This window comes from Tauraco erythrolophus, chromosome 28 (genome assembly GCF_009769465.1).
Source record: "Tauraco erythrolophus isolate bTauEry1 chromosome 28, bTauEry1.pri, whole genome shotgun sequence".
Taxonomy (NCBI): domain Eukaryota; kingdom Metazoa; phylum Chordata; class Aves; order Musophagiformes; family Musophagidae; genus Tauraco; species Tauraco erythrolophus.
In genome coordinates this window covers 210,560-280,716 of record NC_141492.1, presented here as the reverse complement: position 1 = coordinate 280,716, position 70,157 = coordinate 210,560, and the positions used below count along the sequence as shown (strand labels likewise).

Sequence of the window (70,157 nt, the reverse complement as noted above, 5' to 3'; positions counted from 1 at the left end):
CCTGCAGCCTCAGAGCCTCAGCCAGGTTGTGTACGGCAAACTGAATTTGCCATCACTGCATGCTACCAGAGATTCATGTGTGGGTTTTGTCCTTATCATTGCATCATGAATCAACACTTAGCCCATCTTTACGTGTTTTGCTTTTTAAAGATCCAATATATAATCAATGTCTGTCTGAAAAAACAGAGATGATGAAGTAGTTGTTCTACTGGACCTGTAAACCTCTCTTTTAGACACACGAACCCTCTGTAAAAATCCGTCTTGACAGTCCTTTGCCCAGAACTTCACTTGTTTAGGACTGAGGTCTTTCCAAGTTGGGCAGAGATACAGACTGAGGATGTGTTTAAAGATGGAGTGGGTGCAAAACAAGCTGCCCGTCCCTATGTAACATTTTTAGTCTACTTGTGAGATTAGCATAAATCGTTTTGAAAGGTGCTTTGTGGAGAAAATCACCAGGGAGCTGATTTGGGAAAGCTGTTTATTCCAGGCTGTTTCGCAACAAGCCCGCTCTTTATCTTCAAACGGCTGCGCACGGATAGCGTCAGGAGACCCTTGATAAGGTGACTAAGTGACATGAGGGGCAGTTGAAATGTCTCTCCTCATTGCCTCTCACAAGAGTGACATTCTGAGTTTCGTTTTTATCTGTTGTTGATAACTTATAGTATCACATGTCCTCTGTGCGATGTGGATTATCCAGCATGCCTGGCGCTCATGGAAAGCGGGGAGAATTGGGGGGGGTTAGCTCACTGGGGGCTTTGTTCCCCAAGGGTTGCTTCAGCCTGGAAAGACTGCCTGGGCGCCAGGCACCTCCATCTCCAGGGAGCAGAGCTCCTCACCTCCTCCATAGTTTCAGACTCATGCTCCGTGTCCTATTTAATATCTCAAAGGTGTCTGGAAATTGCCACAGGTGCAAGTTGAAATGAAACATGGACAAAGTTGCTGAAGGAGAAGGTTTAAGGCATTTGTCACTCTGAGTTTATGGCTCAAAAAGGCCTAGAGGTGTAACCTGGGGGTTAGAAAACTGGGTAGGACTTAGTACAGATTCCAGGAGCCGAGCTGAACTTCAGGCATAGGAAGTGGCAAAGCCAATTATTCACTGTTAGCCAACCATTTCTCCCTGAGGTAGATTCAGGGAGAAATGTGCAGCGGTTGAGGGATGCCCAAGTGCGTGGCAGCTCTGCCCCTCCCTGGGTGCTGTCAGAAATGCACTTGTCCAGACAAAGAGCGCCCTGGGCTGCCGCGGGTCAGCCGAGCCTCCAGCAGACAGCCAGCAGTGAAGCCGGGCATCCTTCTGTAAGAAAAGCTGCTGGCTGAGCCGCCGAGAGAAGCAGGGACACAAGGACTGAGAGATCCCCTTTCTCTGGCACTGCCCCACCTGCAGCCGATGTTCGGACCCAGCAGAAGGAGCGAAGCCGACGAGCCGTGTGCCAGGCTGTGCTGCCGCCGTGTGCCAGGCTGTGCTGCCGCCGTGTGCCAGGCTGTGCTGCCGCCGCCCGCCGCCCTTCGCCTCTGCGGCTGGGCTGGCTCTCAGCCACATTCTGCAGGAGCGTTTTGGGTGCGCGGTGCAGGCAGGGTGCTGGAGTCTATTCCCCATAACCAGACACTCATTTCGGAATAAAATTATCTTCCTGTGTAGCCTATTCCAATGCGTGCTTTGCTGGACAGGTGACTGAAACTTCGCAGGGTACAGGGCTTGGGTTTCCAGTCTCCAGCTGACACTTGCATGACCAGAGACCTCACTGAACTTGTGCAGCCCTCAATAGGAAGATTAGTGCCATTTCCTCCATTTACATGTGAGCAACCGAGCTGCATGAAGACCGAGTAATTTCTTGGGTGCAGAGAGTGTGTCCTTGTCTCCTGATGCAGCAATGCCTGTGTCCGTGCTGATTTGGCAGATGGAGCAAGTTAAAACAAGGGAGAATGACAGAGATAGTCAAGACCCCAGCTTCCAAATGGCCCGTCCAGCAAAGTCCATCTAATCATCATCCTGATTTACAGTTGGACTTGACAAAAGTCTTTTCCAATCTAAATAACCCTATGATTCTATGCTTAATGTCTGCAAAAAGCCAGGTGGTGTTGGGAGATGTTCTTTGTAACCTGGGCTGAAGAGATGTAGCTCTCCTCTGACCACAGAGTCTGATGGGCACGTAGGGGTCGGGGGGATTTCACCTGACCTGACTCTCTGTCAGATGAGCCTGACGCTTTTGCTTTGACTTATCTCTTTCTGGGTGAGTTCAAACTCTGCAGCAAGTTCTGGCTGCAGACACATCACATCGCTGTCGGTACGATGAAGGTGGAGCAGCAAAGCCCCTGCACTGGTGCCTCCTGAATTAAGGAGAAGGCTACTGCCAGGAAACAACTGATATGTCCCCTGCGAGTCATGTATCTGGTAGGAATAGAAACAGAGGTGCTGTTGTCACCTTGGTGCTGGGGCTTGTGTTTTGGACATAATTTTTCACTCTGCCCCGTTCAGAGGCCAGCACTGGCTGTGTGGTGCTCACTCCTGCAACCTGACTTGTGTTTTTGGCCTAGTGCATTAATGGAAATTTTGAAATACGGGGCTTCTATCGAAGAAACTGCAGCAAGAATCAATATCTAAGAGATCAATGAGTAAGGACAGCAGAAGTTTTGCCCGCTTCCTTGAAAGCAGAGTCTGGCTCCCTGGCAGGCTGTGTTGCTAACGTATCTCCTTTGCACACTCAGTGCCTTGATTCCTCCTTGTGACTTGCCTTCTACACCAACGGGAAACTACACCGATTCGGCTGAGGCACACGCACGTGCGCGTCCCCCTGGGCTGATCTGGACAAACCAGAGGGGTGCGGCCAGAGCTCTGAGGTCCTGCTTACACAGACTGGACTGGTGACAGACCTGCCCGTTCAGGGCATCCAGCTGTTGCTGCTGGATGGATTTCTGCACACAGCCACCCCTGTGGAAGGAACAGACTGCGGGGCAGGAGTGGCATGGGCATGAGAGCCGGTTCTCATTTAACAGCTTGCCTTGCTCTCTGCGCGAAGAGGCAGAGGAAAGTGCAAAACCGCGGGTGTTAAATCCAGTATGGGCTACACGAACATCACGGTGACAGGTGCCTTCTGTCCTCTGGCCTCCTGCAATCATCGAAGATTTTTTCAGTCTCCTCCTACATGCCACTCCCCCACCCCCTACTGCCATGTATCCTGAGCATATTACAGTCTTCCTTTCCTCTCTCAGGAGGTACTGCTCAGACCTCTCCGCTAACGCTGCACCTTTCTAAGGAGAAAATCCTGCATCCTGCCTTTGAGCTTAAAGAATTAAGGAACGAAACAACTCAGAATAATCACCCGAGACAAAAAAGCCCCGCTGCCCCTCCTGCCTGACGACCAGCTCTTGTTCCAGGTGAGTGGTTTTGTCAGCAAATCTGAATGCATGAATAAGAGCAGTGTCAGGTCCAGGGGCTGAAGCAGAACGGGAGGATGACAGGATTGGACATGTGCATGAGAGAACAGCAGGGATAGCTCTCACCCCGCTTTAGGACAGGGCACTGCCCAGAGGAGAGTGCTCTGAAAGTGGGACTGTGTGTTCTGGGCCGGGGTGAAATGTGGTGGGCAGCTAGAGAGAGACAACCTTATCACAGGACCTTAGCATGAGTAGGGAGCAACGGGGAGAACAGCACTTGTCCTCCCGGTGTCAGACTCGTTCCCCAAACCAGCTGATCACTTTGCCACTGTAGCGTTTAGCTGGGCTGAAATTCCTGCCTGTTGCAGATTCCTTTCCCTTTGGCTGGTGCTCTCTCACAGAGGTGGGTCAGTGGCTGCACCTTGGACAGATTCATCTCCTCTTGGGTCCATTGCCATGGCAGGAGATGGCTGGGAGGGCGCTGGCTGCCAGGTAGTGAGTGGAAAATGGAGATGCCCGAGCACTTCTGAGCAGAAAGCCCTGCCAGGGGCTGCTATAGCAACACAAAGATGGCTGAGTTCACCCCAGTTGGGCTTGTGAAAAGAAATTTTCAGTGTAGACACTTTGGCTGTGTGGCTTTCAGCTGGTATTGCCCTTCCCAAGGGCAAGCAATGGGCCGGAATGCAAAGGAGCCAACAGCATGCGGGGTGAGGATGCTCCAGCCAGGGGGTCTGTGAGCCCTCTCTGTCCTGGTCCTCAGGACTGAAAAAACCCAGCTGGTAGCACAGTGACTGGATTCTGTGCTCCTGACCACAGGCCCTGAGCTACTGGTGGGGGACAGCGAGGTGGGACTGGAGACAACCACTCTCCTTTTCCATCCTTGCGAAGATGGTCCCTGCAAAGCCCCTGTTTTCCTTAGCTGGCAGTGGCACCACCCCTGCTGTGGAGTGCCGGTGAGCTGCCCCAAAGAAGGACTTGATAGCTGCCCAAGGCCCAAGTGCAATTGTCGGGCCACTGGGCAGAGTCCTGAGGGCGAAGCGTGGCCCTGCCTGCCTTCCCTCCAACAGCCTGGCTTGTCCCTTCCTTGAGCACTGAGCCCTCCCTCCCTCCACGCAAGGATGGGATATTTCACTTCTGCTCCCTCACTGGTGACCCAGCACCAGAAGCTGTCCCCCTTGGGAAGCCCAGTACAGCTTTCTCAGTGACCCCTTGCCTCGCCCCTACGTATCTACCTAGCTCCTGCAAAGCCCTTCCAACCCCTCTCCTCCTGCAGAGATTCCTCCCTCTTCTCCCCCTGAGGGTGCTTCCCTGCTGCTACCTGTGGAGACTTCTCTCCTTGAAAATCCTGCTGGTTTTGATGTGTTGAACATAATAGCAAAGTTGCCTTGGAGACAAGAGAAACAGTGGGCTCGAAAGTGCTCGTTATTTCACCATCTTTGGCTGGCTTTCGAGAGAAGCAACGAAAAAAAAGAGCGAGTTGCGTTAGCAGAGGGAAGGGGGAGCCTGGGGGAGCTGTTGCAGGGGTGGGGGACGCCTGACTCCGACATGCTTTTCCAGTGTCATCCCCTTAGCAGCATGGCTTGCCCGAGTGCCACGCTCCGTGCCCGTGGCAGTGGTGGGACGGTACACGCTGTACTGAACACCACCGTTCTGGGATTGCAATGCCGCCTTCCCCCGTCCCTGGAGGCTGGTAAACCTGGGAGAGACTTCGCAGTGGGCACTTCTAATTTGGCTGACTGTCAGTCCCAGGAGTAAAACTGACTAATTAGATTAACCCCTTGTGTGTTCTTCTATGCTGACATTAGCAATAGTGGGACAAGGATGTAGAGCGCCAATGTTTCAATCATTGTCTCCCATCCATTTGTTCTGAGTAGTGACAACTGGGTTCGTCTCAGCTGGAACCCTCTGGAGACTGGAGCTTTCCTCTGCTGTGTTGGCAACACAGTTTTTTGCCTTCCTTGGGGTTGGTTATGTGATATTCAGCTGACATCTCTTGGACACATTAACAGTCAGAAAGCCACACCAGCGTGCTGGCGGGAGCAGGGCATGGGCTGACTGCTGATGCTCTGCCTCAGGAGACAACAAAGTGCAGGGCAAGAAGGCAAACAAAGTCTTCACTTGAACTTTGCATTCACTTTGTCCAACCCCACACATTATGGCAAAAGTGCCCTGTAATGCCATATCCTGCCAGTGGCCAGGACCTTCCTTGTCCCAGAGAAGTATCTCACAGATGATCTACTCGACTGACAGGTCCCCCTCTGCTGAGGCACCCCGGGGGTCCTCATCATGTGTCCAATGGCCACAAACAGCACTTGGCCACTTCCATGAAGTAGCATTTTCTTGTTTATCTTTTAGTGTGGTGCAAGAGGGCTAGAGGGTGAGGAAAGAGTAGGGAACCAGACCATGGCCGTGTACTAATTTTACATATAAATCAGCTCAAGGGCACTGCCAGGGATGGGGTGTGTCAGCGCTGTCTGAAAAGCCCTGCAAAGCCTTGTCTCACAGCACATCAGCAGAAGATGGAGGGATCGCAGCATGGCTGAGGTTGGCAGGGATCTCTGGAGGTCATCTAGTCCAAGCTCCCTACTCAAAGCAGAGTCAACCACAGCTGGTTGCTCAGGACCATGTCCAGTCAGCTTCTGAATATCTCCAAGGATGGAGTCCCCTCTGGGCAACCTGCTCCGGTGCTCAGTCTGCCTTACAGTTAAAAAGCCTTTCCTTACGCTTAAGAAGAATTTCCTGATACTTTAGTTTGCCACTTCTCATATAGTCACTGGGCAACACAGAAGATCTGGCACTGTGTTCTTTACACCTTCCCATCAGGTATACATTGATAAGATACCCCCGAGCCTTCTGTCCTGCAAGCTGAACAGTCCCACCTCTCCCAGCCTTTCTTCATGAGAGATACTCCAGTCCCTTCATCATCTTAGTGGCCCTCCCCTGGACTCTCTCCAGTGTGTCCATGTCTCTCGTGTCCTGAGGAGCCCCAAACTGGACACAGCACTCCAAGTGTGGCCTCACCAGCGCAAGGCAGAGGGGAAGGATCACCTCCCTCGACCTGCTGGCACAAACACAGCAAAGCTTCTGGACCCTGGTGCGTGCTGGTCCCACCTAGGACCTGCAGAGAGCTCTGAGGTCCCGGAGGTGATGTACTGGGTGGAGGCCCTAAGAAAGGGCTGCACTGTTGTTAGCGGTTTGCAAGTGTTTAGTTTGATTTGGACCATACAAAGTAGTCAAACGCATTTCCTCTTCACCCAGCACAGCCTATCCCTGGCCACTGCCTGGACAAACCAGACCAAAGGTCTGTGCGGTTTCCCCGAGTGCTCGGAAGGCTCCCAGCCCCGGGACCCCAGGGGCTGTTGCACGTGACTGCAGTGAGGGCAGAGCCATGTGCAGGCAGGGAGCAGATTTATTTCCCATAGGCTTGAGTGTAGTTTCTGTTCCTGTTGTGAAGGAGTGCTCAGGCACGTGAAGCTCTGCTCGGACAGTGAGTTTCCCCCTCGTTACAAACAAAGCAGAGAAACGGGTTCTCTGTGGGCAGCACAAACTCTGTCTGTTCCCCCTGGCAGAAACTCAATGCATCGCTGCTATGCAGAACCGACCTTCTCTGGCCAGCACCACTGCCCTGACCTCTTGGGAGATGTTTTCCAGGTGGAACTGGGCCCTCTCTTAGCTGTGTATCTCTGCATACGCAGATGCAGCCCATCTCCTCCAGCTCCCCCCAAAATCCTACATATAGCATCAGGCACTACACTGCACCACACACGCTCCAGTTTCAGACACCATTCCCTCGGGGCTCTGCAGGGCTACCCCATCACCATGGAATAGGTAGACCGAGAGTCTATGTGCCTGCCCAGTGCACAGACCAGATCCATGGCCCACACATTCCTGCAGAAAGACTCCCCTTAACCCCTGTGGACAGTCCTGCATGTGCAGTGCTCAGGAGGAACTTGCTGTGGGCTCCCATGGATGCAAACTGCCTCAATACAGAAGTGCAAAATCTTTCACGTGCAAAAAAAAACTTTAAGAAGTGCTTACAGCCTGCTTCTTGATGCTGCTGTTTGAATAACTGAGTGCAGGAACATGTCAGTGATGGCAGCTTTATAAAACTCAAACATTAGTTAATTTTTTTCTGAAGCTCAGCCTGCACAAAAAACGAAGTAAGAAGAATCAGAGAATCATAGAATGGCATAGGCTGGAAGGGACCTCAGAGCTCATCTAATCCAACCTCCCCGTCATGGGCAGGGACGCCTCTCAACTAGATCAGGCTACTCAAGGCTCTGTCCAACCTGGCCTTGAACACCTCCAGGGAGGGGGCATCCACAGCTTCTCTGGGCAATTTATTCCAAAGTCTCACCACCCTCGTACTGAAGAATTTCTTTCTAAGATCTAATCTAAATCTGATCTCCTTCAACTTAAACCCATTTCCCCTTGTCCTATCAGTGGACACTCTTGTAAAAAGTCCCTCCCCAGCCTTCCTGTAAGTTCCCTTCAGGTATTGGAAGGAAGCTCTTGAGTCCCCCTGAAGAAATTGAAGACTTTCGCAGTTGCTTTCTTAGAATCTGAGCTAAATGCAAAATTCCTTCAGCAAATGACTTAAAATTTGCCCCAACGACTTCATTTTTTTCTGTTGTTGTGATATAGCAATATTTAAGATGTGCATGTGGATTTCTGAGTACTAAAAAAAAAATATAAGTTTTGACTATTTAATGTTGCAACATAAAAGCTGTATTATTCCCCACAAGCCTGGGCACTTTCATTGTATCGCAAGAGAAAGTCTGAAATGTCAACCCTATTCCCTTGGGGGCCAACTCCAAATATCTGACCTCCAAGAAAGCCTTGTCTGGGAGCTGCATGGGCTCATGGCTCCCAAAGGGACTGGGAGCCAAGCACAACCACATGGCTAGCAGGGCAGAGGCTGGCCAGCAAGGAGGTAGCCACATGGTGCTGAAGCAAGTCAAGCCGGGCAGGCCTGGGGATGCCACTCATCCCCTTGGGGACGGGAGCATGCTCTATATTTGTAGGTCATCATAAGACCATTTTCTTTTCTGTCCCATAATTTCTTCCATAATAATTCCTAGCACTGTTTTTCTGTCAGCCTGTGCTTTCTTGTGATATTTCCAGAATCTTTTTGAGTCACTAGAGTGTACAAGAGTTATTCTTCCTGTGTTTACTGCTTTTCACTTAGCCACACAGCAGTTCATCTTCCAGGTCACTTGTGAGCAGATGAAGAGCTCAGCACTCGGCACAGCTCCTGCCTGGACCTCACAAAAGAAATCTCTCTATTGGCAAAAATAGTCATGAAATTCTACCCGGTTTGGTTTTGTCTGTCACCACAAATGATCATACGGGGATCTTCCCTTTCATCCCATGATATATCCATCGATCTCCATGATATATCCATGGATATATCCCATGATATATCCAACCTTTCATACAGGAGCCTTGCCAAAATTTTTTTTTTTTAAATCTGGTTGATCTGACTCTGAGGTTATATCCTCACTGATGTGTTTTTTTCTTCAATCACATGTATTTGAAGATTGCCTTTTACTTCTACTGCTCTCCCTAGTTCTCCATTTTAACAGGCTGGCCTTTTCTCTGGGAGAGGGGCACAGATGAGGATGTGGAGGGCTGTGTGCCTTTACAGAGTCTGTAGTCAGAGCATACCTTCAAGGTCATATTTCAAGAAGTTTCTCTGCTGTGTGCAATATTTTACTCTCAGTTTCTGAGTTTGTTGCTGCTTGGTTCCTGGTGTTTCAGGGGATGAGCCTCTCCCCACGTGCCCCCAGGCTGGAGCAGAGAGCTCAGCCGTCTGCTGAGCTGTTCCGTCACTGTCCTCACCACCACACTGATGGGCAGACTCGGGTTTGTGCCTAGCATTGTGCAAAAGTCGGACAAACTTGCCTAAAAACATTCAGTAGGTTGTAGTATGTGGGCATATTTGCATCTCCTTGTCACAGATCCGAGCAGAGCTGCGATACCCTTCAGAAGATCAAAGGAGTTTCATGTCCTGACATTGCTTACGTCCTTTTCACAACAAAGCGGTATTTAAGGACAAGGGTGCACATGTGGGCCAAAAGTCTGTAATTTGTGACAAGAGGATGCAAATATGCCCTGACGGTACCACACTGAGCCCTCCAGCAAAACTGCCTCCTGGTGCGCCTGCGAGGGCTGGCTCCTCTCCTCTCAGCCAGGATTTTACTACCTTCTGTCTTTAAAACATGCTCATGGGAAGGTGCTGCACACTGGATGGTTTCACAAAAACCTGCAATAAAAAAAATAAAATATAGCGCAAAAGTCTTCCTTCCCCATTTTTTACTTTCACCATCTTCTGACTGATGTCCCTAAAATAGCCAAAATTCCACTGTGTATGTGAAATCTCATTGCCAGGAACTAGGCATTAGTTTTGCAACACTGAACTTTCTTGCAAAATAATCCTGTGCTTCCTGGTTCCAGCCTTGAAGTTACCTCCAAAAATGCTCTCTTAAATATCAAATCACAGTGTTTCTGGCAGAGCGGAGCCTGGAGAAGCAGCCATGAATAGGAGAACCTTCATCAAGAGAGCAAAGCCACCTTCCTCCTCACAAGAAGGAAAATCCAAGCAATTGACAGACTGTTAATCTGCAAGAGTATTTTGATGACTAACTGCAACAGTCAGAGAACTTCCAGCTGATGCAATAGAGAATATTTACACAATTTCAGGCCAGTGATGCAGAGGGAATGTGCTGTGGAAGGGCCACTGTGTTGCAAAATATGCAGATGGAGAAAGGGAGTAAGCCAGAAAGAGGGTGGGGACATCACAGGAGCAAGTTCTGCTGTTGAGTTCCTTCTGTGCGACAAGTTTTGCTCTGAGAAGGCTGCTGAGCATATGGGGTCTAATGACTAATCCTGAACTTTCCCATAACAAAATAGAAATTTCATTTTGTTTTCACAAAAATACATTTTCCAGTGCACGTGGATGAGAGACACCTGGAGAAAAGAGCAGGTGAGTCCCTTTATATGCATGGGTTCTGCTCCCACCTTCCCTGTACAGGAATTTGTGCTGTTGCTGTGGTATGGTCCAGCTCTAAGAAGGGCAAGGTTTGGAGGAGAGGTGAGTCTGCATTTTCCACACTCCTGGTTCAAGATGGGTCTCCTCAGGTCACCATGGCAAATGGAAAGCCTGGTTTGCTGTAGCAAGCAGCCCTTGATGGGCAATTTCAGAGCCATCAGTGTGACTGTTCTCTCTTCACTAACGAGATGGGAGCTTTGCATGTCAGAGTAAGGTAGTGTCACCATAGGGAGGTGTGCTGGGTTGTCTGATGAAGAGTGAATGGTTTGGAGTAAGAAAGAGTCTTGGAGGTTTGAAACTTTCTTTGGTGGTTCTGCTTTCAGAAGTGATTGCCTTAGGTGGCAATCTATTCTGCTGTCGCAAGGTGCATTGCTGAGCTGGAATCTAGCCAAGGTTACTCCAGTCTACAAAAAGGGGGTGAGGGAAGACCCACAGAACTACAGACCTGTTACTCTAACCTCAGCACCTGGAAAAATTAGGGAGAAGATTATACTAGGTACCGTTGAAAGGCATTTAAAGAATAGTGCAATTGTCAGGCACACTCAACGCAGATTCACAAAAGGGAAGTCCTGATTAATTTGATATCCTTCTATGATAATGTCACCTGCCTCATGGATGAAGGGAAGGTGGCTGTAGTTCTTCTGGATTTTAGTAAGGCACTTGATACTGTCCCTCACAGCATCCTTCTGGACAAGTTGTCCAACTGTGTGATGAGTGAGTTCATGGTGTGCTGGGTGAAGAACTGGTTGAAGGGCAGAGCTCAAATGGTTCTAGGGAATGGGGCTACATCTGGTTGGTGACTAGTCACCAGCAGTGTTCCTCAGGGTTTGATGCTAGGGCCAGTCCTGTTCAATATATTTATCAGTGATCTGGACGCAGGAGTTGAATGCACCATTAGCAAGTTTGCTGACAACACCAAACTGAGGAGGGCCGTTGACTCTCTTGAGGGACAAGAGGCGTTGCAGCAGGATCTGGATAGATTGGAGCTATGATTAATGGGATGAAATTTAACAAGCCAAATGCTGAATTCTGCACCTAGGATGGAGTAATGCTGGGCACAAGTATAAACTGGGAGAGGAGTGGCTAGAGAGCAGCCCTGCAGTAAGGGATCGGGGGGGGCTGGCTGGTAGCAAGCTCAAAAGAAGCCAGAAGCCAGAGAGGGGTTTATCCCACTGTATTCAGCATCGGTGCAGCCTCACGTGGAGCCCTGTGTGCAGCGCTGGGCCTCACCATTTGATAAGGATGTGACAGTCCTCGAATGCATCCACAGGAGGGCAACAAGGCTGGTGACAGGGCTGGAAGGGATGTCCTCTGAGGTGCAGCTGAGCACTACAGGTTTGTATCGTTTGGAAAAAAGGAGGCTGAGGGGTGACCTCATCGCTCTCTGCAGCTTCCTGAGGGGATGTGGAGAGAGAGATGCTGATCTTTTCTCCCTGGGATCCAGGGACAGTATGCATGGGCATGGTTCAAAGCTGTGCCAGGACAGGTTTAGACTGGACATTAAGAAGCTTTTGTTTACCGAGAGGATGTTCAAACACTGGAATAGGCTTCCTGGAGAGGTGATCAATGCTCCAGGCCTGTCAGTGTTGGAGAGGTGTTTGGACAATGCCCTTAACAACGAGCTTTTAGTTTTTGATTAGCCCTGAGTTGGTCGGGCAGCTGGACTAGATGATTGTTGTAGGTCCCTTCCACCTGAACGAGTTCTGTTCTATTCTATTCTATTCTATTCTATTCTATTCTATTCTATTCTATTCTATTCTATCCCTCCAGCTGCTGACAGTGCAGACAGTTACTCTTCTCACCATAAGGGCAGTAAGCTCTGGGACAGACTTCTGGAAATCTTGCAGACAAAAGAAGATGGATCACAAAAGGGATTACTCAATGAGTCTGTGATGGCAAAGGGTGAGATCTGAGAGGTGTTCTCTTCCTTGTAGGGACAGTGATGCCAGTAACTGGCAAGACAGGAAGATACAAGATGTGTGAAAGTCCTGCCTCATTGGAACCTGACAGCTAATAAATTTGTTTGTCCAACTCTTTATCTGTGAGGCTACTAAATAAAGAATACAAGTCTATTGTAGGGCACAGGGGACTGAATCTGTAGTTTCTTCACCTACTGTGAAGTTCAGGAGGCACAAACTCAATGAACGGAAGGAATATGTACTTTGCAGTTTCTTTCTCTCATGCACAGCTGTGAAAAGTAGGAGGACCAGCAGTGAAAAGGAGGAAGACAGGCAAAGTTTTCACCCAGTCTGATGTATATTGGCTCCATCAATAGATAAAAGCAGGGTAGTGTAATAAGAAAATGAATGTGGGATCAAGCTGGAATCAAAATTGATTGATCAAAAATTTTGATCAAAATCCACTGGATGCTGTTTGCTAATCCAAAAACTTGAGTGACCACAGCTACACTGCAAGGTTCCCGCAGCAAAAGTCCAGAATCTTTGCCAGTGGCCCTGGGAGGGCTTCGAGTGACTGGGCTGGGCCACCTCAGGTGTCTCTCCACTGCTCTGAGCCTCGTGAAGGCTTTAGCATCTGTGCAAAACATCTTCTGTCAGAATGGAGGTTTTCTTCCATCTGTCTGTTGGAAATGACCTTGCAATGTTGTGCTATAAATCATTTTCTCTTTAAGGCAATATCTTCAGTTCATGACAGGCATTTATCCAGGTCCGAAAGGCAGACACTAGGAGTGTATTTTACAGAGAACGTAATCCCATTTGTGATGGTTTCTTTGACTTAAATTTGGGATTGCAAATGGAGTAGCTTTTATTTGACTTGCAACACCAAAGAAAGGTCTTTCAGCACCTGCTAAGGTGACTTTGTTCTTTGATTTCATCTGGCCTTGTATTTTCTTTGCAGATTCCTGGCAACAAGAATCATTTTCAGACCTTGTATCTGTCAAGGCACAGTGACAGTAGGAAAATGGCACCTGCATAGTCAGGCAATAATCCTCCTGTTGATAAGGGCTGTGGGATTGCTGGTGCCTTCTAGCACTCCAGAGTGGACAGGTATACCTGTGTAGCCCCCTTGTTCTTTTGTTCTGAGGAATATGGGAATAGTAGTAAAAAATAAACAGTTAAAGAACAGTGACTGCTCCGGGCCTTGCAGCCAGTAGGTAATGGAGCAGAACTGGTGCTTTGGAGTAGGTTTGATCTCAATCAGTAATTGAGAAGCAGGACGGCAGGTTAGCCCCATCAGTGGAGTCTGACAACAGATACTATTTGCAATTCCTGCTGTGCTTCAAAGGAAAGTCAGTAAAGCATTATCCTCAGGCTCCACAAGAGGCAAAGGGATTTACTCCTTCCTGCAGAACCAGCCGGTGCTGCTCGCTGTCATGGGGAAAGCTGTTTTGGTGGGGGCCTGTCCCTTTAGGTGGTATGGCAGAAATAGTCTTATTTGGAACAGTCTGTGTGCAGGAACTGGTTTTATTGCCAAGTGATAAAAATTCATTCCTGTCCAAACTGATAAAACTCCTAAGCACAAGCCTAGGTGGCCGTGGAGCCCTGTTTGGCTGCCCAGGCCATCACGAGCTGCTCCTCACTGCAGGTTGGGTGCTACAGAGGCCAGAGCTTCTCCAGAGACACCAGAGCAGTCGTGAAAAGACCCTGGCAGCTCTTTAGATGCCTTGCCCCAGGGTCAGCTCCTTGTAGAGGGGCAGAGGAACTCATTAATCAACTGTAAATAAACCTGCTGAGGGCCCCAGGGAAATGAGCTAAAAATGAAGGCGAGGTGTCATGCGCTGCAGCTCACGCTCTCCCTCCTGTGCTTCTCCCTGCCCAGCGCTGGCAGAGCCGTGCCGCGGGGACGGAGCGGCCGTGCCCACCATGAGCGAGCAGAGCCACGTCAACAGCCTGTTCCTCAATGAGGATGCAGCCAAGCGGCTCAACGCCGAGAGCCGGGTGCAGCGCATCCGGCAGGCGGTGCAGAAGCGGGCGGCGCGGGCCAAAAAGCGGATGCACAGCATCACTGCTGACAGTGCCAAAAGCTTCTTCAGGAGAAACGCCTTCGTCCTCTTCACCATTGCTGCAGTCTTACTAGGTATGGAGCTGGTGGCAACACTGGGCACCATTCATAACTGTGGGGAAAAGCTTGGTTATTCTACAAAGATTTTATTTTATCCTAACAATTTGGCTGGGGAGGTGAAACTGATGAGCTGACAGCTCAGAATGCTGTCCAAATCAGAGGTACCTTTGTGTGCAAGGACAGCAGACCTTACAGAGGGCGTATGAGGGAGGCTTTGTTGATCCTTTCTGGCTGCAGCTTAGGAACAGTCTACAACAGAAAGGGTTTGATGATCCAGCTCTACCAATCCTCAAAAAAAATCATCCAGGTTTGTTCAGAGGCTTCTTGTGAGTGCAGCTACAGGCACAAGGGCTCATCAGATTCATCCCACAGCTTTAGCCTGACAGTACCAGAAGGGGGAACTGATGCAAAGGACTGTGATACAATGCAAACATCTGCCCAGCAGGTAGTGGATTGTCCCTAGCTTTTGATCCAGGCTATGTCTCTAACTCACTGGCTGAACTCAGCTTTAAGAGGTGGGTGGACAAAGTCTCTGAACTGTGTAGTCACACTTAGGTTAGGCTAGGAGATCATGTCTCTGGTCATGGTATTTTTGTGTTCATGAGCTTCCTGGGAACAGACCCTAGAAGTGCAGCAGACAGAGCAACAAGGAGACCTGTGGTTTAGCTTGAGGTTCTTGTTCATATAAACATGTCAGAGGGAGAGAGAGAGCACACAATGAAAACTACATCATAGCCTTTTAGAAAAAGAAAGAACATTTTTTCCTTTGGGGAGAGGAAGAACTGAAAGGAGACAAGAAAGAGAAAAGCCATGCTATAGGACTGAGGGACAGACCACTGGATCACACTTGCCCATTTCCATTCTCATCCCTTGCTGATCCACAGGGATCATCCTGGCGTTTTCCCTCCGGCCCTACCAGCTGACCTACCGCCAGATCAAGTATTTCTCCTTCCCCGGCGAGCTGCTGATGCGTATGCTCCAGATGTTGGTTCTTCCTCTCATTGTCTCGAGCTTGATTACAGGTGAGAACTGTTGCTTTCAGCCAAGGCAATAACCAGCAGACCAATGCTAGCTGTTGCTGGAGTACCCCTTTGTGCCCCAGCTGGAGGAGCCTGGGTTAGCTTGGCTAGTAGTGACATGCATGAACCTACAGCTGTAGTGAACATGATGCACAGTCATACCCCTGCTGGCTCAGTAGTGGGGAATAGAGGCAGAGGGCCTTGTGCTTTCTCAGAAGACTGGGGAGGACACAATGTGCTGTTTCCAATGCCTAACACTTGAGCACTAACAAGGATTTCATCCTACATAACCTCAAACGTCAACAAGTTTGTTGCCCAAGTCAGCTTTAGGTTTCCTCCAGCCTAGGCAAGGTTAATTTGTGTCAATCCAAAAGAGCTGGAGTTGACCTTTCATCCAGCTCATCATAGAAGACATGCCAGCCAGCCAGCCAAGCTTTTTGGATAGAAGAAGAGACTGCAAGGCATTCCACCTGCTGAACCATCCCACCATTAGGGACTTAAAGGCTCAATGTACTGGGAGGGGATTACTTCCTTTCTGAGAGCTTTAGGAGGAAATTGGTACATTCCCCAATGCAGCCTAAGACTTACCACTGCTATGCTTCTTCATAACCACAAGCCACATTCTCCCATATCGACATCACCTTGGAGCTCCAAAGTCTGCCTCTTGTACACTGTGCTTCCTAGAGACCCCAGCTCCCCATCCAACTCATGCAATGTGCCCTACACACTTTGAATCTTCCTTGGGCTTCCCCCTTCCCTCTAAGACAACACACCTCATCTTGTCTCTGTGTGGCTCCTCAGGAATGGCCTCGCTGGACGGCAGAGCCTCAGGGAAGATGGGGATGCGGGCTGTGGTCTACTACATGGTGACCACAATCATAGCCGTCTTCATTGGCATCCTCATGGTGATCATCATCCACCCAGGAAAAGGATCTAAGGACAAACTTCACCGAGAAGGCAGAATTGAGCAGGTGCAGACCACAGATGCCTTCATGGACTTGGTGAGGTAGGTGAACAAGATGGTTTCATGTTCAGACCATATCAGTGAGATTGCATTTCTCCATGGCATGTCCTTTTGCAGTGACACAGCTTTAGGCACATACTCTTATGGAGAGATTTTTGTCCAAGTCTTGCCCAGCCTACTACCTCTAGATCAGTCTAGCTAACTGGCTTTGCCACTCTGAGATTGAACGCTTGGCCTGGAGCTCTGGAGTCCAGCCCTTCTGTTAGAGGTATTAATGCAAGAGGCCAAGGTGTGCTCAGCAAAACAAGTAGTGAACACTATCAACAGGTAGCACTGCCAAGATTAATATATAGTTGTCCTGGTTTGAGCTGGGACAGAGTCAGCTCTTCTTTTTAGCAGCTAGAAGAGCTCCATGTTTTGGTAAGCAAGAGAAGAAATGGGATTGAGACCTGACAAGTGTATAAGAATCCAGGGTGATCAGGCCCAGTCAACATGGGTTTATGAAAGGCAGGTCTTGCCAATCAAACCTGATCACCTTCTATGACAGGGTGACCCGCCTGGTTGACGAGGGAAGGGCTGTGGATGTAGTTTTCCTGGACCTCAGTAAAGCCTTTGATACAGTTTCTCATAGTGTTCTGGTGGAGAAACTGGTAACTGCTGGCCTGGATAGGCACACCCTCCTTTGGGTTAAAAACTGGCTGGATGGCCGGGCCCAAAGAGTGGTGGTAAATGGGGCTAAATCCGGCTGGAGGCCGGTCACCAGTGGGGTTCCCCAGGGCTCAGTGCTGGGCCCAGTTCTGTTTAACATCTTTATCAATGACCTGGATGAGGGGATTGAATGTACCCTCAGTAAATTTGCGGACGACACCAAGCTGGGAGGCTGTGTCGATCTGCTCGAGGGTAGGGAGGCCCTTCAGAGGGATTTGAACAGACTGGATCGTTGGGCTGAGGCCAATGGCATGAGCTTTAATAAGGCCAAGTGCAGAGTCCTTCACTTGGGGTGTAAAAACCCCAAGCATCGCTATAGGCTCGGGGAAGAGTGGCTGGAGAGCTGCCTGGCGGAGAAGGACCTGGGGGTGTTGGTTGGCTACCGGCTTGATATGAGCCAGCAGTGTGCCCAGGTGGCCAAAAAGGCCAATGGGATACTGGCATGTATCAAGAACAGTGTGACCAGCAGGAGCAGGGAAGTGATCCTGCCCCTGTACTCGGCACTGGTGAGGCCGCACCTGGAATATTGTGTCCAGTTTTGGGCCCCTCGCTTTAAGAGAGATATTGAGCTCCTGGAGCGAGTCCAAAGAAGGGCGACTAAACTGGTCAAGGGGCTGGAAAATAAAACTTATGAGGAGTGGCTGAGGGAGTTGGGGCTGTTTAGCCTGGAGAAGAGGAGGCTGAGGGGAGACCTGATTACGGCCTATAAATACTTGAGAAAAGATGGTGGGGAGGTGGGGGAAGGGCTCTTTACATTAGTGATGGGTGATAGAACAAGAGGAAATGGGCATAAGCTTAGTCAGGGGAGATTCAGGTTGGATGTTAGGAAGTATTTCTTCTCTGAAAGGGTTGTCAGCCACTGGAATAAGCTGCCCAGGGAGGTGGTTGAGTCCCCATCCCTGGATGTGTTTAAGAATAGGGTGGATGAGCTACTTGAGGATATGGTTTAATGGGGATTAGGGATGGTTGGACTCGATGATCTCTAAGGTCTTTTCCAACCTAGAAATCTATGAATCTATGAATCTATGAACTTCTTCATTGATATCTCAGGTGTCATTTTGCTGCCATTGTTTCATTTCCTGCTTGTTTTACCAAGGAGTCTCTCCTGTTTGGGAAGAAAGTAAAGAGCAGCTCACAAAATACCTATGATGCAAAATAATCTGAAAAGGTCAGCAAATGGTGGGGCTGGAAAAACGTTCTATAAAGGAAAGGCTGGAAGCAGGATTAGCAATGACTGCGTGCCCTTCAGAAATTAACCCAGCAAAGGCTACTCCAAATATTCATCTTCACTGACCCAAGGAAATCGAGGAAGTGGTTCCCCAGACATTGTCTCTCTCTCCCTTGCTGTGACGTTCCATGGTGAATTGCAAAGCTGTACTGTCTCAAGCAGTATGAAGCTCTGTTTCTGAGGTACAAGATAACAAAGACCTCCAATGACAGCTGTAGAGATGAGGCTGAGAGCGGGGCAGTATACTGAAATTGTAATACGGTATTGTTCTAAGGTTCGCTTGGGTTTGATGATGTTTTTACAATGGACCCATACCCCAGTGCTGTATGTGTGTAGTCTCTTTCCACATACCTGAAATACAACCTTCTGGAGTCTGAAAAGATGCAGGAGAGGCGCGTAGCTCTGGGTCAGCATGTTCCCACCTTCCGTCAGCCAGAAAGAAAGGGCCCATCTGCTCTGTAGCCTGAGCTGGCAGTGACACCTGTGACCAGAGACACTGCTCCAGCAGAGCGGCGTTAGCCAGGAAGCCCATGTTTTCTTGCTAGTCAAACAGGTCAATAACTCTTTCCTTGTTTTATCCACTGCAGGAATATGTTCCCGCCCAACCTGGTAGAAGCCTGCTTCAAACAGGTATGAAATCCCACCTGGCCTATCACTTCCCCTTGCACCCTGTGCTCTAGACCAGGGTCCAACCTACTTCTCTGAGGGATGGAACAGCAGTTGCTTTATCCTGCCTTCTTACCTCCCCAAGTCTGACTGCTCCAGGAGGCACTGCAGTCAGTAGTCTCCATTATAGCAACCCTCACACAAGATTTTCAAGCTGTCTGTAGATGAGGGCTTCAACCACCATCCCATCTCATCCCACACTCAGAGTCAGGAAGGGTTTGTGTGATCTCAGGTAGCAGGCTTGGACTGGCAGTAAATTGGAGCAGATTCTCCAAGGATTTGTCTCTTCCATAGTGCTAGTGCCCTTAGAAGCAGCATAAAGGGTTACCAGAGAAGCCAGAATATATCGGTCCTAGGGATATGAGATGCTCCCATGGTCTCTTTTGGCTTTCAGCCCTATGGACTTTTTGATGAAAGCATTAAGCGAGGGAAGTTGAGAACAGGCACAGCAAGTTTCCCACACAGGTCAGCAGGAACTTGCAGTGCTCTCCCTTCTTTAGGAAGGGATGCAAGAGCCTGGCATGTTGTCCTGAGCTTCTGAACGAGGGCTTGTGAGTACATCTGATAATCTGTATCTTTTCAGTACAAGACACAGTACAGCACCAGGGTCTTCACCAGAACCGTCCTCCACAGCAGCAATGTCACAGCAGGTGTGACAACCACTCAGATCCCTGTGCCTGAGAACTTCACTGGCATCCTGGAGAACATCACTCATGCCCTGGGGACCGTCTCCGAGGTGCTGACCTTTGAAGAAGTCATTCCCATCCCGGGCTCAGCCAATGGGGTGAACGCGCTGGGGCTGGTAGTGTTCTCCATGTGCTTCGGTTTGGTGATCGGCAGCATGAAGCAGAAGGGACGGGCCCTGCGGGAGTTCTTTAACTGCCTCAACGAAGCCATCATGAGGCTGGTGGCCATTATCATCTGGTGAGGAGCACAGCCGGTTGGAGCAGGAGGTCTGCAGGTGCAGTTTCCACTGACCTGATGGGAAGTGGGGTAGCTTTAACGATAACATGTACAGGAAAAGCAGATGGGCACAGCTCTCCTTTGGCTCCATCAGGCTGGAGGGAAAAGTCTGGATGGGATATTTGTTCACATTTCATTTCCTGTTTTTTGTTTTTACCTTAGAAATATCAGGTACACCAGGACTTGCTGTCCTTGAGGCTGCTGGAAACATCCTTGGAAGACCAGAGAGCTGGAGTGGAAGATCTCTTAGCCTTACCAACAGGGGTAGGGTGTGAGGCTTTCCCACCAAAAGCTTTCCTTCCAGCTATGTTCCAGGAGTCTGACTTAGCTACGAATCACAGTAACCTATTGCCACTTTTCTGCTACTCAGAGTGGCACCTATATGTGTTGACTCTGAGAGCCGAGCTGGGTTGACGTCAACTCGAAGTCACTGCCTATCAGTTTGAGGCCTCCCAGATCCCGACTCCTCTAGAGCTCAGCTGCTCGTTGCTTTCTGTGTAAGCCTGCCTGTACTACATCATCCAGATAAGCCAAGCATTGCTGAGACAAGTCTTCTCTAGAAGGCAGCATTTTACCAAATGTTATTTTAAGCTTTTTACCCATCTAGAGCTCAAGGTCTAAATGCGAGTTGGTGGCAGGTACTGCAAGACAGGGCTGGCAGAATACATGGAAATATCTGTCAGGGAGGGGATCTGTCAGCCCTGCTCCTTCTCCCATTTTACATCACTCCAGCTTCCTTTTCCTGGTCTTCTAGTCAGTCTTTTATCTCAGAGTAACATTCTAGGCACAAGGGGCAGGACTTACACAAAGACGCGAAAGGGAGAACAACTCCAAGCTTATAGCAGAGCACCAGGGAGCCCCAGCCCCTCTGGGATCTTTTCCTCCATAGATGAGCCAGGACCTGGGGCCTTGCTTTCCTGAGACAGGAGTTGCCAGAGGGCACTGAAGAGAGATCACGAGCACAGTGGAACAAGTAAACCTGCACACTACTCCCAGAGACAATTTCAAGGTGCCTTCAACACCCCCTCCTTCAGCTCTGCCTTACCTTGAAGGAGGGCAAGGTGCACATCGGTTACACCCAGGAAACTGCCAGAGTGCATACAGTAGGTAGTGTCTGGAGAGACCTCCTGACTTGCAAAATCCTGCTGGTCCAGGAGGCAGGACTGTCAGCTGCAGCCCAGCACTCCTTCCTGAAGCCACAGTCTGCAGAGCATCTCCCAGGAGCTTGTTTTTCCTGGGGAGATCTAGTCACTAGCTGCAGCTGAGAATGTCTTCTAAGAAGGTCAGAGGAAATGAAATATTTGTGAAATCCTTTCCTGAAACTTTTCCAAACCTCCCAGGCTAAGTTGGAGGCTGGCATGTGGTCCTCTGAGACTTGTGCATGAATTGCATGTGAGCCTTGTAGAGGCCAAGCCCTGACAGGTGTGACCATGGAGCTGGAATTTTCTTCGGTCCAGTTATTTGTCCTTGTTTAGTTCAGTGCCCATGATATTCCCCATGTCCGTGTTATGACTTCCTTTCTGTGGAGCCTCACTACTGCTCATGAGATGCATTGTTATAGAGGGGGGAAAGAGCCATAAGGAATGGAAAGGATAGCAACGTACCTCAAAATGGGTTTTTATATAAGCCATGGCTGCTTTCACAGGTGTTGGTGTGCCCAGTCACAGAATCACAGAATGTCAGGGATTGGAAGGGACCTCAAAGGATCATCTAGTCCAATCCCCCTGCCGGAGCAGGACCACCTAGATCAGATCACACAAGAACGTGTCCAGGCAGGTTTTGAACATCTCCAGAGAAGGAGACTCCACAACCTCTCTGGGCAGCCTGTTCCAGTGTTCTGGTACCCCAACTGGGAAGAAGTTCTTCCTCATGTTTAAGCGGAACGTCCTATGTTCCAGCTTAGATCCCTTTCCCCTTGTCCTGTCATTAGATGCCACTGAGAAGAGCCTGGCTCCATCCTCATGACAGTTACCCTTTACATATTTATAAACATTAATGAGGTCCCCCTCAGTCTCCTCTTCTCCAAGCTCAAGAGACCCAGCTGTCCTTGCTACAACAGCTATGGATTCTCTCTATTCTCCTAGTCCCTAAATGAGAACATCTGAAGATAGTAAGGCTGACATCCCAGAGCCTGTAGGACACTATTTCTTGTTACTCCCTGATTCCCTGTTTCTCCTATACTTCCCTGTGCTTCTCAGTAAAAAAAATACTCTATTAGGAAAGGAAGGGACTCTGAAGACTCCTCTACATAACCTTTCCTATCAGTTCTACAAGGAGTGTTGTGGAAACATGTAGAGAACCCAGAAGGAGGAGGAAACCTCCACCAGAGCCCAAGCTGTGAACACAACAGAGTGCTGGGGTCCCCAACAGTGCAACAAGTGCTGGGTTTGACCGTATGGTAAACAAATCTCAGCTCTCTCCAGGTTTCCATAAAAGAAACCAGCAGTATCATCCAATGATAAGGCTCCGTGAGCACTTCTGGTGTGCTGGCTTACTGGGGGTTTGTCAAGACAGCATGTGTTAAACAGGTGTGAAAGTGTGTGCCAGTTCTGAGCATCGGCCTTGTGTTTCTGCCACAGGTATGCTCCAGTTGGGATCATGTTTTTAATTGCTGGTAAAATCCTGGAGATGGATGACCTAGCGGTGATGGGAGGCCAGCTGGGGATGTACACGCTCACCGTCATCGTTGGGCTCCTCATTCACGCCCTCTGCATCCTGCCACTGCTCTACTTCATCGTCACTCACAGAAACCCCTGGGTGTTCATTGCAGGGCTTCTGCAGGCCCTCATCACAGCCCTGGGCACCTCCTCAAGGTACGGTGGCTACGCAGGGGTAGGGTTGGGGCTGGTGTGGATACTCTGGGGCTGCTTCTCAGCACTCCATCGCCCTCAGTGCAGCACTGCAGTCTCACGGTTTCTAGCACTAGCAGCTTTTTGTACTGGTCCAGCCAAGTTCATCTGAGAGTGGAAAGATTCCCACTCCCCTGCCCAGGAGCTCTAACTACGTGGCCACCTCTAACCATCAGTGCATGGCCCATCTTCATCCTTACTAAACAGGGTGTTGACTCTGCCTGCAGCACTGAAATGCTGAGCTCACGACAATATCAAATCCTGCTGCATCGCAGCGTGATTCCCCATGCACACACCTCTCACACACACGTAGCTGCACGCAGTCGCACATTTCTCCGTCCCAGGCAGACATACTGCCTGCAGCTGGCAGTACTCGCACAGGAACCCTGGCCAACGGCAGTGGACACCTGTACATCCAATGACACACGCTGCCATGCAACACAGCCAACGCAATGGATTGTAGGTAGCTGTCGTTTCCCCAGGTGCCGTGTTTCTTACTGTATTCATTTCCTGGCAAGCACATAACAGTCTCTCCACATGCACTCTCGACACTGAAACCCACAGCACCTTTTCTGCTCATGTTCCCTTTCAGAAACAATTCTTTGCTTTATGATATATTCTCACACATAGGTCATTGTTGTCTTATGCACTGAGGGGGTTGAGAAAGGGCTCCAGTTTTTTTAATAGATGGAAAAGGAGTTTCGGTCTTTAGGCTCTGTCCTATGCACCCTGAATTCTCCAGTATCACCTTCTTTTGGTGTTAGACCAGCATCACGTGCCTCAGGGCTACACAGCCCCTGTCCCAGCCCCCTCAGGAAAGCCATGTCTGAATGTGCAACTGCAGTGTGCACCATATCTGAGGAAGCCTTGCTTAGACTGTTCTTTCTCCTAGCAGCTTCTGGCCTCTGGCTCGCATGGCAGGGTGAAAAACAGATGGGTAAGGTCATAAACCAGGCAGAGGCTTAGTCCCTGTTCCAAAGTCAGCATATACTGAATTCATGTTGTTTTGTAAATTCCTTTCAGCTCAGCAACACTGCCCATCACCTTCAGGTGCCTGGAAGAAAACAACGGTGTGGACAGGCGCATCACGAGGTTTGTTCTGCCTGTGGGAGCTACAATTAACATGGATGGCACTGCGCTGTACGAGGCCCTTGCAGCCATCTTCATTGCACAAGTCAACAACTATGAACTTGACTTCGGGCAGATCATCACAATAAGGTAACTTTTGAAAGAGCTATGGGACTACGGAAAGGGTTTCAGTTTTGTTGGCTTATCTGAGCCATGGTCAGGTTTCTTTTTTGCTCAGAAGATACAATGAAAAAAAAAAAACAGTATGGAAAAGAAGGGTGTGCTACACCTCCAGGTGTAGAAGCACATACGATTCGAGCACCATGCCTTTGAGGCTTCACTTGAGCCCTTACTGCATTTCCAGGTGTGGGCTACCCCTTAGCTAGAGCTGCAGCGTGTGGTCTGTTACGGATGGGTGCCTGGCAGGGGGAGCCTGGCTGCTGTGTTGATGTCCTCCTATGTGTCACCAGCCTGCTCAGTGACCAGGGCAGAAAGTCTGCCAAGATGTTTTGCAGATGATGCTTGAGCTACTTACTGACATTTTTGCAAATACGACTACCCCTTCTCTCCCCTTTGCTGACAGCTGTGCTTTCCTGTTCCTTCCAGCATCACTGCCACGGCAGCCAGCATTGGAGCCGCAGGTATTCCACAGGCAGGACTGGTGACTATGGTGATAGTGCTGACATCAGTGGGGCTGCCTACTGAAGACATTACGCTGATCATTGCTGTGGACTGGTTTCTGTAAGTTCTCTGCCCAGCAGCAGGCACTGCTCTGTGTTCCCTGCCAGTGCTTACAGCGTTCGTCTGTACTCCCAATGTCTCTGCTAAAAGCAGTCTCCGTAACCTGTATCATTAAGCTTAAAGCACACCTGTATCCATGAGCTTTGCCCAGTAGCCCTCTCTGTCCATGCTGACAGAGCATTCATCCTCTCTTCACCATGTGCTTCAGTGACCCAGGGCATCAGAGGTCACTTGCAGATCAGCCTGGTCACCAAGCAGGATGTCCTTAGTTTGCTTCATCTTAAAAGGCACCCAGAAACTATCTCCAGACCAACAGGGACAGGTTGTGCCAATAATAAGCAAATTCACACTGCAGAAGGATGGTTCTGTACTACCAAACACAGAACGTGGGATGAGACTAAGCTGTACAAAGTTGAGGAGTGTTTAGATGGGTGCAGCTAGTCAGCTACATTGCTCCATTTCAGCTTTCCTTCCCTTTCAAACCTCCGGACAAGTGATTTCACAGGAGTGCCCTTAGGAGCTAGACAGAAGAATGCATTTGAGCTGTCTCACAGACAACAAAATCCTGACTCAGGGATACACTGTCAGAGTTTCCTCTGTTCTTCTGTATCTTGTATTGCTGGTTTGTAGCCAAAGCAGCCAAAGTGCTCCCAGCCATGGCTGAGCAGCTGGAAGCAAGAGTCTTGTCCAATGCCTCCACTTCTCCTGTGAACTGCGCATAAGAACAGAAAAGGTCCTGCCTCCTAAGACACCAGGTTACCTCTTGTACTTACCCAGAAAGGTTAGTTTCAGTTGGGTACCAAAAGTCTCATTTGTTGCTACCACTGAAGGATACGGTAGGTTGCTGGACTGGCAATAGCTTCAGCTCTTACGTAGTTGTGGCTGTGGAGAATATCTCATTGCAAAGGGTGGTTCAGATTTGCTATTTTGCACGAAGAATCTGGTGCCTTGTCTTAGTGTATACTGCCCATGTTAAGGAAATCTGGCTTCACAGCAGCACTAAGTCATAGCTTTGCACCAGAATTTCTGCACTTTTTCTAAAATGAAATGCAACTCAAGCGTAACAGACGTGGTGAGGGTCCTATGAGTCTGCAGAAAGGCCTTAGCAGCCCTTTGGAAAGGAAACTGTCCATGTGGAACCACAATAACATTTCTCTCGTTTTGTGGCAAGTCCAAAACTTTTCCATGAGAAACTGGGAATGCAATAGAGCAGGAATAAATATGAAGCCTGTGCTCAGGGCTATTAAGCAAGGAAAGCTCTCTGGGAGTCATTTTCCTGTCAATGTTGAAGTGTCAATTGTTAGAGTGACTTGAAACATAGAAAAAGTTTAATTGAAGATGTTTCTTGAAATAGTTTTCATCCCCTTAGCTATTACTAAGAAGCTATATTTCATTTTTCTCTCTGATTTTTCAGCGATCGCCTCAGAACGACCACCAATGTCCTGGGAGATTCTCTGGGCGCGGGCATCGTGGAGCATCTCTCCCGGCGTGAGCTAGATGCGCAGGACTGCGAACTCGGTAATTCTGTGACAGAGGAGAAAGGGCAGCTCTCCCAGCTGGTCTGCCCACAGAATGACACTCACAGGCACCCCAGGAGTGAGACAGCATTGTGAAATGGGGCAGCAGAGTGCAGATTAATGCTGTAAAAACCCAAGACTTGAAACAGAAGTCCACAGTGGAGGACAGAGAAACATCCACTAAGAGGCACACTGTTCTCCCCCCTCTGCCACATGCAGTCTTCCCTAATCCCACTTCTCCCCCATCTCTTTCTGACTGGCATTAAAGAGGAGAAAATTAAACTGCAAAGGAAGTTTTATTCCACAAAAGCCTGATTTAGTCATTCTTACGGGGTCCAAGAGCTAGACCTGAGTAAAGAAGACTCAGTGAATGAGCCGGATTAAGAGCTCCTTCGTTTCTGAGCTGAAGTATGAGCACAGCTAAGCAGCAAGATGGGCTGGGGACACCGCTACCTGTGGACTGGCACCAAAATGTTGCCATGATGACTCAGCCCTGCAGGACACAGCTGCAAAGCCTTCACTTGGTCAGTGGCTTCCCCCAAGCACATAAAGCTTTTAGCTTTGGCCATCAGGAGATCTCTGGAGAGCCCCAGCACTCCTGTACAGCTCTTCACTGGCTAATCACCCAGTGTCCTCCTTGCTTGCAGCCCTGGTGTTTGCACAGACATGCTGTCGATGCTTCCTGAGAGCTTCTCACTCCTCTAGCAACCCTTCTGGCTGCAGATATTAGGGTCACCGAGCTCCCGAAGGAATGTGGGACTACACAGCAGGGACAGGGCTTACTGTGATGCCTGGTAGCACAAATAGGGGTCAATATCCTTTTCATTAGTGGAAGCTGTTAAAGGATTGTGAAGGCAGGGAAAAATTAAAGAATTTATCATATTCATTATTCAGGCTCTGAAACAGCTCTCCCCTCTACCAAGCTCTGCCAAACACCAGTTAACTTCATTTCTCTTTAGCAAGCTGTTCTCCTCTTGGTGAAACCAGGAGGGGAAATGCAAAGTTTAAGAAGAGTTTGCTCACCTGAGCAGCTGGGTCAAACCTCCATGCCAGGAATGACTCCTTGCCACCCCAGATTTGCTCAGAAAACAATTTCACTCCTCACCATAAGACTCCTAAGGAAACTGTTCCTTTGCTTATCTTTGGCTATTTTCAGAAGCAACTTCTCTTCAGTCACATTGCTCCAGAACGTGCTTCAAAATATCATTGTCTTTATCTTTTATAGGCTGTACCCAATCACTTCTCAGCACTTGTACAAATTTTCAGACCCCAAACTTAAAAATTCAGGATAAATTTCTCAGTTCCTTCCAGATGGAGCTCAGCTTCTGTTTAATACACTTGGACATAAGCCCACACGATATCTAAAACATTTCAGAGGTTCAAACAAGAACTAGGGACCTGCTTCATCCGTGCTCTATCTCCCTTCCCTGGTGTGGCCAGGAACACAGCCTGTATCTCTCACTCCAGTAAACTGGACCAGCAGGGCTTGCTCCACAATATCCATGTCCGTGAACACTCAAAAGCTTAATGTCTAGACACAACCGGGAAGACGGAAAGGAACCACAGTTTTGGAGCTACTACAGCGTAGCTGATCTGCTTTAGAAATGGCTAAGCCCAGAAACAGCAGCAAGCAGCCTCCTGCTGCACAGCCCAACTATCTAAACTGGGCAGCTTTCACTTAAGATCTGCACATCATTCCAAACCCAGTGTATCCCTTAAACCCCTCTACCTTGGCTTTCCACAGTAATCCTTTCCATCCAGAAGCCCTAGCCACACACTCAGATTGCACCTCAGTGGACCCCAAGAAGGAACACCTAAGAGGCATCAGCTGGAGTCAACTTTGGCAACCACATCTGCACAACTGTCCATGCTTAGCTCCTCAGCATTAACAAAGCTTCCTAAAACACATTTCTTGAGATGCCCAAAGCCAAATCCTGAGGCTCTTTTTGGTCCTTCTGGAACTGCAGGATTATATGTTGATGCTGCCACATTCCACATCCTGTAGGCAGAGTATTCTATTTTTATGGGCTGGATGATTGTTGGGAATCTAAGATAAATGGACAAATGCGTCTCTTTACCATAGAAGTGGATAACAGAGCAGGGTAAATAGAAGTGTATTGTAGCTCCATTTAGTAGTAGCTGGCCCCAGACACTGAGGCAGCAGGCTCTTTCCTGACTGTGGGAGGCAGGTTCCTTATTCTGACAAGAGATCTGCTCTAGCAGGGGGCAAGTGAGCAGGATAACAAACTATCATCCTCTTCTTTGCACCATTTTTTTATCTTGTATGAATGCTATTATAATGTCTGCTCTTCTCCTTTCTAGACTAAACAGATCCAGTATACCCTCACAGGTAATAATCATTCACGTTCATCTATGGACTTTTTCCTTGCTGTTCCACATCTTTCTTAAAGTGGAGTAACTAGAATTTGACACAACAATCTAACTAAAGACTTACTGGTGCTGAGCACTAAGGAAAGAACATTTCATGTACATGAAGATTGCTCTTAGACTCAGGCTGCCATAGTTTAACAGCATGCTATGCACCAGCTGATCAGAGTGCACACACAGCAAATTCCAGTCTGCTCATCTTATCTTAAATCTTAGTGAGGTTAGACGCTTACTTCGATGAGGTGGCTGTATCTAAAGACTAGATCTTAATCAAAGAATTTTAAGATACACTGCATTAGCTGGTACCTACAGTGAGCTAAGACAGCACTGGCTTATCACTAACACAGCTCTGCTGACATGAGTCTAAACCTTCATAAAGAACGGACCTGCTTATAAAACCCAATAAAGCACTTTATTTATTTTTGCACAACAGCATGATAGCACTGACTCCGCTCCAGTGGTAACACATAATAATTCCTGTATCACTTTAAGCAGAACTGCTGCCTAGCTAGTAACTTCCCAGCCTGTGTTTGTGCAGCTGATTATTGTTACCGAAGTATAATAATGTATATTTGTCCATATTGAACTGCATCTTGGTGTTCTTTTTTTTTTTCAGACTATTTGTCCAACTTTTCAAGAAAGCATTGAATTCTAATCCTGAAGAGACTTCCTGTATATAAAGGGCAAACTGACGGATAAATTGGAAGAAAACATTGTTGGACTGGACTCCAGCTCAAATGGGAATTAATTCTGGGAAGTTCTATGGCTTGGGTTATACAGACAGTCAAGCTGGATGATCGTAAGGGTCCCTTCTGGCTTTATAATATATGCACGTGCTTTCTGGTTTAGAGATACTGCAAAGGGTCCTTCCAGCTCAACCATTTTTAAAAGCTATCTGGAAGGATCCTAATGATACTTTAATAAAACTCAGCAGGAGTCCAACCCATTTTCAGTTGCCGTTAGCAGACATGCAAACACATCACAAAAGGGGCTCTCCACACCACATTGCACCAACATGATCTCAGACGTTCCCACAAAGCAGCACGCTCCCACAAAGCAGCACGCTCCAAGCCTTGCCATTTGTGATTTAATGCTTTCAACACAAGATTAATGGAGCACAAATAAGCAGAGTATATTTTCAAATACTGCAAACTGATCTCCCACGGGGAATTCAGCTGATAGTTTTTGGCGCTGGTGTTCACCCATGTTGATAACCAGTTCATGATCGAGATTTTAGCTGTTTACAGTACCCAACAGTAAAGTATTGTCAGGAATTTGCGTATGTATATACACACCTCTCTCTATACATATATGAAAGGGGTGCCTGTGCACAAACACACATGTACACAGAGTTAATTTTTTTCTTGGTAATCCAAGGAGGAAAGGCAATGCTAAACTCTCATGCTGTAAAGCTGCATACTTCATTTGGATGCCCACTTTGATTTACTCAACTAATCTCAGCCTTAAAACAACGAGCTATTTTACTTCACTCCAGTAAGGAGTCTTCCGAAGCAAGGTGTACCAGGAAGGAGCTCAGTGCATGCTGATTTTGAGTTGTACCTGCTGGTGACATAACAAGAACTTCTCAGCGTATAGAGAAAATTTTCCACTTTTGCCTTTGACTTCCCCGCACATATCCCAAGGACCACAACCCCACTGCGTCTGATTTGGCAAGGAATGAGGCTTTCAGAGCTCAGCCAAAGAATATAAAAGTGTTTGTACTCCCTCCAAACCCAATGCTGACCTTGTACTAACTCAGCCTTCAAAACGGGGTAACTGAAAGTATTAAATAATTTTATCAACTGCCTTTGTAAATTATCAGATATTTTAGAGTTTATGCAGTCCTTTCTTCACTGTAGTCCTGCTGCTTCTGCTCGCAGGAACTTTCAAATTTTCTCCTATTTGCAAACAGATTTATTCCTAATGATTAGATGGGCAATATTTAGGACGAAACAGCGAGCTATCTCAGTGCATACACACATGAGGAGCTCTTGGATTAGGATGCACCTCTTCAGAATTAATTTTAAGAGAGAGAATCCATGAAGAATATGGATTTTCAGATGATAGGCCATGTGTCACATCACGTATGTGATATGTGCACATTGTTTCAGGAGTCAGATCTGCCCATGAAAACTGCCCTAAAATTGTATGTCCTGCTTTTGCTCTGCCCAGGGAAGAAACAGATCACTGGAAATCAGTGCTGTACAGTGTGTCCGTAGCATTCTGGTGCATGTTAATTCCCAAGGGCTTTTTCCTCATGTTGAGTTTCAGTGTTAACAAAGATAGTTTGCATTTTTGAAAAATAAAGGGAATTTTTTCCACAATGCTTTCCCATGATTTTTTTTTTCTATTATTTTTCCTCAGGACCATGACCTCCTAAAGTTAGGGACATTACTTTCAGCATTATGTATTACACTTCCTTATCTCCATGTGCCTATGTCATGGGTCAAATACTAAATTCAGATTTTTACAAGGCCTTTCCGTAAAGCTTTTCCTTTGATGCCATCTTTTGTATCTGTCCATAAAGCGGCAAAGCTGCACGAGGCTTACTTCACACGCAGTACACAGCACACAAGCACATACTTCCATCTAGGAAATCCACCCCAAACAAAGGTTACACGGAAGAGGTGTCTGAGGCTTAAACAATAACAAGGTTACATTACTCGCTGGAATGTTGCATTAATGCCACAATATTTGAGTAAAGTGAAAGCTGTTAGTTCTTCTCCCCTTGATATCCCTTTTTCTTATCTTTTGTTCCCTAAGGAACCGAAACTGGAACTGAGGTGAGTAACATGGCTGATGGGGCAAGAGCATCACAAGTCATGGCCCAGTCCCACAGTACCCAAGAAGCGTAGGCAGCATACACTCAGAGATGATAGCCACGTTCAGCCAAGAGTCCAGACCATAAGACAATAGCATGGTGATGAAGCAGGTCTGAGGACAAGCCAGGTCTGGTGATTGCTGAGCAGGCACACAGTGATGCCGCAAGGCCAAGGTCAAGCTCTAAAAAACTAGTCATAGAATCATAGAGTGGTTTGGGTTGAAAAGAACCTTCGAGATTGTCTAGTTCCAACCTCGCTGCCATGGTCAGGGACACCTTCAGGGACACTAGATCAGGTTGCTCACAGCCTCACCCAACCTGGCCTTGAACACTTCCAGGGATGGGGCAACCACAACTTCTCTGGGCAACCTGTTCCAGGGCCTCATCACCCTCAGAGTGAAAAATTTCTTCCTTATCCAGTCTAAATCTCCCCTCTTTCAGTTTAAAGCCATTGCCCCATGTCCTGTCACTACACATCCTTGCAAAAAGCCCCTCTCCACCTTTCTTGTAGGTCCCCTTTAGTTACTGGAAGGTGCTGGAAGGTCTCCCTGGAGCCTTCTCTTCTCCAGGCTGAACAGCCCCAACTCTCTCAGCCTGTCTCCATAGCAGAGGTGTTCCAGCCCTCACATCATCTTCATGGCCTCCTCTGGACTCGCTCCAACAGCTCCATGTCTTTCCTGTGCTGAGGACCCCAGAGCTGAATGCAGCACTGAAGGGGGGGGGGTCTCAGGAGAGCAGAGCAGAGGGGCAGAATCCCCTCCCTCGCCCTGCTGCCCACGCTGCTTTGGATGCAGCCCAGGACACGGGTGGCTCTCTGGGCTGCCAGCGCACGGTGCCAGCTCATGTTGAGCTTCTCATCCACCAGCACCCCGAGTCCTTCTCCTCAGGGCTGCTCTCAATCTATTCTTCACCCAGACTGTACTTGTGCTTGGGATTGTCCTGACCCATGTGCAGGACAAGGTTCACACAGGCCCACTTCCCAAGCCTGTCAAGGTCCCTCTGGATGGCATCCCTTCCCTCCAGCGTGTCAACGACACCACACAGTTTGACGCCATCAGCCAACTTGCTGAGGGTGCACTCAATCCCACTGTCCATGTCGCCGACAAAGATGTTAAACAGAGCCATCCCAGGGAATGAGGTTTAGATCAACAGGGTCCACAGCCAGGCATGGTCACAGCTGTGGCTGAACTAGAGACCTGTACTCCTGCAGTGATACAGCTCAGGCTATGAAGGCTCAGGGCTGAGCTTAGAGCTCCTGGGCCCATGAGTGTGGGCAGGGGCCCTACGTGAGGCTGCTCAGGGCTACTAAGGCCTATTAGTGCACTTGGGGTGCACACGCAGACAAGTCCACACCTCCTGCCCTCCCAGCCATGCAGACTCTCCTGTGTGGTACAAGTAGCTTGGTTGAGGGATCTCTGGAGGTCATCTAGTCAAAGCCCTCTCCTCAAAGCAGGGTCAGCTAGAGCAGATTGCTCAGGACTTTGTCCAGTTGGAGTTTGAACATCTCCAAGTATGTAGGTTCCACAGCCTCTCTGGGCAACCTGTTCCAGTGTTCAATCATGCTGACAGTAAAAAATCTTTTTCTTTGTTTAAATAGAATTTCTTGTATTTCAATTTGTGCCCATTGTCTCTTGTCCTTTCACTGGATGCCACTAAGACAAGGCTTCCTTGAATCTTTAAATTTCATTTAATCTTTCAACATGCCGGAGAAATACACTGACCTCACAAAATCTCACAGAGTTCAACAACGAGAAATGCAAATTCCTGCACCTGAGAGGGAATAACTCCATGCACCAGCAGATGCTGGGGGCCACCCAGCTGGAAAGCAGCTTTGCAGAAAAGGACCTGGAGGCCCTGGTGGACACTAGGTTGAACACTAGACAGGAACGTGCCCTTGCTGCAAAGAAGGTTAACGGGGCCTGGATTAGGAGAAGTGTTGTCAGCAGTTTGAGGGAGGTCACCCGTCCCCTCTGCTCAGCACTGGTGAGGCCACACCTGGTGTGCTGTGCCCAGTTCTGGGCTCCTCCGTACCAAAGAGACATGGACATACTGGAGAGTCCAAGGAAAGGCAATGAAGATGTTGAAAGGACTAGAGTATTGATACCTAAAAAGTCGATGCAATTGAAATTGAACTTTTCAAGACTCACTTTGGAGTTTTAGAAAGTGGCATTCTTTATTGCGGTGCGGGTGCACGGGGGATGTCTCCTCCTGGCTGCACCGCCGGCCCCTGGACAGAAACTTTACTAAGTTTACACTTATTGATAACACTGCAATCAAGCGTACTCATAACATGGTTACATATTATTGGTATTCTCTTAAACAATTGGTTCATTTTTTCTCGCTTTACATGGAAATTCCTTCGCACGCTCAGTTCTCTCCTCCGCCCCTTTCTTTAGGGTCTGGAGTGTATTTAGGATCGTGAGCCGGTGGTCACGATCTCCCCTGGCCGGAATTACCTTTTCCCCCAAGTCACTGCATGTTCACAGCTCAGAAAAACATGAGAACAAAGTTTCTGCAGTTTCTGGGATGTTCCCTCCAAGGGCAGACAGTTCTGGATAAAGAGTCTCCCTTCTAATCGCTCCCGGTCAAGGATGGTCATCTTACCATGTTCCTTAGGTATGTCCAAACCGTCTACTGAACCCTTCATGAAATTCTTTCACGAAAATGTTAACCGCTTCATTGCTCGGTAACAGAATCGCCCATGAAGGAAGGCCGAGAGAGCTGGGACTGCTCAGCCGGGAGAAGGGGGGTTCCGGGGATCCCACCAGTGCGCCCAACACCCGACGGAAGGGTGCACGGACGGAGCCCGGCGCTGCTCGGGACCGCCCACTGGCAGCACCAGACACCATGGGCACAAACGAACACAGCAGGTTCCCTCTCAACACAAGGAAACCCTTTCTTACTGTGGGGGTGACTCCGCACTGGCACAGGGTGCCCGGACCGCGTGCGGGGTGTCCATTCACGGAGATATTCAAGAGCCGTCTGGACACGGCGCTGGCCGACCGGCCCGGTGACCACTGAGCTCTCGGCTACCGAGGAAACACTCACGGCCTCCCCTCAGCAGGGCGCTTCCTCCAGCGGAGTTTCTTTCCTTTCTGGCCACTCACCCCCGTCCCCCCGCATCTCTCCGCCCACCTACCGCGGCCGGTTCGGCTGCTGCGCACCGCCCCCCCGCCGGGAGCGGCCAGGGCCGGCGCCGTGAGGTGAGGTGCCCCCTCGGGGCAGGGCGGTAACGCGCCCGCTGCCCGTCCCCGCGGACATCCGCGCCAGCCCCGCCGCGCTCCCGCCCCCTCGCAAGCGGCGCTCGGCGCGGCCGGGACGCGAACCGGCGGCTCCCGGGACTCCTCGGACGTGCGCGCCGCCACGCGCGCCCCGGCACGGCGGGCCCCGCGCTCCCAGCGCCTGCGCGCCGCGGCGGGGCCGGAAGTGTGGCGGGGCCGCGCGCCGGCAGTATGGCGGCCGCCCGCTGCTTGCGGCTGTGCGGGCGCTGGCGGCCGGCGCTGCTGGCGCCCGCGCGGCGCCGCCTCTTGGCGGCCGCCTCCTCCGCGCTCCCCTCGGCCCCGCCGGGCTCCGCGCCGCCGGCCCGCGCCGCCTTCAGCACCGGCCCGCCACGGCACCAGCGGAGCCACGGCGGCCTGGTGGGGGGTGACGCGCCGGACGGCGGCGGCGAGGACGGTGGCGGCGGCGGCGGGGCGGACGGCGGCGGGGCCGGGCCGGTCATGACGGCGCTGACGCCGCTGCTCGTCCCGGAGCATTTCCCCAACGTCCCGCTCATCGCCGTGACGCGCAACCCCGTGTTCCCGCGCTTCATCAAGATCATCGAGGTGCGGGGCCGGGGGCGCGTGCTCGTGCTCGCTGCCGCAGCCGGCGCGGCGGGAAGGGCAGCGGTACCGGGGCCGGGGCTGCGGGCGGTTCCGCGGCTGTGCCGGGCCGGGGCTGCGCCCCCGAAGGGCGGGCGGCACGCGGCGGGTGTTCCCGGCCGTGGCCGTGCGCACGGGCTTGTCTGCCGGTAGTGCCGGGGCGCGGTTCCCCCCGGAGCCGCGCTCTGTGTCGTTACCGGTCCCTTTTGGGCGGGGAGCGCTGCGGGGCCGGCGAGGCGAGTAACTCGGTGCGGCCCCTCGGCGCCCGTTTCCCGCCGCGCGGCCCGGCGGCGCTGGGGCGGCGGTTTCGTGCCGGGCCGCTGCCCCGGGCCGCCCAAGCGTTGCGTCAGTCGGTCGCGCCGCTCGCAGCGGCCGCCGTTCGCGGGGTCCGGCGGTGCTGTCGGTGAAGGGCAGCGAGCGTGCCCTCGGGTCGGCTGCGCGGGCTCGTGCCGTAGCGCCGGAGCAGCGTCTGTGAACTGGGATGCAGCAGGGAGGTGGGAATTCCGTACGGAGCAGCTCTGCTGCCGTGGGAGACGCTGCCGGGGTGGGGATGGCGACCCCGGCGTTTCAGGGGGATCTCTGCACCCCCGCACGCGTTCTGAGAACCGTACGTTTGGTCTTCCATGTGTGACGTGAGCTCACAGGCCAGGAATGCTTTTTCCTTCCGAAGCGCAACTGGTTTGGAACAAGCACTCATGTTTTTTGTGCCTCACTAGTACTTTACTGACCTGATTTTGGAGTAAATGCAACAAGAACCGAATCAATGTTTTCCTGTTCTTGCAGTGTTATTTATCATCATGTTATTTCTCCTGTAATATTTTTCTGCATGTTCAAATCTAATACGTGCCACTTCTGGTGTCGTTATAGCCGTGTTGGGGGAAGGAGAAGATTGTACATTATTTTGAGGATCTTTAGGCATGCAGTCATATGATACTTTTATGTATATGTCATTCATTTCAATGTGCAGGTCAAGTGTCTTACTGTAAGATGATAGTTAAATGTTCCCTCTTATCCTGCAAATTCATTGTGCTGCTATTCAATACTTTATTTCCTGACAATGTGGAGTCTCTACAGTGAACATGGAATTACTAATTTTGTTCTTTGGCTCATGTACTCAGTGACTTGTTTTAAATACTCGAATTTCCTGTTTCTCTAATATTCTTCCACTTCCGTGTTACTATCCGCTAATGAGGGCAAGACTGTAAAAATCCGAGATTAAACTTCATAATTCAGTCGTGGGGTTTCACCGTGCCTGGCCTTACACACTCTGGGTGCAAAGCTTACAGAAAATCCACCTCTGACTTCCCGCCTATTGTTGTCCTAGGTAAAGAATAAGAAGCTGGTTGAGCTGCTGAGGAGAAAAGTTCGTCTTGCCCAGCCTTATGCAGGTGTTTTTCTTAAAAAGGATGATAAGTAAGTAATTTCTCTTGATCTTTTTAAAAATTGAAAAGTAAGCCATTTCTATTACTATGCTGCATTTACACTAAAAACTATGATCTGAAATTCCCTGCCTTGGATAGTATTACAGAAACTGTGTAGGCTTGGAGCATCCTTCTGCTATGACAGATTTCATTGCCACCGCCAGTGCTGCTGGGAGCTTGAGTCTTGCTTGAGAAAACACTGTTGTTATTTGAGAGGGACATGAACCATCCAGGTAGTTGGGTCGTTTGGAAAGGTGCTACATGGTGGTAACAGTGGGGATAAAGTGAAGTTTCTTTGCTCCTGAGTCCAGTTTAAAGCTCTGCAAATAGTGATTGTTTCTTTCTTTTTAAATCTTACCTACTTTCTCAAGATTCTGAATATCTACTCCAATTTTTTTTCCTCAATAGCAATGAATCTGATGTGGTGGAGGATCTGAATGAAATCTACCAGATGGGAACTTTTGTACAGATTCATGAAATGCAGGACCTTGGAGATAAGTTGCGTATGATAGTCATGGGACACCGAAGGTAATTCTTTGTACTTCCACTGCATCTCACCAGACTTCTTTATAAACAGATCTATCCCTTTATGGTTTTCACCATGAATGTGCATTTTCATACACAACTCGTGTATGGCTGTTGTTACCACAGCGTTTCCTAACGGTGCGCTGGTGCTCCAGCCCCAGTACTCCGTGTACTATTACAGATGTGACACGGTAGCCCCAAGATGGAAGAGCTAGTGCCTGTCATTCTCATATAAATTGTAATGTGATGCTAAACTGAAGTTTAGCAGTTTCTCTGACAAGTACAGCAAGGATTAGTGATAGTGAAAAAACTCTGGTGGGTCTAAGTGTCAGATAACCAGTTTCCATTGGAACAGAAAATACAAGGACAGAAACGTGGCGGGGGAGACGGATGGAGGGTGTGTTTTGCTTTGACGTATGGCTTTTTTCCCTCCCACTCACTTGGCTCCAGTTGCCTTTGTTCCGGGCTGCAAAGAATGGGCAGTACTTCTTGAAGCTGAATTTGCATGAGTTTGCAAGTCAACTCCTTTCCAAATGAAGTCTTAGACCTCCTGCCGTGTTATCAAAGCATAACTTTGTTTGATTAGATTTTGGAAATAGGCAGCTATTGTTTTTTGTTTACTTGGAATAGAAATATTTCCCTATAACTTGGAAAGTGTGGGGAATTTGTCTTTATTTGATTGCGACAGAGAGCGCTGGTCAGTCATGTCCATAGGAGCCTCACTGGGTGTCAGATCTGAGACACATGCTGCATTTACAGGGAAAAATACAGAAAAGGAAACTCTTATATCAGCAGCCAAAATAATGAAACGTGGTGTACTGCAAGTGTGGGTCCTCTCATTCTAAATCTCTCTCTTGGTGCTCCCCGGGTACCTTCTAGGCTGCTTCTGCGTCAGGGCAGCAGCTTCTGTAGTCAGTCCAAAGGTCTTTACGTGGTGAGTGGCCAGCTGGCTGCTGCTCAGTTCAGTCTGGTTGCCCTGCAATGGGATGTTCTTCTACCCAGCAGCTGATTTCCACCACCAGCAACCTTACCCTCCAGAAAATGTTTTTGAGCTTAATTTTCTGTGACTCTATTCTGTTGACAAGAGTAGTCAAAATTAGTCAAGAGTTGCTAGTGGCAGACCATCCGAGTAGTTGAGCCTTATTTTTTGAAGGAGATCACACGGAAGATAAGACCTGCACCCTGGCTGTGATGGCAGTTATCCTGTGAGCTGGGAGTCTGCTCCACCACAAGGGTTTTTTAGACTTCATATTCACAGCCTAGTAAGACAACTTTGTCAAAGGCTGTTGCAGTTTCTGAGTGTTTGTTTAACACTCGTGTGGAAACTTTTTAAGCCATTGGAGAGTGCAAGATTTTCATCCTTTTCTGGGGAACTGCAGGTTATAACCTGTGTTGAAAACATCTGACATGAGGATATATATGCAGCAGGAAAGATTCAGAAAAGTTTAAAAACAGTAGCAGGGAAACTAATTTTTTGGGAGGTGATTATGCCGTGTGATCTAGCCTGTCCTTTTTAGGGATTAATAATTAATTGTTGTGGAATATATTGTGGATTTGATCTCTTTCAAAATCATAGTCCAGGAAATCTCTTTGTTGTAACAGACCAAAATTTCATATGTCTAGGTATATTCCATATATTCAAGGTCTGTTATGCACATGATGTGTAATATTTAGTGTTACAGTAGATAATGCAGCAGATGTGGTTTAAAGCAGAGAGCTCAATTGCTGAGAATCAGAAAACTGAAAAAGCAGAACATTGTCATAGAATCATAGAATGGCACAGGCTGGAAGGGACCTCAGAGATCATCTAATCCAACCTCCCTGTCATGGGCAGGGACGCCTCTCAACTAGATCAGGCTACTCAAGGCTCTGTCCAACCTGGCCTTGAACACCTCCAGGGAGGGGCATCCACAACTTCTCTGGGCAATTTATTCCAAAGTCTCACCGCCCTCGTACTGAAGAATTTCTTTCTAAGATCCAATCTAAATCTGTTCTCCTTCAACTTAAACCCATTTCCCCTTGTCCTATCAGTGGACACTCTTGTAAAAAGTCCCTCCCCAGCCTTCCTGTAAGTTCCCTTCAGGTATTGGAAGGAAGCTCTTGGGTCCCCCTGAAGTTTTCTCTTTTCAAGGCTGAACAATCCCAGCTCCCGCAACCTGTCCTCGTAGCAGAGGTGCTCCAGCCCCTGGATCATCTTTGTGGCCCTCCTCTGAACACGCTCCAACAGATCTATGTCTCTCTTATGGTGGGGACACCAGAACTGGGCGCAGTATTCGAGGTGGGGTCTCACAAGAGCAGAGTAGAGGGGGAGAATCACCTCTCTTGACCTGCTGACCACGCTTCTCTTGATACATCCCAGGACGTGGTTGGCCTTCTGGGCCGCATGAGCGCACTGCTGGCTCATGTTGAGCTTCTCATCTATAAACACCCCCAAATCCTTCTCTTCAGGGCTACTCTCAACCCACTCTGTGCCCAGTTTGTATTTGTGCCTAGGACTGGCCCGACCCAGGTGAAGGACCTTGCATTTTGACTTATATTTTGCATTATATTCAGAATTAAAGTGAAACAGTGAACTTGCTTTTCAGGAGAGAGACAAGAAGAGGGTATGAAGTTACATCAGAATTGTTGGTTCATGTAGCAAAACTTCTCCCATGTAGAAACTAGCTCCTAAGCAGACGTACTAACAAAGATGCTGTATTAATTGTTCTGTTCATGTGCTGCAACGTGTCACTGAGAAGTCAGACAGTCTTTGCTATTGAGCTTTGTGTGCATGTAGTATGTTCACCAACAATATTTAGATTATTTTTCCTTTAATCGTTAGAAATCTGTTTTTGTAGCTCTGCAGCTGGTTGAAGCTAACACAGTTTATGATAAAGGTGCTGTGGGCTGCCCTTGGGCTCTTGTTCACACCCCAATAGGTTGATTCGGTGGTCAGTTCACCTTTTTGTGTGGCAATTTACTGTAAATTTATTTAAATAAGTCCTATCAGTGTCTACCACTTATTACTGGTTTAATAAATCAAGCCTTATTTTGACAAAATTAACCAAAAGCTAAATCTTGTCAAAACACCTACAGTCATGACCTTTGTCAAAGTTTCAAATTTTAGTTTACTCAAAATGCAACTTAGACTTTCCTTTTCATACTGAAGAGCTGAAATCACATATAACAGAGGAGAATTGATGGTAGCTGGTTCCTTTTGGCTTTCAGGATTCGTATAAACAAACAACTAGAGGTTGAGCCTGAGGAGCCTGAGAACAAACAAAAAGTTAGAAGAAAACAGAAGCGATCTAAGAAAGAGGCTGAAGAGGAGCCTGGAGCAAAGGACCAAGCAGTGGAAGTGGTACTAGATCCTGTAGCTGCTTCCTCACAGGAGGTTCTCATGGTAGAAGTAGAGAACGTGGTTCATGAAGATTTTCAGATCACAGAAGAGGTTAAAGTGAGTGAATTAATCCTGCAAGCCTGGACTTGTCCTGCAGAGTTGCACCTATGTTTCTTGCTTAAAAGGAAGAGTTGTAAAATCAGGCTCTGATTTCAGAAAACCACTTCTTCCTTCTCACAGACACTGCATGAGGGGCTTATGTGCAAATAATTATTTTTCATTACAACAGCTCAATTCCTTAGAACTGATCATTTCAAAAAGTTGCTGAATGAAGAGGTTGGGCTGTGCTTAAGTCTATAATATCCTCTATCAAACTGAGCCTTTGCTCCAAGGTGACTTCAGTGGTCAACCAGATCATATCTTCTGGCCAAGAACCAGTTAAGTTTTGTGCATGCAGGAAGCCAGCCTGTATCCCTTCTTGCCTTTCCTTGTCTCCTAGGAGGACTAACTGCCCCAACACCTGGTACCATTACAGCACACCACTGCACATGGGTGGCCAGGGACTGTATTTCTGTGCTCCCATGCTGGAGAGGTTGGGGAATGTCATAGACCTTGACTGTCCTTTTCCAGTCTTTTTGTTGATTAAATCTTTGTTGCGTTTATAGGCGCTTACTGCAGAAATTGTCAAAACAATCCGGGACATCATTGCCTTGAACCCCTTGTACAGGTATGTTTCCCATGCTGCCCTGCTTTGGGAACAGTGTGTTCTCAGGCTGAAGCACGCTGAGATTATCTATTCCACTTGTCCTTTTGCTGTATGAAGAAGAGATGTTTGCTGAATTGTCACCTAGAATTTTGTTTGGGGATGCAAGTTTTATCATCCATTGTTGGAAACAGAGGGGAAGGTTTGAAAACCTGATGTGAAACCTGGATATGGGGAAGAATGGCAGGTCCTATGGCAGGTGATCTGGATCTAAGCAAAGCTCACTGCAATAAGTATCGTGGTCTGATCCATGTAATATGAGCATAAGAAGAGTCTTAGCATACTGACACACAAAATTTTCCATAATGGTTAAGAGAGCATTTCGTATAGTTGGTTTCTTTTATCAGCTATCATTCCTTTTATGAAGTGATTTATGTGTTTGTTACTGAGTATTGGCTTAGTCAAATTTAAAAAAAAAAGTTATTTTGCCATGCAACTCAGCTGTGTTTCATTTCTTACTGTCACAACAAGTAAATAACTCTACAAGGATACTCCCTTATGAATGTCAAAGTTTACTGAGCATTTTGGGGTTTGTTACTGTTTTTTCAGAGAGTCTGTGCTTCAGATGATGCAGGCTGGACAACGTGTGGTGGATAACCCTATCTATCTGAGTGACATGGGTGCAGCACTGACAGGGGCAGAGTCACAAGAACTTCAAGACATCTTGGAAGAAACTAGTGTAAGATGAAGTTCTTAACTAAAGCTGTGCTAACTGAATCAAAAGTGTATCTGTTACATGTCATGGGGTTTTTTACCAGCCTCAGTACAGAGGGGACTTCAGTACTGTGATAGGTTAATATCAGTGGCTGGGTTCCTCTTGAAGGGTACAGTAAGTCATTAATAACTTGCCTTAAGGAAAGGCTGGATGGATGCTCTGCATCTTTGGTGGCAAATAATTTTCTTTTGCGTGCTGGTTGCATGTTGCAGAGTTGCTACATGGTTCATCTGCAGGTGCTGGAGAGTTCTCCTAGGCAACCTGTTGGAGCTGTATATTCTCCCTTTCTCACTGACAGTTGACAAGAACATGGTGCCTGAAAACTCATTTTGTGTCTGCCTTTTCCAGATCCCCAAACGGCTTTACAAAGCCCTTTCCCTTTTAAAGAAGGAATATGAGCTGAGCAAACTTCAGCAGCGTCTTGGAAGGGAGGTGAGTTTTTCAAGTAACACATACCTTTTATGTATTTGTATCATGTCCATTACTGTGATGCTTAGCGTGGCCATTGAAGAATTTAAGCTACACACTCTAAAGGGAGGTTATTTTAGAGTTAAGATTTTATATTCTTCTTCTGTTAGAAATTCGATTTTTCATGCACATTGTAAAAGTAACAAGACATGAGACGACTGCATATGCTGTTAAATTGTGGCCAAGTTGCAATTTCCTGCAAGCAGGCAAATCTTGGAGGACTGCAGTTTACCAACATCTGTGTGAAAATATCCAGCATAGTACTGTACATAGCACAGTGTTATTTTATAAGACCCTTTGCTAACCACTGTGAATGACCATAGTTCTCAGAATACAAGAACTGCATCAAAACTAAGTATATTAAGTACAAAGATTTGTGTATACTGAGTCAAAAGTTCCTGGGTTTATTAACTCCCAATAATTGGGGCTTTTAAAATTCATGTGAAGTGCAAAATGCATTTGGACCAGCATAGGAATTGTTGGAGACTTCTTAAGGAAGTTGAACACATGCAGCTTGTGGGACCAGATGAGTGCATCCAAGGATGCTGAGAGGGCTTATCAGTGTCATTATTTTGTTGTCTGTTATCTTTAAAACACTGTGGTGATTGGGGAGGTTCCTGCTAAGTGGAAGAAGGTAAATGTCATGCCCATCTTCAAGAAGGAGAGTTGGAAAGACTACAGACATGTCAGCCTGACCTCAATCCCTGGGAAGGTTATGAGGAAAATCCTCCTGGAAGCCCTGTAAGGCAAATGAAAGAGGAGATGGTTTGGAAGAGTCAGAAGGAATTTTCCAAGAGCAATCTGTGTCTCCTTGACCTGATTGCCTTCTCTGTTAAGAAGGCCTAGAGCACAAAGGGAGAACAATGACTACTGAATACCTTGACATTAGCAAGCTCTTTGTTGTGGTCACCCATAGTATTCTTATGATCAGTTTGGAATGTTAGACTGGAAGGATGTAGTACAAGGTGGGTGAAAAAATTGGCTAGACTACTGGGCAGGAAGTGTTGTGATCAACACTATAAAGTCTAACTGCAGCTAGCTACTAGTGATGTCCCTCAGGGATTCAGCAAAGAGAAATTCATAGTCCCACACCTGGGTTGGAATAACCCCGTGCGACAGGATGGGTTGGGTGCCAGCTAGATAGAAAATAACTTTGCAGAAAAGGACTTTGTGGCCCTGGTGTACAGGAAGCTGACCCTGAATTAGCAGTCTGTCCTTGTGGCAAGAAAGGCCAACTGCCTACTAGGCTCTGTGTGCAGTTGTGTAGACAGCAGGGCGAGGGGAGTGGTTATTCCCCTCTATTTGGCACTAGGGAGGTCACATCTGGCTTACTCTGCCCGGCTTTTGGTCTTCCCAGTATGAACAAAACACTGAAGTAATGAATCATGGCCAGTGGAGGCTACCAAGATGTGAAGAGAGCTGGAGTATGTTACAGAGTAACTTTTTGTAGTAGAACATGCGGCAAATTATTTCTGAGTGGTATTTTCAGTTGCTGAGAAGGTCGTAACTGAGAAATATTTGAAAGCATTTGATGTTTGATGGGTTGTACCAGGAGCAGGATAGTTACTGTGTTTGTTGCTGTGTCTAGGTTGAGGAGAAGATCAAGCAAACACATCGCAAATATCTTCTCCAAGAGCAACTGAAGATCATTAAGAAAGAGCTAGGTCTGGAAAAAGAGGACAAGGATGCTATAGAAGAGAAATTCCGTGAGCGACTAAAGGAGCTGGTAGTGCCAAAACATGTCATGGATGTGATTGACGAAGAGTTGAACAAGTTGGGCTTGCTGGATAATCACTCCTCGGAATTCAAGTGAGTGCTTGGCTATGCCATCTCTTGTCAGGGTCAGTTGGGAGAATGAGAGAAATCAATACAATTCTGTGAAACTCTTACCTTAAGAGTTTCTTTTCTCTTTTTGTCATGGTTGTTTTCACTGAACGTAGCATGTGGTCACATCCTTGCTATAAGATTGTTCTCCAAATCTCCTATATTTTACTGTAGTTTACCTCCATTGATCATTTTAGCTCTTCTCTTGCAGCCTAATGCTGTAGATAAGACCTTCCTTACCCCTTGTCAAATGTGCAGTGATTCCTTCAGCCCAAATTTTGGCTTCTCTTGTACTCAGGTGTTTTCCTTAGATGTGAAAGAAGGGTAGCCAGTTGCTAACATGTGACATTGGCTAAGCTATCTGAGTTGGTCCCTGAAGTGCTGGGCCAGGGTTGGCATTGCAAAGGAGTGAATAGCTTCTACTGCATAATTCATGGCATGGATTGTCAGAAACTGATCCTGCTTTGAATGTTTCTTGTCCGTGTAGGTGGTGTGTGCTATACAATACAGCAGTCAGTGTACTCAGCAGCACTCTAATGCCCTGGATCTTTGCTTCTGAAAGTATCTTTTATGGAGTAAAGGACTGTGTTTGAGGGCAAACATGTAGTTTGGATGAGAAACATCTTGATAGTCATATACTAGGAGGAGCAGGGAGGAAGCTGGGAAAGGCACACTGAGCTTCACAGCCAGCAGAGTACCTTTCCCTCAGTAGTAACAGTGGTAGCAGATTTGCAGAGGAAGTACTTGGGAGAGAAAAGCCAAAGCTCTGTTGGTGTGGTGAGTGCCACAGACCGAATCGTGGGATCAGCCAGCCAAGCACAGGGGGCTCTGCTTCTCTGTGTTCATCACTGCACACAATTTGCTATTGACAGCATCTTGCAGACCTCCTTGTCTGGTTGAATACCCGATCTGAGTGTGCAGAGTTTTAGAACAGACGAGTGCTGCTTTTAGGCACTCGTGTTCTCCTCGGTAGCAGTCTGTTTAAACTGGTTATTTCTACCATTAGCTTCTGTACTAACATCCTTAAGTCCCAGTCTTAAATCTTTCTCTCTTGTGTTGTACATCCAGGTTGTTTTTTCTTGCTTCTGAGCCAGGAGTCTTTGTTCTTTACATTGCCTTGGTCCACTGGGGAAACAGAGAAAACGGGTTTTCTATCTTTAAGTTTTGTGACCTGATCCAAACAGTCGACAGTAGTGCAGAACTTACAATCAGTCTTACTCATCTTCAGGCAGGAACCAGCCCCACACCAAAAAATCATACAGGAAATTTGCGTGCGGAAATCTAGGTCTTGCATGGTATGTTGGAGGTTCTTTGTCCCAGGAAAGAAAAAGCTGTGAAAGAAGGCTTTGATTTTTTAGGGGCAGGAAGAGACAAGGTAATTAAGACCATAACAAAAGGTTAGCAATGACTGCCCAGATAATTATGTTCTTTTTGTAGTCTCCCTTCCATGAGTAGTTTATGTCCCACTTGTTCTGGATGAGGTTATTTTGGAAGGCAGTGGAGGAAGGCATGAGCTGGTTGTTGTCAAATCACTCTCGTTTGTGTGTTTCCATCAGTGTTACACGGAACTACTTGGACTGGCTGACATCCATCCCATGGGGTAAGTGTAGCGAGGAGAACCTGGAGCTGACCAGAGCCCGAGCAGTTCTGGAGGAGGATCATTATGGAATGGATGACGTCAAGAAGCGAATTCTGGTAAGGCGAGAGCAGGCAGTGTGTCCCATTTCATGTTCTGCTGAGCGTCAGGCGTTTCGGTTGTGTTTCAGATTGCAGCTCTCCATTGAGTTTGTGTTTATTCATGGATCAAACAGAAAGCTGAATGAAAGAACACAATGTTCTGGTGATCAGTTAATGTGTTTAATTACTCGTGGCAATGAAGGTCATATTCTGATTTTTGAACAGCAATATACTGTTTGCTAATTAATGCTGAGCAAGTGAGTAAGTGTCTAAGGGAAGCAGTCTCTGGATTTTAATCAGTTAGTTCAGAGACTGTTAAAATGGTTCTTCTTTACTGGCAAAGCTTCTGCCTTTTCAAAACATGCTGAATCTGAGACCAAGGCTCAGCTTTGCTAAATAACTGCCTTGCTACAGGGGAACCACATCTCTCTGCCCGTTTGCACAGTGATTTCTCCACTGTAAGCGTAGGAGCAGTTGAGAGTTCAGCTCTGAACCGTGATATTTTGATTTCTCAAATCCTGAGCGGTATTTGAGAGTTGTCTAGCACAGGAGTGTGAAAAGATGTAAGTTTAACTTTACAGAGAAGTGGTACAGTAGGAGATGCTCACATGGAGCTTCTCCTCAGGTGAGAACTAGGGAAGCTGGGAGAAGAGCTAGAAGTCTGTCTTCCCTCTCACAGCGGAGAGAGAGACTGCTTCTCCTGGTGAGATGAGTACAGAGCACAAAACCCAGGGACAGCCGAGTGTGTAAATAACCAGAGGGAAAAGAGGTGCACCAGTACCCTTAGCTTCTGGCCTTGACCTCCCAAGTCCTTTGAGGACCAGTTTTGTGTATGATGCTCGTTTTGTAATCGTTGCTTGACCTGATAACAAGTATGCTTTGGTGTTGCTGCAGTTGCCCTTTGCTCACTACCAGTGCTTTGTCTGTTCTGCAGGAATTTATAGCAGTCAGCCAGCTGCGAGGGTCCACTCAGGGGAAGATCCTGTGTTTTTACGGCCCCCCTGGGGTTGGCAAAACCAGCATTGCCCGCTCCATTGCCAGAGCCCTAAACAGAGAGTACTTCCGCTTCAGCGTTGGAGGGATGACTGATGTAGCAGAAATAAAAGGACACAGGTCAGTGTAACCTGGGCAGTTTCTCTATCCAGCAGTTTTTACTAACGTTGTCAGAATAGGAACCTACCTGGAGTTGGACAATGCGTGTAACTTTCACCTCTGTTCTGCCAACCCTCGCAGACTGGAGTAGGGATGTGGACAGAAGTGAAAAGGATAGCAGAGGGCGGAGTTGGAACAGAGTCACGTTTGTGTCTCTAAGTGCAGTCACTCCCTGCTTCTCGTGTATGCCCGTGGGAGATTTTGAAAAGTTGCCTGAGCTACCCAGAAGCATTGGACTGATGCCAAATGTGAATCCATGTCTGTCTGTAAATGCCAGCAGCAGAGAATGGTGACAGCTTGAACAGGGTCATTCACGTGATCAGGTATGATTGAGTATGAATAATCAGGAGGGAGGTGCTACAAGAGGAAAACTTGGGAACAAGAATATTCATGGGGAGAACAAGAAGATATGAATACAAAAATTAGTAAATCCAACTCTGCCATGGATTTATTTTCCTTCCACATACACCTGAAAATAAAACTGTCAGTGTTTTCATACTAGTAGGAGTAGTGAATTGCAGTGTGAACTGAACCTGTGAGGTTCTGCCCTATATGATACAGAAGCAGAGAGAAATATTTTATATACTTTTCAGGATGTTCTCTGCTCTGTGCCTCTTGGCATTCACTCTTACCCTCTTGCTCTGCTTCTGCATGTTCGTGAATGGCAGTTCCCTCCAGCAGAAAGATTGTGTTTTGCTGTTAGGAGTTTGTTCCTTCAGTGTATCTTTTCATTTACACTGATCTTCCTTTTTTCCCTAACAAGTGAGGGAATGAAATGTTCCCTTTTCTAACATTTCTTTACCCCAAAACCAAGAAGTCACTTTTCAAACATCTCTGTTCTCAGCCTTACCTCTTTGCTTCACTCTAATTTAAAAGTGGTTAAAACTAAAGATAAAAACTGTAGTTCAGGAGTATTCTTCCAAAATTCATGTCTGATCTCTATTAGAAAGAGTAGATTGGTCTTGGTGCTTAGTACGGTGATGGAGAATGCTTTTGATTAGATGTAGAAGAAACATAGACCTGTTTCCCAGCAGGATATACCTGTTCCATCAGCTGTGTGCTGTGTTGTGTGGTGTGTGCAGTGCTTTACAGTGGTTCCCTAAATACAGTCTCTGGTAAAACAGGAGAACGTATGTTGGAGCAATGCCAGGAAAAATCATCCAGTGTCTGAAGAAGACCAAGACAGAGAATCCACTTATACTGATCGATGAGGTGATGTATCTGGTGTTTCTTCTAGTTTTTGCTCTTAAAAACATGTATCAATACTTGACCCCAATAGGAAGGGTGAAGCAGTAACTCTCCTAAAAATCCCTAAAAAAATTATGTGTTTTTTGTTTGTTTTTTTTTTAATTAAATAAGGCTGGGCTCTCAAGTTCTTTGGGTGACAGTGATATCTTGGACCCTTTGTTTTCTCTTCCTGTAACAGACTTCAGCTTTAGTATTCAGTTGTGCCATTCTCATTAAATTGCAGCTATTTGGATCTTGAGGATTCCAATGGAGCTGGATATCCAGAGGCTTCAGTAGCTCTTGTGTTCCCCACCTACGTTTGGGTTCATCATTGTGCACAAAACCACTATTGCCCATGTGATCATTGAAGAGAGTCACTCTCTCAGCAGGTCTGAAGCAAGACTATAGGGAGTAAGATGCTTACAGTCAATTTGTGACCTGATTTGAGAAAAAATGAGACATGGCTACCAGTCTGCTGCTGTGTGGAAAACCAAACAAGGACAGGATATAATAGCAGGTGTTCAGAATAGACTAAAGGTGTCTCTAGCCTCCTTGTCTGTCATGTCTGGGAAAGACCAACAGCACATGTCTTGGGAATGGTATGGGGGGGCCAAGAAACTGGGTAATGAGTTGCACTGTGATGTAACCAATGGGTATCTTGATTTGCAAGGTAACGAAACCTGTAGGTCATGGCGTTTTTACTGAAGTCGTGTGGGTGAGGAGCCTTGCATTGGCCATAGTAGCAAATTGCATTATGTCCACCTAGTTAATGCTACTCTTTAGGGGGAGAAAAGCAGTGGAGAGTGGCCCTGTGGTGACCTCTTCTTCTGAGGACATGAACAATGCCGAAAGAGACAACAACCTTGGGCATGGTTGTGGGCAGCTGGCTCTAGGTGGGCAGTGGGGTTGGACAAGATAACCTCAAAGTCCCTACCAGCCTCAGTCAGTCTCTGGTTCTGTGGAAGCAGCCAAGGTCACTAGCTGTGTATAGGCACTTTGCACCTTGAGCAGGGCGAGGAGAGTGTCTAAGCTTATGTATTAGGGAAATGGTATAAGCCAGCACCCCGTCGTCCTCCCACTGTGGAATAAGTATTCTGGGCTGTGACTGTAGCTCAGCTTAACAAGTAGTAGCCCACTAGTCCACGATAACTCACTTGCTTTCGATGGCACACGCTCTCTGAGACTCCCTGAGATAGTGCTGCTCTACAACACCGTTGAAGTCCCATGTCTTGTCAGGTGTGTCACGTGCTCACACGGTAGGATAGTGGGGATGTGGGTGAGCGCACAGAAAACTGATAGACTGCTGGTGGCTGTTTATGAACAACACATGAAGATTTTCAGATGGAGCCTTTAAACGTCTTTACGTGAGAATTTATTGTGGTGAGAAACTTAGAGCATTTAAAGGTTTTCTCCCATAGGTGGATAAAATAGGAAGAGGATATCAAGGGGATCCATCCTCAGCCCTTCTAGAGCTGTTGGACCCAGAACAGAACTCTAACTTCTTGGATCATTACCTTGATGTTCCTGTGGATTTATCAAAGGTATTTCTCTCTTCTGCAGAGATTGTAGAGCTGGAATGTATGAATATGTATCAATGTTGCACTTTTTGTGCGGCTTACATTAATCGCAGTTTAGAAATACATATACAGAATTTGGTCACTTCTGTGCTAACTTCATAGAAGGTAGAAATGTCTTAGAAGTGAGATCTAGATCTAGATCTCCCCAGGCAAATAGTTTCCTGGTCAGTAATGGACCATTCTGGTTTCCCAGTTTGTGCTGTGTGTATTTCTAAATGTTTATTTTGGGGCTAGAGAACATGCTACTACATAGTTCTAAAATCCAAAACTTTTCCTGTAATAAAAACTAGATTCCACAGAGAAGATGATCTTGCTCCAGCCCTTCAGACAAATACAGAACTGAGGGAGCATTGCTTGGAGTAAAGCAGGAGGTTAATGAAAATACTTAATAGAATCTTGTACTACTTCCAGGTACTTTTTATTTGTACTGCCAATGTAACAGAAACCATTCCAGAGCCACTGCGAGATAGAATGGAAGTGATCAATGTGTCAGGATATGTAGCAGAAGAGAAGCTTGCAATTGCAGAGGTAAGAGAAACCACTGATGCATTGTGAATTACATTTGATAAAATGTTTTTGGCAGATTCAGGCTTACGTTTTACATCCAACTATGTCCAAAAAAAATTAGACACATGGCGTTTTTTTACAGAGTTCCTCTGATTTGAACACCCAGTTAGAGTAACTCTGGTGTTCCATAGGCTGTGGACTCCACAAAATGGCATTGAGCTAATAGCAGAATGGAGTTGAGTGAATTGGAAGCACCGGGCTTTTGTCACGAATACTAACAGAAGGGTGTGGGGATGATTTCTTTCAGAGGTACTTGGTCCCTCAAGCACGAGTTCTGTGTGGCTTGGATGAAAATAAAGCCAAAATCACATCGGACGTCTTGACTGTTCTCATCAAGCAGTACTGCAGAGAGAGTGGGGTGAGGAATCTGCAGAAACAAGTAGAAAAGGTGAGGGAAGGTTGTATGTAACTGTGACCACGGTGCAGCCTTCTTAGCTGTTTCTACAGAAACAAATTACTGTCTTCCTCAGGTACTGAGGAAGTCTGCTTATAAAATTGTGAGTGGAGAAGCAGAGACGGTCCAAGTAACACCTGAAAACCTGCAGGACTTTGTAGGAAAGCCCATCTTCACTGTGGATCGCATGTATGAAACCACTCCGCCAGGAGTGGTGATGGGTCTGGCCTGGACAGCTATGGGTGAGATAAAGTAACTTCGGGGTTAATGTCTGCATTTCCGTATAGTTTTCAAAAATTGAGTATGAGTCTGGTGAAGTTCTGCTGGCACCGGTAAAATTAACTTCTGTGGCCTTTTAGATCCTGACTCCTTCTTCCCTGAAGAAGGGCCCCTTTCTTACTCCCTTTCCCAGGCTCATTTTGGCTTCAGGCCAGCCTGTGTTCTCTTTATGCTCCAAATCGCCTGTGAAGCACCTACGTTGGGAGCAGCAGTGACTACACACACGAGCCTTTCCAGAGAGAACAAGGCCTTGTCTCCTTCCCGTACTGACCTACGGCACCGCTGAGGCATGCTGTGTCTCATCAGTGAGGTCACTCCACGGACTTGGCTTTCAATGTCAAGGGCAGGTGCAGGAATTCCAGCACTCCGTTGGCGTGGGTGCCGTTGGCTAGTTACTGTTTATTGGATTTCTCTCCAAGTAACTTGGGGGCTTATGTGCACTCCAGTATGGAAGTACAGCACACAGCAAAGGATATGACCCCTGCATACTACAGCTGACCTTGGGTAGAACTGAAGTAGTTAAGAGGGAAATGATCAGTACGGAGGAGAAGGTAAATAGTCTGACACCATCAGACTAGAATTGGCTAGATGTGTGTCATGGTATGAGCTTATCTTACTTTTTGGCTACAAAGACCTGAAACCATTGTAAGAACTGATTATTTCCACGGAACAGGGCTTGTACCTGTATAGGTGGAGTGTGAATTCCAGAGAATCAATGAATGGAGTCTCAGAGCTGTGCCGATGAGATTTCTAGGTAGCCTTCCTGAAGGGATTCGGACTGCAGATTTCAACTGCTTTTCACCCGAGAGCTAGTGTCTCATCAGAGAGCTCCAGTTCCAAATTCGTGACGTTGCTTCTACATCACCAAAACCTTCTGGTTTGATTTTTCCTTCAACTTTTCTCACAATGTTGTTTTTCTTTTCTTTCTTAGGAGGTTCCACTCTGTTTGTTGAAACGTCTCTGAGGCGACCCAAAGACACGGAGAACAAGGATGGGTCCCTTGAAGTAACAGGGCAGCTGGGAGATGTAATGAAAGAGAGTGCCAAAATAGCTTACACGTTTGCGAGAGCCTTTCTGATGCAGAAGGACCCCAACAATGACTTTCTCATGTCTTCCCATATGCACTTGCATGTGCCAGAGGTAAAGTGATGCGGAATTCCCAGCTGGCTAGTGATGCCAGCCATTGCAGAACTCTCAGTGCAGCTCGGCTGGTTTGTTCCCCTAGACATGAAGCTGGAAAGAACTTCATTTGTCCATGCTGGGCAGAATGCCCTTTTTCAGCAGTAAAACCTAGGAAGGACGATATTTTCCTCAGGATCCTGTGATAGCATTCTTATGCACTGCGTTTCCATTCCTTTCTGCAGCAAGCATGTGGAGAGGATACAGGGGCTTGGATAGTGCTGTAAGGAATCCCAGACCTTCGTTGTAGCTGTTGGCCCTGTTGTGCAGATGGGGAAACCATGGCATAGAGATGAGTGCTTTTGATAGAAGCTTCTGTGCAGCTACAAGGAAACCAAAGTTTAGGTCTCTGTGTTACTGGGCCTTCATAAAGGCTTCAGGTCATTTGCACAGAATTGAAAATACTACTCTTGGTCTCTGTGCCATGGTTCCTACTCCGTATCATGGCAGTGGTTGCATTTTTCCAGTTTGGGGACTGAAAATAAATGCACACAATGCTCCAAGGGGCTCGTACGCGGTGTAACAGGCTTTGGGCAGGTGCTTTACTGAAGACAAAGTCTGTACTACACTGTGCCCAGGCTTGCTTCTGAACTATTGCATGCTTTCACCTAGTCCAGTCTCCTCGTTGCAGCTTGCTCTGTGTCTGTCCAGGTACCTGGTGGTTATCTGTGCATTTGTTTCCTGGAGGATCAGAAAACAGCAGAAATTATCTGTTTCTACCCCCTATTAAACATTCATTTCTTCTGCTCTTGCCTCAGAGATCTATTTGATACCCGATAAATCCAGACTGTCACTAGTTTAGGCCTGGATTTTGTTGGGCTTTCTAAACTGAATGATCTTTTGTACCTTGAATGATTTTCAGTATTGTCCTCAACTATCTTGTGACTCTTGATGCTGTCTTGCCTTGTGACGCTGACCTCTGTTACTTGTTTCCATCATTGACTTAGGTCAACAAAAAGCTTCAAAGCATTCATGCTCTGGTTTCTGCTCATGTTGATTACTCAGAGTCCTGAGCCTGATGAGTATTGTGGTGGCATCAGGCCAGAAACTGAGTTGTAGATTCATGGATTGTTCCTCATGAATAAGGTGAGGACTGACGTAGCTGTTAATAGATCAGCCAATTCAAACAGCAGGACTCCATCAGTGACAAGTTTTTCAAAAACCTTTGTGAGACGCCCTGAAACTGGGGCCATGTTAAAACAGCAATGACAAAGGGATTGTCTGGGCAGAGGGTTTGTGATTTTTTATTTATTCTCTACACAGGGAGCAACACCAAAGGACGGACCAAGTGCAGGGTGTACCATAGTAACCGCTTTGCTGTCCTTGGCCATGAATTGCCCAGTGAGGCAGAACGTGGCCATGACTGGAGAGGTGTCATTAACTGGAAAAAATTCTTCCTGTTGGTGGAATCAAGGAGAAGACTATTGCGGTAAGAGCTATCATCTTGTCTCCGTGCATCATCTGTGGGAGGGAGCCTGGGATGGGCTCAGCAGTGAGTGGGACAACCAGGGCGATCGCTCCTGTAGCACGAGAGGCAGCAATTAAAAATACTGTGGAGAAGCCGGCTGGGGGAACAGGGGGATGTGTGTCTGGCTGTGAGGAAGGAGATGGAACCCAGGCTCTGTGCCTGGGCATCTGTGTGGATCTAGTTACTAGGCTGGTGGAATTAAGGCTGGAAGGGATCAGCTGGCTGTTAAAGCTGTCTTCTCTATCACAGACTGGTATGGTCCCGTAGTTTGTGCGGGGTTGAAGTGCCTGTTTAAGGAGGCATCCAGTGTAGACTTGACAGTATCCATAAGGTGTCATCCTTAAGGCTCTGTTCTCTAGTTCCAGTTTGAATTGTCTGACTTAAAATTTCATATAGATATCCCTATGTTTTGATGGAAGGAACTCAGTGTCCTGCATTTTCCCCTGCGAAATTTCTTTGTACATAATAATCAATTCACAATTTAACCCTTGGCCATTTTCAGAATTCTTTTCCAAGCGTTGAATCTCCCTCTGTACTTTTCCTCAGCACAGCTCCTGCCTACGTCTGCCTTGCCTCACACACACATTTTCTGTCTTCAGGAATGGCATTAGCTCCCTCGGTACCTGTTGAGCTGGGGCTTCACATCAGTGTTGTGTCCCCAAGTCTGTTCGGGCTACAGCCTTGTGCAGTGTGATTCCTTTTCCCTTGTGGCTTTAACATGGGCAATTTCTGTCACTGCAGAAGGACTAACGTATGGTAGGGACCTGTGGCACTGATGACTGGCTACACTTGCAGGAGTGTGAGTGGCCACACAGGGCCAAGTGCAGATCACTCACAGAGTGAGCGGGTACAGACCTGCCACTTGGTGAGCAAGCTCCACTTTCTGTGCTCCTTCTGATGCAGATGTCGTGTGAAAAGGTTCTGTGGGGTGCTATGGGTCACGCATATTGATGTGGTGGGTTGGTCTGATCAGCTGTTTCTAATTCTTCCTTTGATTCTAGCGTTTATCCTCACCCGAGTTGGAACAGACTTGTAAAACTGTGTGAAATAGTATGAATTGTTCTAAACAATCCCCTGATGTGCTGACATGGTCCTGCTAAAATACCTCCTGCAGCTGTCCCTGCAGCTGAGAAGGTGGGACTGGAGAGTCTTTGGGGGGCTTGAGGAGATGTAGAACATCACCCATCCTTAGTGACATCTCCTGTGAGTAACGCCCTTGCTGCTTTCTGAAGAACTAAGTGAAGCCAGGTCATGCTCCTAAATAACTGTTCTTGTTCTTGCTTCTGAAGTGGGAGAGTGTGTTTCTAGTGGATTGATGGATTTCCAGGACTCAACAGACTGTATAACTTTCTTTTCCCCCTAGGCCAAGAGAGCAGGTGTAACCTGCATCATTCTGCCATCAGAGAATAAAAAGGATTATTACGACCTGCTGGATTCATTACAGAAGGACTAGAAGTGCATTTTGTTGAGCACTACAAAGAGGTATTTGATATAGCATTTCCAAACCTGGATTCCGCTGGAGGATGACTTACAACCTGGCATGGCTGGAGGCAGCCTGTCCTTTATTGCTCAGCCCCCACCCAGAAATGGGGTGACCCGAGGGCAATCCTGAAGTGGGACGTGGAGCTCTTGCTGCTGCGCAGCTGCTGAAATGAATTATGGCTTTGGCAGAATAAGTGTTTCTCTCTCTTTAATATTGAATTACGATCCATGTCAAGCATTTCCAATAAAACTGTGAAATTTTACCTGAGGAATGTGCATGTTATCCATCACAAGGCAGTGCAGCTAGTCTATCTCCTCTCATTAAAGATTTTCCAGTTGTTTCTCTGTAATTCTAAATGCTGCTTATGGAAACATTTAACTCTACAAGCAAGAGCTGCGGCTGTGATTCACATCCATGGTGTTCCTGATATACCTGGTAGTTGAGCAGCTGTGAGAAACCTCTGTCTTTTGTTTATGAGCCTGTGCCAGGCTGGAGGGGAGACTGAAATTCTAGGGCAGTCCAGCAGAGCTAGCACGTTCAGCTGTGGATGGACATGGTTCTCCAGACAAATCATAGCCCAATACCATCAGAAACAACTCCAGACTTAGAGAGCAGACCTGGACAGGAGAGCAGTGTGCTCACCATCAGCAGCGAGCTGCGCGCTCTACCAGACTGTCTTTGCCACTGCAGCAGCTTTATTACATTCGCTGAGTGAAAAGAGGAATTAAATGCAACTTAGCGTGACTCTTGCATGTCCATAAACACAGGCTTGAGCCAGAGAACTTGAGTACTTTGTCGTTTGGCAAATGCTAGAAAAATGAATTTAAAGAGGGGAAGAGTAGTTGCATGAAGTGTGGTTGAAATGTATTTCCTTGTGCAGGAAGAACAGCACTTGTGCCATCTCACAGCCAGGTAGGCCTCAGTGGAGGACAAAGATCATCCTGCTGAAATTTGGGGAGCTCTTGCTGACGGCATTTCTCTCGTATGATCTGCTAACATGCTGCAGAAAGCAGGGCATGAAGGGGGGATATAAGCAGAAACTCAGGAGCAAGAACAGCTGCACAAGGCTCAAGTGCCATGGGGAAGGAGTGCAAAGCTACTGTTCTCAACAGCAACTTTTGTCCACTGACTTCTCTCAGCACCATCTAGGTTTGGGAGACAGCCTGCGAAGTGGAACATACCTCAGAGGCTTGGCTACTGCTAGCTCTGCACCTCTGGAGGAGGATTCCCCCTCTAGAACACATCCCAGGCCAGTCCCAGGAACTCCAGTATCAGCACCTGGCTGCAGGCAGAATAAAAGTGATGCACATCTGGACTGCTGCAGTTCAGGGCCTTCGCAGCACGGTCCCTCGGCATCTCCAGGAGCTCCCCATCCCTGCAGGCTGGAGCAGAGGTACCACCACCAGTCACCATGCTGGTTTTGTCAGAAAGGACTTTATTGACAGGACAACTCAATCCTTCTTTGCAGCCGCCTTCCTCATGGCTGCCAGGACGTTACTGAGTTCTTCCCGCTTTCGCTTGGCCCGGATGTGAGTGCCAACCTGCAGGGCAAAGAGCGAGCAGTCAGCGTTGGTCCCTGCAGAGAACAGGTGAAACTCGGCTGCTTCAGGCAGGCGCTGACAGCGCTTTACTTGGGCACCAAGCAGGAGGGTGAAGTGCTGGTAAACGTCGACTGGAACCCCACCCACGCTACACTGTCCCAGCAGGAGCTGCTTCCACCACATCCCAGTAGTGTTTTTGGCTCAAGAATTTTTGGGGAAAGGCAGGAGCTGCTCTCAGCTCGCTCAGCTGCCCTCAGTGAAACCCATTTCGTGTCACCTGGGTCACGGTCCCCAGCCCCACCAGTCCTGCTCTCCTCTTCCCCACAGCAGGTTTGCAAACAAGGCAGAACAGCAAAGCAAGTCTGAGTGCAGCAGCTCAGAGCTTTCTGGCCAAGTTCCTTTGCACCTCCCCCCCTGCCAGCCAACCCAGGGAACATTCCCTCCACTTCCTGGGATTAGACCAGTAACTTCCCAACCACGGAAAAAATAAGAATTAATTGAAAAGCAGAGTATCCCTAGGGAAGGGCAGAAAACAGAGTTAGCAGCAGCAGAGTTAAGATGGCAGATTGACCCACCCGTTTCTTGATGAACTTCAGAGCACGTTTATCTTTGGAAACTTTCAGCAATTCCATGGCACGTCTCTCGTAGGGTGCAAAGCCGCAGACTTCCCTGATCATGTCTCGCACGAACTTGGTGTGTTTGGTCAGGCGCTGTAGGAAGGGGAAGGAGGGAAAACGTATGGACCACCGTGAATGGAAGTGCAGTCCCAGACTGGACTGCGAAGGGCTGTGGCAAAACTGGGGGCTGAGGCCTCAAAAGCAGCTTATGCTGTCAGCGTGTCCCTGAGAAGCACAGTCCCCTGGCACGTGCTACGCAGCACAGTGATGCCAACAAGATGCACTACGCGTTCTTGTTCTAGCCACAGTGCTGGGGAATTTACACATCCGCATGCATCAAGGGTTTGGAAAAAGCAGGGCCATTGGATGCCCGGGGGTGTGCACTGCTGTGCATCTCAAACGCCACAGCTGGACAGCGTTTTCACCGCAGGGGGCTAAAGGGTGCAAACCGAACCCAGCTCTTGGTGTCCACTGAACGCGGAGAGCCCCAAACGCCTGCCACTGCTGGGCGGTTTTGGGGGACACTCTGTCGTTACCAACCGGCAGACTAGGAGGGATTGCAGAAGTACCTGGTCTGTTTTCCATCCCTGTTAACTTCAGCTCTGGCTAAAACGCATCCGTCTCGTTCTGCCCTTACTTCCGTCTCGTTGTGCCATGACAGGCTGCTGCACTGCCAGCTCTCCCATAACCAGCCATTTTGCGGCGCACCCGCCTTCCACATTCAATGATTTCCATGGAGCCCCTGCTCCCTGTGCACTGCCACCAGTTCTCAGCTGGTAACCACTGCGCTTTCGGCAGGTTCCGTTGGTGCCAGCCAGCGCCCCGCCCCGAGACCACCGAGGGCGCGGCCCCGAGCACAGGCTCGGCAGCCCCCGGGGCCACGCGCGGCCCCTGCCCACGGCGCGCGGGCAGCCCGCGCCGCGCGTCCCGGCCCCCGGTCAGGCGGGATCGGAGCGCCCCGAGCGCCGCCGCCGTCCCGCCCCACCGCCCGGCGGGCGCGCGTCGGGTCCCGCCGTCCCCGGCAGCCGGAGCACGCGCCGAGCCGCGGCGCCCCGAGCGCGGTACCGGGTGCGCGCGCCCCGCCCGCGCCTCTGCGCGCCCCGCGCGCCCCTCGCCCGCCGCCACACTCACCCCGCGGCGGCGGCACTGCCGGGGCTTGGACACGTTCTTGGTCACCTTGTAGCCCTTGTTGAGGCCGACGGCCATGGGGTAGCGGATCGCCATGGCTGCGGCGAGCGGATGGACGCGGATGTGCCGCCGCGGCCCGGCCCGAGCCTCACCGTCTGCTCCGCCGATGGCGCCGCGCCGGAAAGGGAGAGCGCGCGCGGCACGCCGGGACAGCGCCTCTTCCGGGCCGCCCGCGCGGGGCCGGGGGCGCTCTGTGTCGCGCGCGGACCATAGAGGCGGGGCGGGCGCGCGCGCCGCACAGGGGCGGCCGGAAACCGCCGGCACGGCCCGCGGGGCCGCCGGGGGGTTGCGAGACCGAGAAAGGCGGGGGCGTCACGGCGTGCAGCGCCCAGCGCCGAGCGCCCCGCCGGCAGAGCCGCCCGGCCGGGCGTGTCCGCGCGCCGGCCCGCAGCGCCCGGGGCCGAGCCCCGCGCGGCCGATTCTCCCGGACCGAAACCCGCGTCGCTCGGCGGCGCCCGGGCCGTGTGGGACAGAGACACCGGAAGAAACGCGTTGAACGGCTCCCTGGGGGCGGAGAGGGGATCTTCCCGCCTGGACCGAACCGCGCCTCTCGGGAGGAACCGCCATGAGCCGTCGTCCGGCCCAGGGAACTGCTTCCCGCCTTTAAAGTCAATTCCGTTTCATTTCTTAAAATTGGAAATACTCTATTGAAAATACAATGGAATTGAAAAATTGAAAATCTTGATTTTTTAAAACAAATCACCGAAGTTCACATCTTGCTGTTAGACACACTGTAGAACTGGTCTGAACAGGCTGCCCGGAGAAGCTGTGGCTGCCCCATCCCTGGCAGTGTTTCCAGGCCAGGCTGCATGGGGCTTTGGGGCAACCTGGTGTGGTGGAGGGTGTCCCATGCCCATGGCAGGGGGGGTGGAACTGGATGGTCTGTGAGGTCCCTTCCAACCCAAACATTCTGAGATTCTTTCTGCTGTCCCAGGACGGATGTCCTGAGTAACACGCAGTCTCGCTGGCCTCCATTACCCAGCTCATAGCACAAGTTTCAAGCACCGAGGAATGTTCATCCCTCAGATCGTGGAAGGGGTCTGGCTGTCATGCCATTCTCCACAGGAGGGTCAGAACGTTGACAGATGCTGGGCAGAGCTGAGTGTCCTGTACGGCCAAAAGGAACCTGCCATCTGCTTCACACTAACGTTTCAGAAAGTCAAGCAAAAATACTAGGACTGCCAAATCTTTATCTGCACCTTTAAAATCAGCCCATGTTTGATACCATCTTTACTAATCAGAACCATCACATGGGCAGCAAAATGTTCCCCCATCCACAAGCTCTGGTTTCCTTCAGGAGGAGCTGCTGCACGCCCCGGGCTGGAGAAGGAGGTGGCACCTCTGCTGCCGCCGCCCTTTGTGCCTGGAGCCATCTTAAGGCTTGCGTCAGCTCTGGGTGTGCAGGAGATCCCGCCTGCCTTGTCCACTGTGCCCGCCGCTGGGCACTGTGCCCCTGAAACAACCACTTGCCCACAGGACGAGGCTGCTGCTTCCTGCTGCCCGCTGCGGGATCCCGCACAGCACGCTGCAGACATGGGGCCTTCCCCCGCTCACCCTGGCTGTTGCTATGTTCCACGCAGGACGCCTTCTTTTCCACTTGGTGTGCAAAACACATGGATGTACAGTTCCCAAACTCTCTTGGGTTTCTCCTCATTCTACTTTCCCATTCTTCATTGAACCCCTCAAAAAAAACCACTGCCTTTTCCCCAAGAAAAGGTTCTTCAGACTCTGCCTGCCATCATTGCCCTTTCACAAGTCCCTATCAGAAAATCCAGGTTTTCAGTTCCCAGAAGCTTTTGCCCCATTCCAACATGTTTTCTGCATATTCTCAGCGTTTGTACAATGGTTTGCATCTCAGCCGAATTTCCCCCTTTTTTCAAATTCTGCATTAAGGCCCCACGCTCTTTGCCTTATTACTTTCCCAGAGCCGTTAGGGCAAAGACTCCATCGGGTGAGCATGGGAGGGAGTAAAAAGGGAGATACACGTAAAGGGAACCGCGTGACTGGGGCTGAATCAGAAGCCTCAGGTTGAGACTGACTGGCCATGGGGATCCTGGTGGACAATAGACTGAATGTCCGTGGTGTGGTCTTGGCCGTGGGGAACATACTGGGCTGTGTTAACAGAAGTGCACCTGGCAGGTTAAAGGAAGTGATGTTGCCTTTACTCAGCACTCATTAGGTCACATCTGGAGTACTGTGCAAGAAAAACGTTGATAAACTGGAATGAGTTCAGAGGAGAGCTATGAAGATATTTGAGGCCTGGAGCATATGTCCTGTGAGGAGGGTGAAAGGAATGAGACTTTTCAGCATGGAAGAGAAGTAGAAAGCTGAGGTAGATGTGAAGCAGCCACCTGAATTTCTGATTAGCCAATGGAGAAGAATGAGTATAAGAATGATCCATCCCAATGCGCCAGAAGTCGAGCACGTACAGCAGGAGGCCAGACTGAATGGAGAATTCTGGATTGAGTTTAAATGCAATGGAAGCAGCATCGAGCTACCCAAGAGACATACGCAAGTATTGCATGGACATGTAGGGACAGAACTGGAAAAGCCAGGGATCAGCTGGACTTGGCTGAAGACCAAGGGAAGAAGGAAAAGTTCAGCGTGTGAACACCTTGCCCTTCTCTTCCAGGTTTATAAGAAAGAGCCATTCTCTGCCACAAGACAGATGAGGTTAATCTTAGTGTCCCTCCTCTTTTCCAAGTGTAGAACCAGCACAGTCCATGATTCACCTCACAGAGGCGCAGGATACACAGCTGAATGATGACACCTTGGACCCCATCACCTTCTGAACCTGAAGCTCCTTCTGCTCACTGCAGAGGTATGGGCTTTCAAGGGGCAGCCAAGTCAGGTCCAAAATCATCTCCACCTGCCCATTTCACTGCATCCCTCTTTCAGCCAGCCCTCTGCATGCTGTCATGGCCAAAGTGCCACACGCACTTCCCAAGATCCACTACTTGCAACCATGGAAAGGCAGAGCTCCCTTCCTTCCTGCTAGGGGAGGCAGAATTCCTAGAGGGTCACTGTGGAGCCTATACCCACCAACAAGCTGTTGTGTAATGCTGGATTAAAGATGCTCTTACAGCATGTGCTTCCATGTGCTGGCACAGTCATGGAGGCCCTTTACCCGGTAATTCCAAACGTGGACTTAATCTCCTCCCCAGAAGTGAGGAGGACAGTCAGGAAGCTGTAGCCTGCTGCTGTCCAGCAGCACTTCACCTTCCTGTCTTACTCCTCCTTGGCCAAGGCCTTGCAATATGCAGCTGTTTGTGTTTGCCAAGATCCAGCCACGTTTTCTGCCAGATGTCTTCTAGTAAGCAGCATGGGTCATCCTGTGAGCCAGCAGATCTGGGGAGGCTGGCTGGTCTGGGCATCAGGAAGGCAAGCAGGAGACAGGCTCAGTCTCATGCCTAAATCCAGGCCACTTGAAACTCAGAGGCTGCTGTCTTGCACAGCAGCCAGTGTGAAAGCACTGCAGCACCATCCCCGTAGGTAGCCAGAGGCCTCCCCTTTGAGCCGAGACCTGGTTGCTCTCAGTGCACTGGTTTCTTCTGGAAGTGCCCCTTCCCCAGCACATCCTGGCAGTCCCGCTGGAGGCTCCTGGACCCCAAACATCTGAAAGTCCCGCTCACTTCTGCAAGGCTCTGGGCTGTTTGGTTCTGCACTGAGGGCTGCTCCGTGCTCCATTAGCCCAACTCCACATGTTCACGCAGGGTGTTTCCCACGTGATGGAGTCTCACTGTGTCCTAGGAAATAATTACTCACAACAGCAACCAGCAAAGATCCCTGCACAGGGCTCATCGTACGCAATATTTCTGCAACTGGGATGGAAATACCCCCATGCACCAAGATAGAACAGGGCTCTGAAAGAGGATGTGGGGACAGCAGAAACGATAACATCTCTCCGTGCCAGCTAAGAAGTGGCTGTGGCTGTCAGACACAGAAACCTGTGATGAGCAAGGCCCCTCTCGCAGGCACGCAGTGCTGTGCTGACGCTGCTTGGGCGCTTGGTAGCAGTTGCCACCATTGCTCCACTGGGCTCTTTTGAGGGTGCAGGAGCGAGCCAGGGAGGGGTCCTTCCAGCCTCTGTTGGTGAGATGCCAGAGGTGGAAGAGTCCCTGGTGTGTAACGAGGCTGTCCAGGGAGCGATCACAGCCAAACCAAGGTGGCCCTTCCTTACTTAAGCTTCTTGGGAGGGAAGTGAAGGTCACTGCAGAGTCCCCCCTGCCACTTTTTTCAACAAAACCAGCCCTCTCCTGCTGGAATGACTCCACTGCCGTCAGATGCTTTGTCTCCCTCCTGCCCGGTGCTGGCCAGGCGAGCCGCAGCGCAGGGCAGCATGCCACCCCAGCCCGAGCCCCCAGGCTCACCTCCGGCTGCCCTCCGCCGGACAGTCACTGTGCTGCTCACTTTCCCAGTTGTAAAGCCCTGCTTTGAGGCCATCGGGGACTCTAACCACTTTCTCTGGTGACGGTTTATTCCTTAGGTTTAAGCATCTCTTTAAACAAAACACGGCTTTCCACATCACAGGGCAGTTTTCACCTACGTCCTTGGTTCTTCCAGCTGAAGCAGTTTGAACCTGACTTTAAAGAATACTGGTCTTGGTAAGTAAACTGGGGTCCAGGCAACATCCCCAGAGGTATTTGGTAACTTGCAAGACTTTCCACAGCAAAATCAGAAACCAACAGCCTCTACCACCAAACCAGGAGAGGAAACAGCAGGCTAAATCCTTCTCCTCCATCACCCCATACTGAGGGCACCAGCTGCTCCACTCGAGCCGTGGTCTCCCCTTCAAGCAGCACTTGTGTGGCCACAGAGACACACACAGGGCAGCCACAAAACCTGCACTCCTGAGGGTGGAAAGGCAGGTGACCCTGCAGCAATTCCATGAACAGGGAAGGCTACGTGTATTTCTAATGTTGTGTTTTGTGCAAGGCTTCTTTTATAGCACAGGCACACTGCTGACATTGTCACCCACGCTGTCGCACACTGGCATCTGTTCTTGAGTCCACCTGCTCCAGGAAAAACTGGAAAACAATCCCTGCCTGTTCCTTGGAGCTTGTGCTGAACACTGGTTTTGTCCACCTGGCCAATCCTACTGCCTGCTCTGTCTGAGCAGAGGAATCATCTGCAGCTGCCAGTTCAGGCAGGCTGCTTCCATCTGCTGAAGGAAAGGATTTAACCCTTCTGGGGCTGCACTGGGTCTTACCACGCTTGGATTTTATAGTATGGGCTAATCCTTCACTCTGTTGCCATGCAATGGAATGCCTTCATCTCGTGTTCACTTCCGCTGTTACATATGCCTCAGCTTTGGTCTTCCTTGTAAGTGCTCATCACTTCCAAGTGAAAGGATATGCTTGGGTAAACAACCTTTACTTCTGTCATTGAGAAGGAAATTTCCGGCCTTCCTGTGGGAAACCACATAGAGGACCTCAGTTTCCCCTGCAGCTGCTGTACTGGTCTATCACATGCTGCTTCTCCCCTGTGCCTTCCAGTAGGACCACTTTCCTCCTTTCCTACTTGCTGCTGTTGCTGGGGGTGGAAAGGTTTCACCCTTACCAGGAGGGAAAGCCATTTACAGCCCTACAGATTTCCCTCAGAATTAGCCACTTTGGACAAATACAACCGCCATTTGTGTAATCGTTGCCTTTTACAAGACAGCCAATATTTTGCAGTGGCCAAATGCCATACAGATATGAATGGCTTCCATGGGGACGAGCCCATGCCCCAGTTCCTTGGTGGGCCAGCTGAGCGTCACTGCAGGCAAAGGGAAGGCTGGGTGATGTGGTGGGGGTAGTGAGGGTGCATCGCCCCTTGGGGCAGCACTGGGGGGCCAGATGACCTCAGCCCAATCGTCAGTCTGTGCTGGCGGGGTCTTAGGCTGTCCCAGCCATGGAGAGCCTCCCAGAGGTAGGCAGAAGCCCACACTGGCATCTCAGTGGAGCCTGTGAGGACCTCAAGGTTCAGATAGAGATTTGGAGTTCGCTCTCATCTCTAGCTCAGTGAGCGCTCGGCCCTCCATGGCTTTCCTTTGCCGGCGCTTGCTGCTCAGGAGGAGCGCAGCTCGCGGCTGCGCCGTGACAGGGCGCAGGAGAAGGGGCTGCCAGAGCCTGCGGGGCGGCCCTGGGGTGCTGAGGTGGCTGTGGGGAAGGTGGGGTGAGGTGCTCAGTCTACACACAGACAAGAGACACGGCAGCAGTCACGGACAGGACGGTGCCGCAGGGGAAGGACGCGTGTCCCACGCTGCAGAGCGCCTACGTGAAGGATCCTCCAGCTCTCTGGCACAGCCTGTCCCGCAGCCCCCAGGTGACCTGTGCATTCACCTGAGCAGGCCCTGTCGCTTTCATAAGGAGAAGCCAACTGGTTCTCTCTGTGGTTTGACACTGCCTGCCTGGACCTGGTCCCACTAAGCAGGGCAGCCCCAAGTGCCCTCTGGGCAGCATGCCCTGGTGGAGGCAAGAAGGGCTTCTCAGCACAGAGGCTCTTCTTCACTTCTTCAGTGACACCATTCCCGAGGAGCAGCTGCGTGGGAGCTGGCTTTCGGTAGTACAAGGGCATGTTCTGATAGGAGGGCAATGGCTTTAAACTGAAAGAGATTTCGATGAGATCTAAGGAAGAAATTCTTCCCTCTGAGGGTGGTGAGCACTGGCACAGGTTGCCCAGAGAAGTTGTGGGTGCCCCATCCCTGGCAGTGTTCAAGGCCAGGTTGGATGAGGCTTTGGGCAACCTGATGTAGTGGAGGGTGTCCATGCCCATGGCAGGGGGTTTGGAACTAGATGATCTTGAAGGTCCCTTCTAACCTAAACCATTCTCTGATGCTATGAACTCATAACAGCATGTTTAGCAAAGGCTTAGAGCTCTAACATTTCCCACTCCTTGCTTGCATAGATGGATTACTTGCCCACACTTTATCCTTGGAGGCTGGGAACATCTGCAGAGCCCCGGGGATATTTGTGGCCTCCCACAGGGCAGGGAGCAGCCCCTGGTCACAGAGATCCTTAGGCCAAAGGAAGCCAGAAAGCAGCAAGAATGATGCAAGGGTTGAGGAGGATGGGGGGACCGCAAAGGAGAGGACATTCCCAAAGTGAGTTATTTCAGAAGACCCACCAACAGGCCAAGGATTGCAGGGACAACCTTGAAAGACTGTTTCCTGAGAAGAAGGGAGTAATAGAAGTATCCACCTTCCAAGGCAGTGTCGGTCCTTCCTTATACATATGGCAACAGGAGAGTCCTGTAGAAAGTAAATGTTGCTATTTTACATACGAAGGCATTTTTTACAAGAACAAACAGGAAAATTGGTCATGAATTGGTGTGGGGTCGTGGTGCTGCCTGGTGTTGACACCATAGGAGAAATGTCCAGGTGGGGAGGAAAAAACTATTTGAATGAAGAAATAAACAGAATTCAAGAGATTTCTGTAAAGACAGAACAAAGGTAAAAGTCTAAGCAGCCATAGTGCCCATGGGTGGCCCATGTAAGTGTAGATTCTTCACACACGATTTTCTCCTTGTAGGAGTCCTGCTTTCTGGTCATGGAGCCAAAAATGTTCTGAGGTTGGCTGAGGACCTCTGGGCACCACTGGAAGGACTCTCAGCTCCTTGCCAGATGTAGGGTGGAGGTATTCTCCCCTCTGGCCTCAGGCCAGTGCTGCAGACCCAACCCTTGCCACTGGGAAACTGGGTGGGGTGGCCACTGAACCAGAACCACTGGGTGATGTATCATCAAAATGTATTTGCTTAACAGGAGGGGTATATTGGGCGCATAGTGATTTCTATTCTGCAGCATGCAGACATGACAGGCTTGCACAGATTGGAGCTTCTGCCCTTCTGGACCGGTTCCCACCAGCACAATACAGGCAAGGGAAGAGGATGCTCCCTTCCAGCCATCAGCATGCCAACTCTGGCAAGTGGTTTCATCTACATGATGTCAGCCACGCACGTGGCGTTCCCCTATACGGACTCATCACTGATTTAACTCTTTTGCTTTTTAAATTAAATTGCCAGTGTAACTGCCAGTGGCCTCACTAACCACGTAACCCCACACCCGTCCCTCTGCCTTCCTACGTACCGGAGGCCGTTGAGCAGTTTGCAGTTTCCGAGCGCTCACTGGCCTGCCACTCCAAATGTGTTATAAAATGCAAACCCCGCAAAAGTTGCATAACTGTTTATCAGCTGCTGCTTTATTATCCAGATACCAGATTAATCTCACCGGTTAAAGCTGAGCAGACAGAGTCCAGGTCTCGCACATCGGGCAGGTATTTTCAGGCAGACCTCCCTCCAAGATAACACCAAAGAGGTGCTCGGCACCACGTAGGCATCAAGAACACATTCACGTGTGCCACAGCAGTTGCACACATCTGCACTGGGCTGTGTATGCTGCGGCAGGGAATTATGCTTGGGGCGAGCATCTCCGTAAATGTTGAGGGACTGATGAAGCCCTGAGTCATTTGTGATGGCAGCACTGCAGAACCCTTCAGAGCACCTGTCCACACTACTGAGAGTGACAGAGATGGACACTGCGCTGGTAAACTGAGGCAACCTTTCCTGATGCATTGAGGGAGAACTGGCCTGGTCTCTCTGGTGCACAGGAATAACTTTCAGCTAGTGAATTCACATCATTTATTAGTTCTCTGCAGGTTGGGAAGCTCGATACTTTGAACTCACCAGTTATTTCTCTGGATTCCATGGAGTTATATATAACCTTTTGCACTTGAGGGTGCTCAGAGGTTCAGTCAGAGCAGGCCCAGCGTTGAAATTCCTGCCCTTGGGCAGATTACCCACCGAGCAATACTCTCCAGCCCCCTCTGTGTAATGGCCCAGATCCTTCCAGTGGGCAAAGCTGCACGCCACTCTGTCCACACCGCACCACACCGGGCCAAGCTGAAGCTGATTTTCCTTTTACAGGCAAGATTTCTGCAGATACTGTGAAACAAATTAAATCCTACAAAGTCATATATGATATTGTCATACACAGAAATGTATATAGCAATGTTGAGGTAGCCTGCAAATGTCTCCATCAACATAAGCCTCTCCTCCTTTGTGTAGCTCCTGCCCATTTGCTCCATCCAAGCAAAATTCCTTCATGGCTTCCCAAAACATTGGATTCTTGCACCTGCCCACCCACACCCACCCACGTGTGCTGGTGGCAGAGAAAGAAGTGTGATGCCACTGGCCTTTAAAATGCCGTACATGCCAGGCTGCAGGAGACGGGGTAGGGCAGGGTCTGTCCCGGTTTGTACCGTCAGGCACCAAACTCCAGACAGCAAACGGCTTCCTGCTCTAGGTTCATGGTTAGTCAGAGCTGTCCCGTGTAAGGACATGCAGCTCCAACATAAGTGCTAGCTGAGCCTGTGCTCTCACACTTCACTCTTGTCACCAGCTGTGGTCTGGAAAAATATTTCCACTGACAGATGCATTGATAGAACCCGAAAGCCAGGTCCACCAAGCTACTCCATGAAGCTCAAGACATACAGACATTAACTGAGCAATCTTCACGGTCGCTTAATTTCATCACAAGAAAATTATAAAGCTTGATAATTATACTTGTAAAATACTTTTGAGATCTTGGGTGGAGCACACTTTGGAATTGCAGAAAGCATTCCTTTCATCTCCTTTATTACTCATGTAATATGCACGAGAGAGATTGATCCCATGCACATACCTCTTTATCTCCATAGACCTGTCTTTTCTCTCTCTCACATATGCTTACTCTGTAAACTTCACCTTTGACAGAGGCTCTGTCTTAGGGAACCTCGTGCTCCCAGATGTACGCGGCGTTTCTCACATCACGGTGCGCGATGAGCTTATTAGCTTTCCAAGGAGAGCCAAGGTTTCTGCTTTCACCTTTCTTTGCTAAAACCTGAGCTCCTAACGCACTGGGGGTTGTTTGCTTTAACAGAAGAAAATTGAAATCTTAGCCCATCTCCAGTGAGACCATGACGGGCTGAGCCAGCCTGGCCAGACGAGAAGCACAGAACAGGTTACTGCAGCTGCTGCAGGAAAGTATGTAAATAGCTCCATGGCGATGGGCACCGAGCCCGGCAGTTGGTCTGCGGATTCGAAAATTAGGCGCCAAATGGTTGTTTTGAAAAAGCACTGGTTTGTTTTCATCAGCGCTCGAGATCAGCGCCAGGTTTTACATAATCACAGCGCGGGGGGGAGCGCTGCGCTGCCCTCCACTGCTCCGCCGGGCAGCAGCGATCTCCGCGATTCCCGAGCAGGGCTGGGATTGCTCCTTGCTGATAAAGCCAGCTTTGTGAACCCAGAGCCAGTCCCCACCCCCTCCACCACGCTCTCCAGACTGCCAAATGGCAAAAAGATGAGGGGTTGCTGGTGCTGGCGGGAACCTGAGCTCCACGGAGCGCCGAGAACCTGGGGCTGCCCTGGTAGGCGGCACTGGGTCCCTGGAAGCACAGCCAAAATGAAGCTCAGTGCTGTATGCGAAAGTCAAAAATTGATGTTAGAGATTATTGGCCCAATATTTCATTAAAGGTGATATGAATAATCCCTTCCTTGATCTTATTTTGCTATTACCTACATAAATAGCAGCTAGTTATGCACATGAGCGCCCACAGCTCCGTCACCGCAGACTCCAGGACTGCCGGCAGCCTGACTAGAAGGAAATGGTGATATTGTTCCTACCTGGCCACCTCATCTGTTTTCAGTGGTGTTTTCACAGTATTTTATTGCCAAGAAATCTGGTCTTCCTATTACTTTGGAAGAATTCCTGAGCCACGGGGAGCCGGGGAGAGGAAGACGCAGTAGCTAATGCCAAGCTGAAGGCTGTGGCATATCACGGACTGCACCACTTCCTTCCTGCCCAAGGCTGTGGATGAGTTGCACAGTAGAAAGCCTCTCCTTGCTCTTGTGTTACAGACGTGGCTCTTGTTAGCACGTGCTATTATAAGCAAATCACCGTGTGGAAAATTGATGAAGTGGAATTGAGGAAAGTTGAGGAGCCCTGAGCACTGACCCCCCTAGCTTCTTCCTGTGCCACTTTTCTGTTGAGATGGGGGGGAAATATGAGAGGGTTTTTAAATTAAATTCTCCCTGGTCACGAGACCAGGGTCTGGTACCAGCACAAGAGTCTAAAGGGCCACCCAGGCCCTCCTGACAATGAAAGTCACCTTCCTGCCACAAAGGAGTGAACAATCCTAAGCACAGACCTGAATTCTCCTCCCCAGGCTTGGCTAACGCTTCCCCAGTGTGATACAGGTTGTATTCTGCCTCAGTACGGAGGTAAATGCTGTAGGAGAAAAGTGTTATTGTCCAAGGCTCCTGCCAAACATTATATGCCTGGGATTAGAAATAAATACATGCTACAGCGTGGTGTTGTCTTGAAAAAAATCCCTGTGCTACATACAGTCTGCTGCCTGTCTGCTTTAATCCCACAACTGTGCACCGTGTTGCTCTTCACTCTTTTTACATGTCTCTTAGCAAACTTCCTCATAGCAGATGAGGAAGATTTCATCCATGACACATGGCATACTATTCATTTTCTCTACTTGCTTTGGTGCTTTTTGTCCTGACACTGCTGGAAGC

General features: G+C 48.9%; 3 protein-coding genes across 3 annotated transcripts; 2 read left to right on the top strand and 1 right to left on the bottom strand.

The window, feature by feature from the left end:
* The first annotated feature begins 14,244 nt into the window (after window positions 1-14,244).
* On the top strand, window positions 14,245-26,262 carry LOC104382890 (excitatory amino acid transporter 4). Its single transcript, XM_009990936.2, has 9 exons — window positions 14,245-14,458; window positions 15,328-15,465; window positions 16,264-16,468; window positions 18,950-18,992; window positions 19,612-19,952; window positions 22,571-22,804; window positions 23,864-24,058; window positions 24,515-24,649; window positions 26,064-26,262. Exons 1-9 carry the CDS (start codon window positions 14,245-14,247, stop codon window positions 26,260-26,262), a joined length of 1,704 nt encoding a protein of 567 aa, XP_009989238.2.
* Window positions 26,263-34,827: 8,565 nt separating this feature from the next.
* On the top strand, window positions 34,828-55,535 carry LONP1 (lon peptidase 1, mitochondrial). Its single transcript, XM_086627484.1, is given in 20 exon segments — window positions 34,828-35,199; window positions 36,560-36,648; window positions 37,065-37,184; window positions 40,389-40,617; window positions 41,166-41,227; window positions 41,813-41,942; window positions 42,327-42,410; window positions 44,035-44,255; window positions 45,827-45,965; window positions 46,882-47,060; window positions 48,224-48,311; window positions 49,745-49,867; window positions 50,315-50,431; window positions 50,718-50,858; window positions 50,941-51,106; window positions 52,075-52,283; window positions 53,586-53,708; window positions 53,710-53,751; window positions 55,154-55,214; window positions 55,217-55,535. Coding segments are annotated over 20 exon segments (2,796 nt in total). The 3' UTR covers window positions 55,318-55,535.
* A 1,156-nt stretch (window positions 55,536-56,691) lies between these two features.
* Window positions 56,692-58,725, bottom strand: RPL36 (ribosomal protein L36). The gene is made up of 3 exons (XM_086627485.1): window positions 58,563-58,725; window positions 57,390-57,524; window positions 56,692-56,814 (listed from the first exon to the last, which is right to left on the bottom strand). The coding sequence occupies exons 1-3, from the start codon at window positions 58,653-58,655 to the stop codon at window positions 56,725-56,727; spliced, it is 318 nt and encodes a 105-aa protein (XP_086483611.1). The 5' UTR covers window positions 58,656-58,725; the 3' UTR covers window positions 56,692-56,724.
* Between the last annotated feature and the right edge of the window lie 11,432 nt (window positions 58,726-70,157).

Coding starts and splice junctions, on each gene's coding strand:
- RPL36 (XM_086627485.1), bottom strand. CDS start 58,655: ATGGCGATCCGCTACCCCATGGCCGTCGGCCTCAACAAGGGCTACAAG. Junction 57,525..58,562: donor GGCAGTGCCGCCGCCGCGGG/GTGAGTGTGGCG, acceptor CCCTTCCTACAG/CGCCTGACCAAACACACCAA. Junction 56,815..57,389: donor TGAAGTTCATCAAGAAACGG/GTGGGTCAATCT, acceptor TTTGCCCTGCAG/GTTGGCACTCACATCCGGGC.
- LOC104382890 (XM_009990936.2), top strand. CDS start 14,245: ATGAGCGAGCAGAGCCACGTCAACAGCCTGTTCCTCAATGAGGATGCA. Junction 16,469..18,949: donor GCCTTCATGGACTTGGTGAG/GTAGGTGAACAA, acceptor TATCCACTGCAG/GAATATGTTCCCGCCCAACC. Junction 18,993..19,611: donor TAGAAGCCTGCTTCAAACAG/GTATGAAATCCC, acceptor GTATCTTTTCAG/TACAAGACACAGTACAGCAC.